General features: G+C 35.6%; 2 protein-coding genes across 15 annotated transcripts in view; one reads left to right on the plus strand and one right to left on the minus strand.

Annotated features, from left to right (window-relative positions):
* Positions 1 to 3,697: 3,697 nt before the first annotated feature.
* Positions 3,698 to 60,112, minus strand: SGR2 (shoot gravitropism 2 (SGR2)). 14 transcript variants are annotated; one of them, XR_015817945.1, is made up of 23 exons: positions 59,820 to 60,051; positions 59,222 to 59,443; positions 58,279 to 58,379; positions 57,404 to 57,598; positions 57,074 to 57,229; positions 56,453 to 56,524; positions 56,211 to 56,363; positions 55,134 to 55,184; positions 47,737 to 47,907; positions 45,955 to 46,104; positions 45,214 to 45,279; positions 44,598 to 45,128; positions 44,351 to 44,429; positions 44,134 to 44,255; positions 43,855 to 43,927; positions 43,046 to 43,148; positions 42,495 to 42,588; positions 42,125 to 42,187; positions 16,787 to 16,835; positions 16,484 to 16,587; positions 15,152 to 15,198; positions 11,433 to 11,528; positions 4,080 to 4,219 (listed from the first exon to the last, which is right to left on the minus strand). XR_015817945.1 is itself a non-coding variant. In XM_088216300.1 (22 exons), exons 2-22 carry the CDS (start codon positions 59,436 to 59,438, stop codon positions 3,979 to 3,981), a joined length of 2,838 nt encoding a protein of 945 aa, XP_088072426.1. In that variant the 5' UTR covers positions 59,439 to 59,443; positions 59,999 to 60,112; the 3' UTR covers positions 3,698 to 3,978. The 14 variants fall into 14 exon arrangements, 10 of the variants coding, with proteins under 10 accessions (XP_088072426.1, XP_088072427.1, XP_088072425.1 ...); XR_015817944.1 differs by having other exon boundaries at positions 11,433 to 11,535; XR_015817943.1 differs by having other exon boundaries at positions 11,433 to 11,540.
* Positions 60,113 to 70,034: 9,922 nt separating this feature from the next.
* Positions 70,035 to 72,089, plus strand: part of LOC148266846 (uncharacterized) — a 4,847-nt gene continuing 2,792 nt past the window's right edge. Inside the window, exons 1-2 of the mRNA XM_088216072.1 lie at positions 70,035 to 70,078; positions 71,627 to 72,017. Coding sequence (XP_088072198.1) covers positions 70,035 to 70,078; positions 71,627 to 72,017 — 435 coding nt within the window. The remainder of the gene's footprint in view (positions 70,079 to 71,626; positions 72,018 to 72,089) is intronic.

Below are 72,089 nucleotides of genomic sequence, written 5' to 3' on the forward strand. Positions count from 1 at the left end.
CTAAGTATTATTGTGACTGTAGATATCTGATAGGGCCACTATAGTTGGTACGGTCGTGGTTGTAAATTGTATTATGGTTTGGCCAGCTGGAAATGGGCTTAAGTAAATTATCGTATCTGTATCTGATCTGGTCATTCTATTTGAGTAGTTAGAAATCTGTATCTACTTTCAGATGTGAAAGTTGTAAAGACTTCACAAAACATGACAAGAAAATATGAGCATTTCATGATTTATTTGATTTTTTCTATTATCTGTCATGATGTATGCTTGATTTGTTCATATTAATGTATTATTTTCTTAATAAATAAATTATTTTCATAATGTAAGGTCAGTCTACAAGGTGGCCAAATGGTAAGCTTTTAAGTCAAAATAATTCACTTTTAAAACCTTACGATGTTAATTTTATACTGTTTTCCTTACTAAGCATATGAAACTCACTCTTTCCATCTCCAAATGAGGAAGAAAATAAGGAACCGTAGGCTGACTTACCCTTGAAAGTTTATGAGGATCCCGTGGATCCACAAAATTTGAGTGCATGATTATTTCTGTACTCTGTAAGTCCAATAGCAGAGTGAAAGAAGTGGCATTTTTTTGTGTTTTGTTTTTTTATATTTTGTAGTCACTTCAGGCCTTAATTATATGTATGTAATTGGAACTCATATATATATTTGCAAGGGATTTGTATTAATTGTTTTGCTACATAAAATTTTATCATGTACTCGTTATTCTGAATCTGTATCTGACACCCATTTGCTTTAATTAGCATATGAGATATCTAAAATTATATGCTTTTAATATATGCTAAGTAACTAAAAATAATTAGCCACTTAGCTACGTATTGGAACAAAAGCACAATAAAGGATATAAACATGCATCACAAAGAAACAATTACAAACTTAAAGTGTAAGGCATCCGATCAATCCCGATGGATATAGTTGAAAGGTTTTTTCTAGTTATACTACCCTAATGATGGTTACACTCTGCAACTGGGTAAGTTTCCTTATGCAATGTTTATGCAAAATTTTGGGATACAAAACAAGAAAAGTAAATTGACGCAGATGGTTTTCACTCACATAAGTGAGTTAATCTTCCTTTGCTTTGTGCAACAGAATGAAAACAAAATTTTTCACGCACATCTGGTAGGTGATGTAATCTTCTTTTGACACATCAAAGGTTTTCATCACATTGATAGGCGGTTACCCTTCTTTTATTTGGTTTGAATGCAAAAAAATGTGTCAATTGTTTTATGATGTGCAATTAGGATATTTTGGGTTTTTTAATTTTTTTTACTAATGAAATAAACACACAATCACTTGAATTGAACATATAAATGAATTCAAATGAGATACAAATCGAACTAACAATCAAAATTTTGAAATGTTAAATTTACACAAAAACACAATATGCTAAAGTAGTAAAGATAGTAGGTTCACTAGGAGTCTAAGTGTTGATACTAGATGATGCAGGAGGAGTTGGGGAAGGATCGTTTTGACTCTTGGAACCTCACACTATGTATGAATAAAAAGACTTAACCACCTAATCCACCATCCCTACTTGAAACTATACCCATTTATATGGTATGCAAAATCAAGATAATAGGAAAATAAAAAAATGAAAAAAAATCAAGATTTACTCGATAAGTTGATCCCAATTTTTCGGCTCAACAAGTGTTTAGAAGCTCCCTATCTTAAACAAACTTGAAAAATACTTAAGAAAATTAGCCAAGCTAATTTTAAGAAAAGTAAAAGCTTTACATTTTATTGAATAACTGAATTGTGATTACAATATAAGGACTAAAGTCTTTATACAGTTTTTTATTTACTAATTCGACTTGAAGTAGGATTACAAATTCCTACTTAAACACTTACATAAAATTTGACTAAAATACTTAAACAAAAATATTAAAATAATTAAGTCTTATCTAAACATAATTGAAATAATAAAAAATAATAAAATAATCTTCTCTCTTTATCCAAATCTCCAAGTGACTTGATCTTCTTTGAACTTCCAATTTGAGTAGAAATTCTCCTCCAATTTTGTACTTTAAGCACATCAGAATATTTGTAAAAGTCCATTACTTGCTAGAATCCTTGGAAAATTAGGAAAAGGTGAGAGAAAGAGCCCAAAAAGGGCTCACACAACTATTGCCCGCCAGTTGCGTGCAGGTAGTGTGCATTGGGCATGCAGATCACAAGCTCTTGGCGCATGGATCCTCCTTGCGTGCATGGTCGCTAGGGGGTGCGCATGGGTACTTCTGCACATGCATAGGGATTGTGTATGCTACTGGCTAGGTGCGCAATTATGTGCACGCGTTGTTGCGTGCAACTGATGCTGCCCGCACGCTCCACATACTGCTTCATGCGAGAAACAATCCCACGTGTGTTGATGAGCTTTCCCACACACGTGGTTGTCTACGCATGTGCCGAAAGGTCACATGCGCGGCACATGCTGTGTGGTAGTCTTCTAGGCCAAATAACTTCTTTTCGGTCTTCTTTGGGCTTCAATAGTGAAAATTCACCCATTCTTAGACCAAAAGATTGAAAATATTTTTAAATTTTTTTGCCTCGCTTCTTGTAATCGGACCTAGGGGCAATTTGATTTGATTACCTATTAGCCCTAACCGATCTTGGACATTTGTCTCTTTTCCATTTTGAGATGGAATTAAGGATAACTTGCATATAGCTTCTTCTTGAGTACTTATTGTGTTTGGAACACATCAGCTTACTTCTCTCGGATGTTTGGGAAATGCAGCGACTGTCCTAGCTCACATCACTTCTTTTTTTCCTCATTTATCTTTTATTTCATCTTCTTTTTCATCTACTACTTACTCTTCTTCTTTGTTATCATCTTCTTTTTCTTCTTCTACTTATTTTTCTTTTTCTTCTTCGTATTCGTCATCATCATCTTATATAATAATCTTTTAAAAAATTGTTAAAGAAGAAAATAATTTATACTTATATACAAGTTAAAAACCTAATTGGTATTTGATTGAAGAAGAGGCATGAGTTGGTGGTGGGTTAGTCATGGGGTAAGAAGGAAATTGGTCATCATTTTTAATTATAGGCAAAAGTATGATGGAGAAAAATTTTAAAGCATAAATGGTTGAGATAATAAATAATGAATATTAGACAGCAAATTTGGAGGATAGATAAGGGCATAATTGACAATTCATACATAAAGTAAACTCTGCTAAAGAATCAAAGCGTCAGTAATCTTAAACTAATATATCTTTCGGCATATTTTTAAAATGGAATTATGATTATATCATGCTTATTCTTTTTTTTGTAATTTTTCTCATTTTTAAAACTGTGCCTCCATTCTTCGCTTAAAAAAAGTAATGCTGTACCGTCCATTCTTCGCTTAAAAAAAGTAATGCTTGTCCATAAAAAAACAAAAAGAGGTAATCACACGACAAACATAATCAATATGTTTTTTATGATCTCTGTAATGGGGTAAAAATTTTAAAATAAACATAAACAGCAAAAAAAAAAAAAAAAATACATGTTCATTTTTAAGAGTAGAGTTTGAACGGATAGCTAAACCACCAGAATGTCATGGACGTAGTAAATTGCTCCTGGCAACAAAGCTATTTACCTCAAAAAGTCCACTATTTTACCATTCTTCAGCCTCCATTCTCACATTTCTTCAATCTAAAATGGCATATGTAGTAATAAAATATCTACGCAAAATTTCATAATTTGAGCTCACCCAAAGGTAAATATTTAAATAAACAAAAATTCCTCTGTTCAACTGCACAGTATTCACCTTTCAGTCTTTACGGCATCACATTAGAATATACTAGCCTGAGTCCACATCTCCGTATGGTAATGATTGTTTATGCACATCACATTACAGAAAAAAAATGTACAGTCAACTATTTCAACAATTATCTCCATTGCGTCAACTACAGAATTAAAACCATGTTGTAACTGAACCATCCTCCAATTGGGTCTCACACTGACGCTAACATGACTATGTTTATGATTTTATAAACTTCTTAGCCTTCTTTGAGAAACTTCTAACAATATTTCTGTTAGAAAATGTCAGAGGAAGTTCTTCATCAGCAGCCTCTCTTTGATCAGTCCAGCTTTGGGATGCACTTCCACTGCCACCATTGCCTACCCGAGATAATTCCTCGAGTATGTGAGGATCTTCAGGTATATCCCGATATAAATGCTTCAGTATGAAAAGTGCCGTATCATAATCTCTCCAATAATTTCTGCATATAAAAAGATTAACAAACAAAAAGGATATTTACACAAAGGAGCGCTTATAAAGGCATCGATAAATATAGACCTTCAAATATCAGATACAGTAATGTATGTTCAAGTGACTGAAGCATTATTGATGATTGTAATATTCCTGAATGATAGAGAACCAACATTTTCTGGATTTAATAAATGAAAGGATAGTATGTTAATGCAAAGCATCAAACCAGATAAGACATTGACACTAATAGAACCTACTTATATAGGATATTAACTCATTTAGTAAAAGAATTAAGGAAAATAGCTTTCTACTCTCAAGTCTACTAAGTAGAACTTTTCTCAGATCTACTACATTTTCCGTCAAGCTGAAGCTTGCATAAGCTTAACCTTGTTGCAAACAAGCTAAAAAGTAAATAAAAAAATTTCAACCAAATTAAAAACACTTGTAACTTTACTAATTAGACAAACCGGCTACAAATAGATTGCAAACTTCTGTGAACCACAACTTCCAAACAAGCTTAACCAACAAGGACCATGACCATAAACCTTCCATGAACAACTGCATACTTCAGAAAAAACTTTTCACCAAGTTTAAAACCTGTCAGGACCTGAAGATGGGGATAATTTCTGTTATTCTGTTAAAAATAAATAGCTGTTAAGAATTAGCTAAGAAGCATTCAAGTACGAAGGACACTGATACGCCAGCTGTCATTTGTACTTAGTACTAAGTTTTTATTTTTGTTTTATTCTCTCTGTAGGATGGGCATTGCAGTATATCATCTCTGGTTTGTAATAGGAAAATCATAAAGAAATTGGATGAAAATCTACTCTAAATTCTGTCCTCTCTAGCTCTCTCTTTTCTCTCTTCCCTACCTCTTCCTTCTCCTATCCCTACTGTTGTCAAAGAACACAGGGAAATGATGGGAAACAAGGTGGCTTGAATCATTACATGGAAAGCCACATGGGAAATCACAGCAACATTGGAGATTGTATGAGCTTCAAAGCTCACGGCCATCAAGGAAATCATGGAAATGTGATCTTAAGAGCTCATAAAGGAGCTTACATGGAAGCTCAAGGCTTCCTGATCTTAATAGGCTACGGATTGGACCTCATGAAGCATGGAAGTCACGGCAAGGCCAACACAAAGAAAGATCCTCACGGCTTGATCCACTAAGTGAGATAAAAGGTTCAATTCAAAAGTCTATGATGAGTCAACTTCAAGGTGCACTTGGACTATATGGATGGAATATCTCTATGTCATGGGCCAATAAACTCAAGAGAGACTTTTCCAAGTTTATGTTAAGGGATGGATCTATGAAGAATAGAGACTTGGGCCAAACTTTGAAGACCTAGAAAGAGGAAAACCGAGCCTATCAAGTCAAGAGAAGAGGCAGCCACTAAAGTGTCTAAGAATTCAAGAAACCCGAGCAACCAATAGTCCTACACATTATGGCCTTGTGGAAAGCCCTTTTCCAAGAGTTTTTATCATCAAAACCGAGTCTCAAAGTATCTTAAAGTTTAGGGACAGTCAGGCAAATAATTATCCACATGATAGACATCAAGAGTCATCAAGATCTTGGACTCTTGGACAAGTAATCAACTCGCCAATCACTCTTGTTATCATGGGATGGATGGATTATAAAGCATATTAAAGACATGGAGGATCAAGAATTCTTATTTTATAATGATACATGGCAGATTCATTCATGATAACTCGTTCAAAAGGAATCCTTAAGATTATGAACAACTTGGATTTATACATGAGAAAATTTTCTCTCTCACGAGAATTTTTCTCCTACTTTATCTCTTCACAAACGGTCAGCTTCTTCTCGAGAGAAGAGCATCTGTGTCCACTGCAACAGTCAGCCTTCACTGCTAGCAGTGGAGCACAGTCCAGCTCCTGCTACTAATTTTTCCAGGTTTTTTGCCTCTCCATCACCAAGCCATTTAAAGAAATGAACTCATATCAATGGAGATATTGTCGATAAGAATTTTATGTTAAAGAGAATACTATGCTATATAAGACATTCTATTATTTACAATTCTAATAATAAAATAATATCATCTAATTAGAATTTTTTAAAAATAAAAATAATTTCCTATATATATGCTAAGTGTAACAATACAATTAAAAAAATAGAATATTTTTTTCTTCAAAAATCTTCATGGTATCATAACCAAATAAATCTATTTTAATATTTTAATTTTAGAATTTTTTCCAAACCCTAAAAATAGCAAAAAAAAGCCAGATCAGAGGAAGTAGCCAAACTTCTTCCGTCGCCAGTAGGAAGTTTCTGGCAACGATCTGCTTCACTTCACAGATGCGTCACCAGCCGCGTCTTCACAAGCCCGAGCCGAGCCGCTTGCGGCAAGCCGATCGAACTTTAAGCCTGAGTTGAGCTATTGTTGAGCCAAGCCGTTTTTGAGCCAAACCATTTTTTAGTCGAGCCATTTTGTTGGTCAAGCTGTTTTTTGAGGCGATCTGTTTTTTTTTCGAGCCATTTTTTGAGCCAAGTCGAGCTGTTGTCTGATATATATAGTTCTAGTTTACAACACTTTTTGGCATTCTTTGGTACTAATTAGAAGATATGTTCTTCATTACTAGATATTGTTTATTCTTATTTTTAGTACTCTAAAATAACATAATCAAAAACAAGTGAGTGTTTCTAGTTTTGAAAATCCTTCATTACAAATCAGTCTCATAAAATATGATAAAACTAATTATCTTACTTGATCGAGATCTTATTTATTTTTTCATCAAATTTAGAGAACTGCAAGGCTACATTATTGAGGAGGTGAAGACACCAGATGTTTATAATTTAGAATATAATAAATAGAACTGTAAAAGCTCCTTAATAATTTCATGACTTATCAATTTCATGCAACTCCACATTGGCAGAATATATCTATTGTTTAATACTGTCGAAAAAAAATGAAATGCAGCGTCTCTTACGTACTCACAAATAGGTCATTAGACACCTAAATTAATAAACTCGATAATAAAGTTCATAGCACAAAATAAGGAGAGATGACTATTGTTCAATATTTTTCTAAATTGAGAGGATTATAACAGAAATTAGATTGTTATCAATACTTTCAGGCAAAATGTCCTTCAGATACAGTCAAATTTTAAAAATTAATAGAAAAAAAACAATTTTATGATTTCTTAACTGGTCTAAACATCGAATATGATCAAATACGGATTCAGGTGCTTGGTAAGGATCATCTTCCCTCATTAGAACACATTTATACTTGTGTCTAGTAAGAAAAAAATAGAAAAAATACCATATTTTACATTGCACCATTTGCGAAGGCTGGATTAGTTGTTTAGTCTAACCAATCCAGAAATATATAGAAGTATGCCTATTGTAGCAAACGAAAACACACAAGTGAAACTTGCTGGAAATTGCATGAAAAACCAATTAGGGGTCTTGAAGGAAAAGGAGGTGAAACCACAAGAGCTCAAACAAATTTTGTTGAAATCAGAAAAACACCTGACTCACCATCCGTTGGAACTTTTTTAATAGAAGAGATTCAAACCTAAAGCGTCTTCTAACTCAACTTAACTCTTCATCAACTGTTGGCACATCAAATGTGGTAAAATAAAGTATTTATCATCTTCATCATATTTTCACTCTTAATATTTGAATTATAAACTCTAAAGCTAACAGACACATGACAAACTCTATCAAAGAATTCCTAACTAATTTTTTTTGTCCTGACGGAGAAAATGTCCATATAGCATATGGGTCATACACGCTCGTGTTTGCAACAAGTTCTATTAATTGTACCCCTACTATTACATTGTCTTCAGTTTTATATATACTTAATTTTTTTAACAACCTTTTATCTATTAGTGTCATTACTAGAGATTTCAACTATAAAATTAAATTTTTTCTTACTAGAAGCCGTGAAAAAAGAGGAAGGCCCACCATTCACTAATAAGGCAAGGCTGGTTGTAGTGACACAAGATTTGATCTAATTTCTCCATTTATCGCCAAAACCCATTCTTTGCAGCAAATAATCTAGAAATTTCCATTTAACATGATCGAAAGCCTTTTCCATGTCCAGTTTGCATAAGATACCTTTCTTATTATGTCGAATAGTCTCATCCACAAGCTTGTTAGCAATAAGGATGGCATCAATAATCTGTCTCCCATTAACAAACGTGTGCTGAGAATTACTTATTATATATTTCAGCACACTTGTAAGTTTATAAGCCAAAACTTTCGATAACAGTTTGTAAATGCAACCAATAAGACTAATAGGACGATATCATTGATATTCTTGGATTGATTTTTTTTTTTGGATCATAACAAGAAAGAGTTGAATTAATAGAGCGAACAAGTTTACCATGAGCATGAAAATCCTTAATGAAATCAAGAATGTCCGGCTTAATGACCTTCCAAAAAGTTTGAAAAATTTTGATGTTGAATCCATCCGGACCCGTGACTATAAGTTCATCACAATTTTTCAAACAAGACCAGATCTCTTCCTCGGAAAACTCCTCCTCCGGTAGATTTTTTTGAGCCTCATCAAAACTATTGAAGAAGAAGTGGTAAAGTTTGGGCCTATAATTGTTGCTTTCTTTATACAGTTTCTGAAAATGTTCGTTTGCCCCCTCTCTAAGAGTCTCCTTACCTTTGATGCGCTTGTCATCCATATTGAGTTCTTCAGCGTAGTTCACTCTTCTTCTGTGATTAGCTAGCATATGAAAGTATTTGGAGTTTTTATCACCATCTTTGAGCCACTTTTCTCTTGATTTTTCTTTCCAGGAGGAAGCTTCCATTTGTAGTTTCTTGGCTAAATCAGCTTTCAAATGACATTTCCTCTCCCTTTCCAGAAAATTCAGATTACCTTTTCTTCTTTCCTATCTAGGACATCAATTTCAGAAATAAGATCAGTTATGCTTTCTTCCTCTTTTCTGCCCATGTCTCTGGCCCATCTTTTAATTTCCTGCTTTAGAGATTTTAGCTTGACAGTAATTCTGTAACTGATGGAACCCTGAACATGAGTGTTTTTCCATGTGTTAGTGACTAAATTTTTAAACCTTTAAAGCTTTCATAGATTTTTTATTTTGTGATATGAGTTTTCATTTTGTTCTAGAAAAATTATATCGTAATTTATTTAAAAAAACTTACATAAATTTTTTATTTTGTGATCCATACGAACTTGTTAAATATAAAAGAAGTTTCTATCATTTAAGAAATATTAGAAGTACTGATCATTTTATGACCATTCACTATGATGTGTGGAAACCTACTCAAAATACCTCCCTATCTGGTCATAAATAATTTGTTATTTTTATTAACTGTTGTACTAGATTAACATAAATTTATCTGTTAAAAGTAAAAAATGATGTATTTTCATGCTTTTAATTATTCCGTAAAATGATATGTATACAATTTAGTGCTAAAATTAAGATTCTGATAACTGATAATGGTATAAAATATATGAATAGTCGGTTTTATGCCTACTTGGAGTCAAATGAGATAATTTATTAGATAAATTGTGTCTACACCACTGAACAAAATGGGGTTGCTGAAAGGAAAAACAGATACATACTGGAGGTAACTCGGTCACTAATGTTCATCATAAATCTACTGAAAAGTTATTCAGGAGATGCAGTTCTCTCAGCTGCTTATCTTATCAATAGAATATTTTTGCGAATCCTGAATTTTAAAAATTCTATGAAGGTTTTGCAAAAACAAATTCCTAAATTATTCCTCCAAAAGTGTTTGGATGTGTATGCTTTATTCATGCTACAAATGTGGATAAGTTAGAACTTAGAGGTTTCAAATGTGTATTTGTTAGATATTCTCCTACCCAAAAAGGTTAAAAGTGTTATCATTCACCGTCTGAAAAATACTTTATAACCATGTATCTTATCTTTAAATAAACTGACTCTTACTTTAACTCAAACCCAACACCTCTTTAAAAGAAGAGTGAGAAGAAAGAGCTGATACCTAATTGGGTAAAACTTGACAGTCATATTTAAGGAAAGATTCATATTCAGGAGAGTTCTATTGCATAAAGTTTTACTCAAGAAATAAATATTGGACATCTGGATAAACCAAACTTGAAGAAGAATTCAATAAGAGATAAATCAAAAAAGGCTATCATGCAATCTTTACCAGATCAAGAATCTTCTCTAGTTCCAGAAGATACTAGCGAGACATCTTTCTCCCTTGTGATTTATCAGATAAACCTATTGTTCTTAAAAAGGGAACAAGGACTTGCACTAAGCATCCTATATCTAACTTTGTTTTCTGTGATTCTCTATCTCTTTCTTATAAAGTTTGTGTCTTATCTGTTTCCTTTGTATCTATTCTACAGAATTGCAGAGAAATGTTAGGAGATCCCAAGTGAAAGGAAGGCATGATTTAAGAAATGTAAGCATTGATAAAAAGTGAAACATGGGAACTTGTTTCACCTCCACAGACAAAAAAGATAGCTTGTTGCAAATGGGTGTTCACTGTAAAACACAAAGCAGACGGATCGATTGAAAGTAAAAAGCTAGATTGGTAGCTAAAGAATTTACTCACACTTATTAAATTGACTATCAGGACACCTTTACCCCTGTTGTAAAGACGAACACAATTAGAATACTTCTGTCTTATATAGCTACCCTTAATTGGGATCTACAACAATTTGATGTAAAAAATGCATTCATCTATGAAGACTTATAGGAAGAGATATACATATAAATTCCACCTAGATTTGATGATAAGAGGACACAAGTAAAAATTTGCAAATTAAAAAATATCTTATACGGATTGAAATAGTTTCCAAAAGCATGGTTTGAGAGGTCTAAAAGAGATGATCTCTTTTGAATATTAACAAAATAATGTTGATCATATATTATTTATCAAACATCATGAGGGTAAGATCACTTTACTTATTGCTTATGCAGATGATATTGTGATGACTGGAGATGATATAGAGGAGATAGCTCAATTGAAAGAACTTCTTACTCAAGCGTTTGAAATAAAGAGTATAGAAAAATTGTAATATTTCTTGGGAATTGAAGTTTCCATATCTAATAAAGGGATCTTCATTTCTAAAAAAAAGTATATCTTATACTTAATGAGAAAAGACTGGTATGATGGGTTGTAAGCCAGCAAAATCATTCATTAAAAGTAATCACAAAGTACAAACAGATAGTGGGTACATCTTGAGAAAATATCAGAGATTAATTGGACGACTCATTTATCTCTCACATACCAAATCTGAATAGCTTATGTAGTTAGTCTGGTGAGTCAGTACATGTATGATTCTCGCGAAACTCATTTACATGCTATCTTCCGCATATTGCGATACCTGAAATCTACACTAAGAAAAGTTATGCTCTTTTCTAAACATGATCACTTTAACATAGAAGTATTTACAGATATTGATTGGGTTGGGTCTCTAAATAATAGAAAATCAAGTATAGGTTACTGCACACTCGTATGAGACAACTTAGTTACATGAAAAAGTAAGAAGCAAAATATAGTTGTCCGCTCCAGTACTGAAACAGAATATAAAGCAATAATTGAAGTAGTATGTGAATTACTATCATTGCAAAAACTAATGAGGGAATTAAAATTGCTCATAGAGAAAAGGCTATCCATGTTTTGTAACAAAAGTGAGCATGAACATTACTCATAAGCCAGTTCAACATGACATGACAAAATATATTGAAATTAAACGACACTTCATAAAAGATAAAATGTTTGATGGCTTCTTATTCTTTTATCATGTATCTTCTACTAATCAGGTAACAAATATCTTCACTAAATGACTATTCAATAAATCTATCCATAACCTAATTTGCAAGTTGGGCATGTATGATATCTTTGCACCAACTTAAGGGGGGGTGTTGGTAAAGATTCCATGTTAAGTAGAATACTATGCTATATAGGATATTTTATTATTTAAAATTCTAATAATAAAGTAATATCATGTAATTAAAATCCTTCTAAAATAATGATAATTCCCTATATATATTTTAAATGTAACAACACAAATAATAAGAAATAAAAAGAATAGAATATGTTTTTCTTTAAAAATCTTCAGACACAAAAGTGTCACTCACAAGGACAAGCCTACTTGATAAATCAACAAATGGAAAAGAAATGCTCCAGAATACAAAGAGTTCAAAAAGAAAACTAACGTTAAGAACTCACCTCAGATATCTAGAAAATCCCATAGGTACCAATCTATTTCTACATTCAGGAAAGTTCCCTACTTCACATTATTTAAATGTCTCAAATATATCATTTGTACATTCATCATTATAGACTAAGGAGTAATGGTTCATATAACAAAACTTCTCCACTATTTAATACATATGTTCCTTATCCCAGTGGCAGAAATATTTTTCCAAAAAATTTCCTGTCAAGAGGGACCATGCTAATCATCCTACAATGTTGGCCAAATGAGTGAGTTCGGTCTACGCCTGACCGGCTGCTCCTTGGTCGATACCCTCTCGGTCACAGTCCTAATGGCTACTCTGTGGCCAATACCCTAAGCATTGGTTCTCTGAGTTGTCTCTAGAGTAACCTATGCTCCAGGATATAAGAATTACCAATAATTCCAATTCTTTTAGTATTAATATTCCTATCATTTCTTTAAATATTATTAATATTCCTGTCCTATAAGTAATATTCCTAAACTAGTTTTGGTACTTTCTAATCTAGTTAGGAAAGGCCTACTTAGCTCTATTAATATGACTATAACCACTTACGAGAATGATTCAAGTATCTAATAATATATTTCAAGAGTTTCTTAAGTTTATAGTTGTGTGATGCAATCAAATCCTTAAGTAAAATGCTTAAAACTTCTTTAAGTATTATGTGCACAAAAACCTTACGTAATCTTGGTTTTTATCCCCATCCCTTATCAGACAAATTAACCCTATTTGTCCTATGTCAAAACCTTAGAGAAGAATGGAGAAAAAGAAGAGGCCAAACGAGAAGAGAAGAAAAATTTAGAGAATACGAGTGAGAATACAAATCTAAGTTTTCATAATGGCCCTCCATGCCTTTCATTTCCAACAAATGGTTATTACACTTTGATAAGTCAACAAATGCGGTTTGAACTCCAGGATATGGTTATCCAGGTAGCAGATACATAAGGTAAAGCTGTAAAATATCCATAAACATTAGAAAAAATATGGAAATTAAGGAAATACAAATAAATGTTAAACGAAAACTAGACATTTATTTAAGCACAAAGAGTAAATTGCCTCGTTAAAAGGACCTTATCCTCAAGGATCAAAAGTTCGGAAATTACAAATAAAAATCTTCACAGTCGTCCCAAGTGAGTTCAGCATGAAAGAGACCAAGCCCATGAACCAAAAGCTGCACTGTCAGGGCATTCGTAAACTTGATTAAGTATGTGATCGAGAATGGACTGGGAGAAGAACGAGGGGGGGGGGGGCGGGGGGGGTTGTTGGTGTACAAGATAGTTTATTCTAGATTAGAAGGTAGATAAAAAGTGGATTGTGTCCAGTAGCTAGTATCAAGAGTGACACGTGAAATATTGGGTGAATGGCCGCAGCAGATATGAGAGCAAGAGTGTCAGAAACTGCAGACGGAAGTGCAAGAGTGTAGCCAATTGAGCCCACTTCAGCAACCACCTGAAAAGGACCATATAGCGTGGAGCTAACTCAGGAGCATGTCATTCTGGAAGAAACAAAAACCTTTTTCGTGGATCATAGAGGCGGATTTACCATGGGAGGGATTCCCAAAGGTTCTTATGACCTTGCCTGGGAGTAGTGCGGTTAGCGTGGGACCTCTTTACAATGAAGGTAGGAAATCGATCGGAGGCTAAGGAGCGGGTCAATTCCTTTTTCCGGTCGTTTAAAGCCTTCAGTTTTTCAAATTGCTAAACAACAGCGGATGAGGCCGACAACTACATGAGGAGGAAGGAAGAAATTCATCCTACTTTTCTTTTTAAAAAGCGGGCGGTTAGGGCATGAAAAACCTATAATCTTCGCCCATCAAATTAGACTGGCCACTGACATATCGGACGCTTTTCAGATAGAAGTCCTCATTTTGATGTTTAGAGGTCGTTCTGCAAGGTACCGAAGTCATTTGATCGGGGAGAAAGCACACACGATCCATATATAGATAAATAGTACCAGTGGAGTCGGACGGTGCTAGTGCTCTCACTTACGGAAAAGGGGGCTCCCGCATCAGAAAGATGAGCAGTTTTTGAATCCTAATATCTTACTTATATGGCGAGTTTAAGATACATCCAGTCCCCAATACTTAAAAACCCTCTTTGTACAATGCTAGTCAGCATTAGCCTTCATCCAGTTGTGCCCATTTTGGATACATTGCACTATTGCTTCCTGATTGTGAAGCTGAAGATCAACTTCTTCTGCTTGGAATCATCTTGCAAATATGGGATGCGTACAGGGGAAACATTTAGGCCGCTATATGATTAGTTGTTTTCACTATAGTCGTCATCATTCTTGATCAGTAACCCCAAGTGTTAAATATCTAGAATGTGGTGACCATCTGCCACTGTGCTCTGTGAACTACTCTAATACCAATTGACACTAACCTCAGTAGATGACTGAACCCTAGAGAAAAGGGTAGAGGAAGAAAAGAGCGAGATGGTAGAGAGGGAAACAAAGGAAAATTACAGAGACAATGAGAAAGAACATGAATCTTCCTGGTAAATTTTCCCAACTCTTCTCCATGCTTTTCATTCCCATAAATAGGAGATTACACCTTAACAAAAAACTAATCATCCCTAGCTTCCTGATGTGTTTATCTAGGTGGCAAAGAAGGTAGAGCTGGAGAAAACAAGCAAGCAATAGAGAGAAGACGAAAAAAGGAAATACACGTAAAAGAGAAGCAAAAACAAGTAATTTAAGCAGAAAGGAAATTTGCAACAAAGTAATAACAATATGAAGTTAAAATGATTTTTTCACAGCATAACAAACTTACGTATGTGCTCCGATGGCTTGTAGATAAGGATGTTCAAAAGTCTTATCCTGCTTGACCAACCAAAAAAACCCATGGAGAAAAAAGGAACAATGTAAGCTTTTTTAAGGCAATGGCAAACTGACGGCCATGAGATAATTTAAAGGGAATAGCACAGCATTTATTATTTTAAGAAACAAATTATATCACTTCGTTACAATTAGCATCTTCACTATGCAAAAGGTAGATTAAAAAAAAAGGAGCTATAACCAAAAGGTGGATAAGCCATCCTCCTAAAAAAGGATAAGCAAAAAGATATATTAGAAAACCAAAACAAAAAGCAAAGAAACAAAAAGAACAATACAAAATCTCGAATTGTCGGAAAACAAATTCCAAAAAGAAACTGTGAGTTTTAGCTTACAAAAAAGCTAAGCACAGAATTTTATCTCAAAGATTGGTAAGAAAAGAGGAGCCTCCATGAAAATTAGAGCATTTCTCTCTACCTAAAGAACTCAAATATCTTTTTTCAACCTTATGAAAAAAAGGACCTGCAAAAAGCAGCCCCTTTTCAAAGCATGGAGTACTCTTTACTCCTTCCTTAAACAAATACAGCAGAAGAAATGAAGATATCCAAATTTGATGGAGACATGATTGATGCGAAAGGAGCAAGCAGAAAGAGCAATTAGGGCTCTCTAAACTTAAGTCAAAAGTATTGATTCTATTAAGAAACAAAGTCGAATAAAAACTCTAACCTCAGCATAAGTTTCGACTTCTAGAAATAGGAAGGAAGATCAGTATTACAGTTGCAGCTGTGAGTGAGGTAATCAAAGAGAGATTAATAGGTAATGGATCCTAAAGAGTCAAGGACCTAATTCTAGTGTTAAGGTTAGGAGACGGATGAAAAGAATCCAACAGGAGTGATTAAAATAGAAAGTCACAAATTTTCCAGCCACTGAGATTCCTAAAGTGGAACTTCCAAGATATAGAATTATCATGAAGGCAAGGGAAGCAATTTGAATTTTATTTCTAGCAGAAAGCCTTTAGCAATGAGGGAAAGAGATAAAAGACTATGATTTTCTTGATTTCTCAAGGAATTTGTTTTGTTTATTTTTACAATTGTACTTGTTTAACACATGGTTAACCAAATTACTGTATAAATAAATATGCAATGAATCAAAAGAAAAAGAAAACATACGGAAACCCACAGGCGTGCTATGTGTCAATGCTTTTGTAGCACACAGATAAAGAGAGAATAAACAAATGACTGGTGACAGAATAATCCAGACTATACTGCTTAAACTAAATAGGATGAGTACCCCTTGATCAAAAACAAAAATAAAAAGGATAACTACCCACTTGGAGAACATGATCTATTCTCCCTTCATCACTTCCAGTCAGCCTCTCCATCATTATAGAACCATAGGATCTCTCTTCTTTTTCTTCAGCCTTTTCTGCTCTCTCTGATGTACAGACAAGAAAAAATGTGGGCATAAGGATTTTTAGATAAGAATGCAATTAGATCAAAGTTACCCAAATGTTTTTAATTTATTCACGCGAACGATGAAGGAAAAGAGAGCCCTTTACTCATTGATTATTATTATGAGCAAATGGAATTCAAAGAAAAGCCATTCGTAGAATTCTTGTGAAATTCTTGATTACCTTCTAGGTTATCCATGCTTCTTGATTGGCAAACACTAAGCACCTTTGCCTGCTCAAACAACATAGCATTCAGAATTTCATTAGTTCTAGGTGTATCACCAGATACTCAACACCAAGTAATGGGATTTCCATTGTTTCAATAGACCAACTGAGACAATCCACACTCAGATCATATAAACTTAAAATTACAAAAGTAACAATGAGAAGCTATTTGAAGTCTATGATTTCCCAACTAGTATCTGCATGAGACCCACGGCCATATGCACAGTTTTAGGTTGTTTCTGAGTCGGTGGAAGAAGCTCTGTAATCTTATTACTGCAGCTACATTTTGGGTTTGAAAGAAAGGAACAAAAATTACTTCTCATAACAAGGATTTAGGGAACCATTTTTTTGTAAACGTACATGGGAGGCACCAAGGAGGATTTAGGGAACCTTTGTTTTTCTTTCGTAAACACATATAGGAGGCACCTCCTTGGTCCCTCTAAATGTCAACTCTTCTTATACTTCAAAAAAGTTCTAGAACCAGCAATGTCAAATGAGTCCAATACTAAAAAATCAAACCATTCCAGTGGCCAGAAGGTGGGGTGTGAGACATGCACCAAGACCATGTGTGGACTATTACTCTCAACAAAAAGAATTGAGTGGTTTCCCAACTTGATGGGTTTGATCGGTTCTATGCTAGCTCACAAGCAGCACAAAACCTGACTATGTAATTAAATATAAGTTTTCATTTCTTATATCTAAGAACGTGTATATAGAGATTTATTATTCCATAATAAACAGAACTCCTCGTTCTTCCACTTGCCATCAGAGTTTTAGAAGAAAAATCATAACTCTTTCTATAAACCCTGATCGGTGTTGATCACCGAAACAAAAAAGCCTCCACAGCCAGCCACCATTATCATAACCGGTTTTCAAACAATCCAGCCTCGTGCCACAGCCCTTCTGTGCAATAACTGTCCAGCCATGCAGCCACCTGCAGTCCTCACTCCAGCCACACAAGCACCAGAGCTGCGTGCCTACACCAACAGCCCCGGAAGCTGCTATCTGCATGCTCAGAACGTCGCGTGCTACTAGAGCCGTGTGCTACCAGGAGCCAGCAGCTGCTGTTGCTATCTGCTCCAGCAGCTCCTTAGCCATGCAACTGGAGTTTTAGACCATGTTAGAGGTCACACCCCAAGCAACTAGCATGAACTTGGACATGCAAATTCGCAACAATAAACTGGAGAATTCAAAAAATTTCTGGCAATCAATCGCCTAAATGGAAAAAATTACCTGAAATAGTCACAACTGATTCGTACAATCTTCAAGGGAAAAAGAAAATTAACCAGATTTTGTGCACCGGACCAAAACCGGGAGACCCACAATTTGATGCACAGAATAAAGAAGATTCAATGACAATGACATGACTCTGAAACTCGACACTCCTAGAGATAACTAATACGTTTATGTTTTTACCCAATACGAGAGAGGTTTGGAAAAGCGTCCAGGAAAGTTACTCCAAAGTTAAAGACATGGCCCAAATTTATAATTCAATAACAAAGAATTGGTCTACATAGCAAAGGAACCAGATCAGTTACGGAATATACCAGTCTCCAGAAAGACTGGTGGTTGGAATTAGAGCAGTATCACTGTTTCAAAATATAGATTACAGCAAAAGACAGCTATCCTAAAGAAATTTATGGAGAGTGATAGAGCATATAACAATTCATGGCTGTTCAATGAATTTGACCAGCGTGAGTTCAAATATTAGAGAAAAAAGAGATGTCATCACTGAATGAATTGATTTTTGTCTTCATTGCATAAGAGAGCAAGAGGCGTGGTATGGAATCTCACTCCAAATAAAGCACTACATGATTACCAAGGTTTCTGAACCACACCAACAGGTAAAGAAGCCAAGTCAACCTGATACACAAGCAACAAGTAGAGAAAACAGGGACAATATATAATGTACCTTATGTAATAAACCAAAGCACACCAAAGAGAATGCTAGAAACTTCTTGGAAAGTCCACCACCTCCAGCAAAGATTAAGGATACAAAAATATCCCATAGAGGCCTCATGAACAAGCACATGCGGCTAACCAATAAGGGGAAGAGAAGATTGCATATCTCAATAAGTTCAAAGCAGAGATCGAATGCTTAAAGAATTGACTTGAGGTTCTGGAGAAACCAACAGGTACAGGTTTATTAGCACGCGCAAGTACATTTTCTACCTTACATGGACTAAATGTCTCCAATGAACCATTTTCTGCCTCAAAGAGCCATAGATCACATGACCAATTCATCAAAACACTTTAACACCTATTTCTGGTGTCCAAGTAGTAAAAAGATAATTATTTCTGATGGTTCACTAACCACCAAAGCAAGTGTAGGAAGTGCCAAGATTAGCCCCCCTTTTACCTTACATATGTGCTTCATGACTCATAATATAATGATTTTTCCAGTCTCTCATTGTATTTTTAGGATTAGACCTCTGAAAAAATTATTGATCATGTTGAGGCGTCGAACACATCGTACTTCTTGGATGCACCTAAGATACCACGCCCTGCATTTTCCACTAGTTCTTTAGACAAGATCTGATTACACCATCAGCAATTAGAATACCCTTTTTTTATATTCTTAAGTTTATATTTCTCTCCTTATTTAAAGATCCCATCAATAGAAATCTGCACTACCATGAATGTGAACTAGCAAAACACAAACATCTAATTTTTCTCCTTAATAATAAAAGAAGCAATTTTCTGTCTAAATTGATTCTAGTAATATTTAGGGTCCTTGAAATATTCACAATACTGAGGTTAGATGGTGTTTGTTACACCTCATTCACCGCCCGTGCTAAACTATTTTTGGAAAACTCTATTTATTTGGGTTTTAAGTTCACACAGAATTTATTTAATTTTATTCTGCAGTTTTATATCGTAATTCGTAAATTATATCGATTTTATTATTTTATTTTATTTTAGTTTTATTTAATTTTACCATATTTTATTTTATTTATTATTTTTATTTTTATTTTTTTAAATAAATAATTTTCAGGAGAAAACGAAAAAAAAAGGAAAAAATAATTTTCGGGAGAGAGATTACCCGCGCACTATGCCCATGCGTGCGCGTGGGACAGGCACAAGACGTGCGCACAGTTCACACGTCCCATCTGCGTGAGGCGTGGGGCCAGACCTGCGTGCGCAGACAGGACTGGCACTGCACACTGTGCGCGCGCCTTCCGTGCAGCAAGCCTACGCGAATAGGCCTGTGCGCACAGCACCCCAGCGCGTCGTAGGCCCTGCGCATGCATAGGCTAACTCCTGCACATGGCAAGGTAGCCCGGCGCCTGCAGGCTAGGCCTGCAGTGTGCGCCGGTCGGGTGAGGCACACTGCCACCTCGGGCAGTGTGTCGCCGCGCACCTTGGGCGGCGTGCTGCCGCTTGGGTTGTGCCGCCGCCGGTGGAGGAGGATTCTCCTCTGTTTTTTTGTTCCACGTCAAATCAAGCATCTCTCCCATTTCTTCGTTCTCTCTCTTCATCGGATTTCGCCACTTGACGCAAATCTGACGGTCTACATTTTCTATAAATAGGGACCCTTTCTTCCATTTCCTCATCACTTCTATTCTTTCACCTTCCAAGAGTTAGAGAGAGAGAGAGAGTCATTTAGAGAGAGAAGAAGAGGAGGAGAAGAACGATGTAGAAAAAACTATCGAGGTTTCGATAAGGAATCTACTATTTCTTTAAACGTTTTAAGAAGTATTTTTAAAAATTAAAATAATAAATCTATGATTTTGTGTTATTTTCATGTTGTATGTTTAGTAGTTTTAATAAAATAAATTGTTCTTAATTTCAATCATGCTATATGATTTGTAAGCACTTGATGATTTGCATGTAAATAAAATAATATGAAAACGGTAAGGTTATCTAGAAAATAAATATATAAAAAAAAAGTAAAATGAAGCTTGAATGGTCCAAGGTACGCATGTATTTGTATTGACATGCATAATGCATCAAATGTTTCGTTAGCTTTTTATCTGAAGGGTATCTGTTTCCCCCTCCCCCATCTGATCTGAAAAGATATGAGAGAACCGTTCTTTGTGGATAACAGTGTACCCTCTGATAAGAGCGTTGACGCAAATATCTGTTAGAAGTCACCCTTGATTAAGTACTGTCGTAACTATAAAATATCTAATAGGGTCACTACGGTCGGTATGGGTGTGGTCATAAATTGTATCATGGTTTAGCAAGCGGGAAATGTGCCTATTATCTGTATCTGATCTGGTCATTCCACATAAGTAGTCGGAAATCCGTATCTGTCCTCAGAGATGAAAGTCGGAACGACTTCACAAAGCATGACAAGAAAATTTGAGCATTCATGATTTATTTGATTTTCTCTATTGTCAAATATGCTGTTTGTTTTTATTGTTATGATTATGACATAATGTTTTCTTAATAAATAAATTGTTTTCATAACGTAGGATAGGACCATGACGTGACCTAATAGTAAGTGTTTATGATATAATTATTCACTTTTTAAATCTTACGATATTATTTAAATACTATTTTTCTTACTGAGTATATGTAACTCACTTTTTCTATACCCCCACAGATGAGGAAGATAGTAAGGGACCGTCAGCTGACCTACCCATCGAAGTCTATGAGAATCTTGTGGATTTGCAAATCTTGAGTGCATGATTGTTTTCGAACTCTAATGAATCCAATACCATTAATAGAAGTGGTCTTTTTTGTATTTTGACATTTGTATTTCGTAGCCACTTCTGGCCTCAATTATATATGTTTTTGAAACTCATATTTTGTAAGGAATTTGTATTAATTTGCTCCACTACATATAATTTTTATCATGCACTCATAACCTGTTTCTGTATCTGACACCCACATGACTTAGTTAGCATATGAGATGTCACAGATGGCATCAGAGCAGTTACGCAAATCAAATCCCTTACAACTGAGACTGTAGGTAGAAAAACCCTAAGGATATCTAGGAAAATATGTCATCTTTTCCAAATTATACCACCAACTCAAGTCTTTCTTTCTTTTGTAGGAATGACGCGAGGAAGATCTTCCGTAGAACATACTGAAAGACCCTAGGCCCAAACCCATCCAATCAGGGCCGAGTTTACCAAACTCTTCCGAGCTATCCAAGAATTGACCAAAGCCGTAGAACAGAATCAAGCCATCCCCTGTTAACATACCCCGGAGTACCAAACAACTGAGAGGTCTATCTCTCATAACATAGCAAAGTTTAGGAAACTTAACCAGCCACACTTTGCACGTGGCCCTAATCTCTTAGTAGCTAAAACTTGGATCCTACATATAGAAAAGTTTTTCTCTGTCTTAGACCTAACCGAGGAACAAAAAGTCCTATCAACCTTTATGCTGAATGGTGAAGCAGAACACTTGTGGCAACTAAAGAAGGAAATCCTGCCTACCCCCACCACCTGTAAAGTTTTCATGAATGCGTTTTTTGATAACTTTTTTCCAACCTATATCCAAGAAAAGGATGAGAAATTGCAAGACCTCCGCCAAAAAAGTCTGACGGTTGCCCAATATACAGTCCGATTTGTCCAACTGTCTAGCTTTACCCCTCTAATGGTCACTCTCGAAAGTCGTAAAGTCAGAAAATTTTTGAAAGGCCTTCGTACCAACATCTATGATCGGATTGCAATGCTGAGACCCAGCTCGTATGCAGAGGTGCTAGAACGTGCCCAGTTAGCCAAAGACCTCATCTCGGCTAGACGCCAACGCATTGTTCGAGTTTGTAACCAACAACCACAACCCCAACAACCTTGGAGAAGATTGTTCGACCAGTAAGCAACTACCTCGATAAACAAACCCGAGTTGCCCTTCCCCTTACCCCACCTCCACCTACTGGACAACCTGTCCGACCTTCCCAGCTATGTCAGCATTGAAGTCGCTCGCATGGTGACCTACCCTGCCGGCATATCAATCACACCTGCTATCGGTGCAGAAGCACCCAACACTTTATAAAAGACTACCCACAGCGGCCGAAAGATGTGGCCAGACCTGTGCTCCAAGGTTGTGTATATCGCCTAGATGATCCTGGTGCTCTCCCCACTCCCGTCCTTATCCAAATATGCTTTCTATTCATGATACTTCTGCCAAGACTTTGATCGATACAGGTGCTACTCATTTTTTTATTTCTTGTGCATTTGCTTGTAAATTAGATATTACGCCGGAACCTTCAGAAAAAATATTAACGGTAGAGACTCCTTTTAAGGGATTACTAGAAACTCACTGTGTATATAAAAATTGTTAAATAAAAGCTTCGGAAATAAAAGTATTTGTAATCTTAATACTATTAGACTTCTCAGGATTTGACGTGATTTTAGGAATGGACTTATTAAAAAAATATAGATTGTGAAAATAAAATTGTAACCTTGCGATTTCCGAAAAAGAAATAAAAATCTATTTTTTTATCTTTCCTAACTATTGAATAAACATAAATATGGATGCTGATCCTGCTGTGTATTCCATAACAGTTGTTTGCAACTTTCCAAAAAAAATTTCCGTCAAACAACTTGATCTATCTTCCCACGAGAGGTAGAATTTTTAATCGAACTACTACCCGGAAACGAACCAATCTCAAAACCTACCTATTGCATGGGTCGTGCTAAGCTCGCATAACAGGAAAACCAGCTTTCCGAGCTGCTTGGTCAAAAGTTTATTCTCCCTACTCATTCCCCTTGGGACGCTCCAATATTATTCGTAAAAAAAAACTATGGCTCTCTCAGACTGTGCATAGACTACCGGGAGCTCAACCGAGTAACAATAAAAAACAAGTACCCCTTACCTCGGATCGACGATTTTTTCGACCAATTGCAAGGAGTTACGACGGTCTTCTTCAAGATCGACCTCAGATCAAGATATTATTAGCTAAAAGTCAAAGAAGAAGATATTCCAAAGACTGCTTTTCGGTGTAGATACGACTTGTACGAGTTCAGAGTGATGTCGTTCGGGTTAACTAATGCCCCTGCTGCCTTCATGGATCTTAAGGTGACGTCATCGTATTCATTGATGACATCCTAATGTACTCTAAGAGCTCGGAGGAACATGCGATTCACTTGTCTGAAGTATTGGGAACACTTCGCTGGAATCAACTGTATGCTAAACTTAGCAAATACTACTTCTGGTTGGATTGAATTTTCTTCCTCGGTCATGAAATTCCGAGTGAATGAATTTCCGTAGATTTTGCTAAAATTGAAACAGTGATCAACTGGAATCTGCCCACTAATGTAGTCGAGATACGTAGCTTCCTTACTTTGGCAGGTTATTATCGGCGATTCATTGACGAATTATCTAAAATTGCTACTCCTTTGACTCAACTCACTTGAAAGGGTGTATCGTTCGTCTGAAATTATGAGTGTAGTGAACACTTTATAGAATTGAAGCGTCATCTTACCTCTACTCCGGTGTTGATCCTCTCCGACAACACTGAAAGATTTCAAGTCTACTGTAATACAGCTCATATTAGCTTGGGATGTATTTTGATGCAGCATGGTAAAGTGATCACTTATGAATCCCGAAAGTTGAAACTCCATAAGTAGAACTATCCTACTCACAACCTGGAAATGACAGTCATCATTTTTGCTTTGAAAATATGACGTTATTACCTGTTTGGTAAGACCTTTAAAATTTACACTGACCACAAAAGTTTGAAGTACATCTTCTCGCAGAGAGAGTTGAACATGAGACAAAGATACTAGATAGATCTCCTGAAGGACTACAACTGCAAGATCATCTACCACCCTATTAGAGGGAATGTAATTGCCGATGCACCGAGCCTAAAGGAGTCCCGGTGTTGGCCCAAACCACGGCCTCCAGTTGAAAGTTAGTAGATGTCATGCAGTCACTCTGCCTTAGCAACTATGGGAAAGGTACCTATCTCGCTCAGATCCAAGCCATACTTGATCTTTTCATGACGATTTGGCAAGCTCAGTCCAAGGACCAGGAACTCACCAAGAATCTGAATAAGTTTTCTTCTGACGAATTTCATAACTTTAGGATCTCAGATGATGGGTTGTTTAGATTCCAAAACCAAATTTGGGTTCCTGTCGCTGTCAGGATGGATGTTCTCAAGGATGCTCATGCCTCCAAACTATCCATCCATCCCGAAAATACCAAAATGTACCGGGACCTAAAGCGCCAATACTGGTGGTCAGGAATGAAGGACATTGTCGACTACATTTTCAGATGCCTTACTTGCCAGATGGTTAAGGCAGAACACCAGAAACCTGGCAGTTTGTTACAAGACCTTCCGATTCCGAAATGGAAGTGAGCACAAGTAACCATAGATTTTGTCACCGACCCAGGACTTGTTCTGGTCGTAATGTTATTTGAGTAGTCGTTGACAGACTAACAAAGACTGTTTATTTCTTACCCATAAGAACTACTGATTCCACCAGCAAATTAGTCCGTCTTTATGTCGATGAAATTGTTCGACTCCATGGTGTTCCCTCATCCATTGTGTCCGATCAAGATCTTCGATTCACCTCCCATATTTGGGATAGCTTTCAAGAAACTCTTGGGTCTGGATTGTGCTTCAGCACCGCTTATCATTCCCAAACTGATTGATGCAAACAAGCCTAAAAACACTCAAGATACTCAAAGAGTATCAAAATGTGACTTGGAGCAAATTTCAAATGACGTAAACACAAATAGAGTTCTAAACCTGTAAAGTTTCAGTGGACCAGTAACAAGATCAAAGGCAAATAAGCTTAAAGAGTTGCTCCAAGTTTTCATTCAAAAATTTGTGGATGATGGACTGGCCAATTGTGCAAAGTTCAAATATGAGCTTTTTGAACAGCCCCAATTCGTAACTTTAATTGGGTTTAAATGATTTGGGATAATTTGGACTTATTTGAGTCTCATTAGTAATGGGTGAATAAGCCTTGTGTATGCGCTTGATTAGTTAAGTTGTTTTAAGTATTTTCGATTGTTTTATTTTACTTTGAGTTAATTAAGCCCATGCAGTCAAGTGTAACTCATTTGAGCTTAAGTCTTATCTTAGTGTTATTACAAGAATGAGCCTATAACTATATGGTACCACACACAATTAGTGGTGTTGGTTAAAAAAATTAGAGTTACAAGTAGTTACATAACAATTATATGTCTGTAATTAGCCTAATTATTGTTAGAGTTACAATTGTAATTATCACATAATTAGCTTAATTATTGTGGAAGTTACAATTGTAATTATTGTTGTAACTTATCATTGATTTCTTTAACTATAAATACCAAAGAAACTCTTCTTTATGGACATCAAGAGTTGTAATCAAATATTTTATAATTGAGTTGAGAACATTTTGGCTTTCTTTTCACTTTATGCACAAGGTGTTGATTTGGAATACAATTATTATCACTTGTATTTCAATTTTGATTTCCTATTTCAATTTTTCTTGGTGCTTGTTTGGATTGGGTTCAAGAGATATTATTTATCTTTCTTAGGTTCTATTTAACTTCTACCATTTAGGTGATTGAACAAATTTGATTTTTTTTTACTTGTGATCTAAATTCTGTTCTACATTGATTGAAGAGTTCTAAGATTCAAGTAAGGTATTGGGATTACGCATCATTTGGTATCAGAGCATTGGCTCACCAAGTAAATTAGTCTATCCTTATTTTGTTATCTTTATTTTCATTATTTCTTACAAAAAAAAAGAGACAAATTTGCATTCAACAAAAAACAAAAAAAAAAATCAGATTAGCCTAATTTGTTTAATTGTGCAAAACACACTTCAACCAATTCTACCTTTTGCAATTGAAACACCTGCTGTTATTTCCCTTTTATTTATCTCATATAATATTCAAATACATTTAAAATTTAAAAAGGAAACTCTTTTCAAAACTATTTGTTTGATTGAGATTATTTGTGTAATTTTTGGGGTTGTTTAGAACAACTCACCTCAATTGAGTTTGTTTTCATCCAAAACTGTTTGTTTCACTTAATTTGAATGTTTTGGGTGATAATTTGTGGTTCTATTAGAGAATTACAAGTTTCGTGTATTAAATTTCAAATTCACCATTTTTTTTTCTTGCATCTTTAGTTTTCATTTAATATTTCTGCTCATTTGCTTCTTATTACATTTTGAGATAATAATATTAATTCATTGTTGCCTAATTAACATAAAAATCATCATACACTTATTTCTATATCAAGTGTGTGCTTTTCATTATTTAGATTGTTCTACTTTGCTTCTAGAGTTGAATTCGTATATCTTATTTCTTTAGAAATTTTATGTTTTCTCTAATTAAAATTGAGTACATAGTGATAATTAATTGTTGTTTGAATTAGCCCTTTTGTATAAAATTATAAAAGATTGCTCAAGTGGTAAAAAACAAGAGAATGTGAGCTCAAAAGAGGGTAAAAGCCAAAATTGAGTGAAACACGAGCGCCCATACTACGAGAGTAAACACGTGAGGGAGTGATTTGTGAAATTACAATCTATTTTGTTTGTTATTAAAATTTTAGATTTGAAGATGGAGCCACAAGGGAGTGAAAGAACATCAAAAGATCAAGAATTCATCCTCAAAACAATGCAACAACAAATTGAGAGGATTCAATTAGTTATTGGCAACGTGAATGAGAAACTAGAGAAACAACAACGTGAGTTAAATTCCATGAGAAGGGAAGCTTCCCAAACCAATCCAAGGGCAAGAAGACTTCCAACATCACCTTTTAATGAGGAAGTGGAGGAAGAATTTGATGACCAAGCTACTTTGGTAAATGAAGTTTGAAATTATGGTAGGGGTCGAAATGATCTTGATAAAAATATTGGGAGCATCAAAATGAAAATTCCATTATTTCTAGGCAAGAATGATCCGAATGCTTATCTTGATTAAGAGCACAAGGTGGAGCTTATTTTTGAGTGCCACAGTTATTCGGAGGAGAAAAAGATAAAGCTTGCGGTCGTGGAGTTTGGAGAGTATGCCATTGTGTGATGGAATCAACTCATCACAAGTAAAAGGAGAAATAGAGAGATATTTATTTCCACTTGGACCGAAATGAAGGCTATCATGAGAAGGCGCTTTGTTCCTACTCACTACTATAGGGACTTACATAAAAAATTGCAAGACCTTATACAAGGGAACAAGAGTGTAGAAGACTACTACAAAGAGATGGAGATAACCATGATAAAGGCTAATATTAAAGAGGATAGGGAAGCTACAATGGCAAGGTTCTTAAATGGCCTTAATAAAGACATAGCCAACATTGTAGAGCTTCAACATTATGTGGAGATTGATGATATGGTGCACATGGCTATAAAGATTGAAAGACAATTAAAGCCGACACTTATTCGGCCCAAAATTTCAATTGGAGACCGAATTGGAGGGGAGATAACAAAACTGTCCAATTCAAAAGAGATGACAAAACCAAACCAAAAAATGCTAATGATAATAAAAACAAAGGTATTTCTAACTCCCAAACTCCTAGGAACAGAGATATCAAGTGTTTTAGATGCTTGGGTTTTAGTCATATTGCATCCCAATGCCCAAATAAAAGGATAATGGTGATGCGTGGTGACGGTATTATAGTGATGGAGAAACGTTTATGGAAGGTAGATTGTTGGTTTCTAGACGTACTTTGAATACGCAAGTAAGGAATGATGATGAGGGAATTAAGTTGCAAAGAGAGAACATTTTTCATTTTAGATGTCTAGTAAATGGAAAATAGCGTAACATGATTATTGATGGGAGTAGTTGTGTAAATGTGGCTAGTACCTTGTTTGTTGATAAACTGGGTTTAGAAACTACAAAACATCCTAAACCCTATAAACTGCAATGGCTTACCAATAGCGGAGAGGTGAGAGTTAATAAGCAAGTGAGGGTGCCTTTTACTATTGGTAAGTATAGTAATGAGATGACATGTGATGCAGTTCCTATGCAAGCTAGTCATATTTTGTTGGGTAGACTATGGCAACGAGATAGGAAAGTGATGCATGATGGGTATCTCAATAGGTACATGATAGAAAAAAAGGGCAAAAAATATACTCTTCTTCCTTTAACCCTTAAACAAGTTTTTGAAGACCAAATGCAACTTGAAAAGTCCCACGATGAATTCGCACAAAGAGAGGCCAAAAGAAAAAGAAAAATAGAAAAGAAAAGAGAGTGAGAGAAAATTAGAGTGGAAAAATGAATATCAAAAAGAAAAAGAAAGAGAGGTGCATTAGACTATAGAAAAGAATGAGGGAAAGAAAATGAGCTTTCATGCTAAAATGAGAGATGTGAGAAAATCTTTATTTTCTAACAAGCCAATGATTGTATTCATATACAAGGAAGCTTATTTCTCAACTAACAAATTTGACCCTTCTTTGCCAAGTGTTGTGGTTGAAGTTTTGAAGGAATTTAGCGATGTCTTTCCCGATGATCTACCTCAAGGTTTACCACCTTTGAGAGGGATTGAGCATCAAATTGACTTCATTCCCGGGGCTGCCATACCAAATAGACCAGCCTATAGGAACAATCCCGAGGAGACCAAAGAGCTTCAAAGGTAAGTGGAGGAGCTCTTAGAAAAAGGACACATTCGAGAAAGTTTAAGCTCGTGCACAGTGCCCGTCTTATTAGTACCCAAAAAAGATGATAATTGGCATATGTATGTTGATTGTAGAGCCGTCAACAAAATAACGGTAAAATATCGACACCCAATACCTCAACTTGATGATATGTTAGATGAGTTGCATGGTGTTTGTATATTTTCTAAAATTGATCTTAAAAATGGTTATGACCAAATAAGAATGAAATTAGGAAATGAATGAAAAACTGCTTTTAAAACAAAACAAGGGTTATATGAGTGGTTGGTTATGGCATTTGGCTTAACTAATGTGCCAAGTACTTTCATGCGTTTAATGAACCATATTTTACGTGAATTTATTGAAAAGTTTGTGGGTTGTCTACTTCGATGACATTTTTGTGTATAGCAAATCTATTGATGAGCATGTCATGCATTTGAGGCAAGTGTTTGACACATTGCGCAAATTTCAACTATATGCTAATATGAAGAAAGGTACATTTTGGATTAATCGCATCATTTTCTTAAGATATGTCGTGAGTGCAGAAAGAATCGAAATAGAAAATGAAAAAGTAAAGACTATTCAAGAGTGACCGACACCTAAAAGTGTAAGTGAGGTGCGTAGTTTTTATGGTTTGGCAAGTTTCTATAGGAGATTTGTAAAAACTTTTAGCACCGTTGCTGCTCCTTTAACTGTAATCATGAAAAAAGATAAGGGATTTGTATGGGAAAAAGAACAAGAACATGCATTTTCCTTATTGAAAGAAAAGTTATGTAATGCACCTTTATTAAGATTGTCTAATCTTGATTCAACTTTTAAAATAGAATGTGATGTCTCTGGGCTTGAGATAGGTGTTGTTCTTATGCAGGATAAAAGACCCATTGCTTACTTCAGTGAGAAGCTCAATGGTACACAATTGAATTATTCCACCTATGACAAAGAGTTTTATGCTTTGGTAAGAGCATTAGAGACATGGCAACATTATTTATTACCAAAAAAATTTGTGATTCACACCGATCATGAATTTTTGAGGCATTTGGAAGGGCAAGGCAAACTTAATAAACAACATGCAAAAATAGGTGGAATTCATAGAGTCCTTCCCGTATGTGATCCAATATAAGCGAGAAAAAGAAAATGTGGTAGCTGATACGCTTTCAAGAAGGTACAGTTTTATCTCTACTTTTTCTATAAAGTTGTTGGAATTTGAGCATTTCAAAAAATTATATGTGCGTGATAATGATTTTTCAAATATTTATGTGGCTTGTGAGCATGCGGCATTTCAATACTTTTATAGGCATGATGGTTTTCTATTTAAAAAGGAAAAATTATGTGTGCCTAATAGTTCTATTAGGGAGTTGCTTGTTCGTAAAGCACATAGTCGTGGTTTAATGGGACATTTTGGGATTGACAAAACTTTGAGCATTTTACATGAACATTTCTTTTGGCCAAATATGCGCAAATATGTTGAGAAAATTTGTGCGCAGTGCATCTCATGCAGACAAGCTAAGTCTAGAGTTCAACCACATGGATTATATAGGCCATTACCCATTCCTACACATCCTTGGGTTGATATTTTTATGAACTTTTTATTGGATTTGCCTAGGACTAGAAAAGGCCGAGACTCAATATTTGTTGTTGTTGATCGTTTTTCCAAAATGACACATTTTATACCATATTACAAAACAGATGATGCCACACACAGCGGATTTGTTCTTCCGCGAAATTGTTAGAATGCATGGCATTCCTAAAACCATTGTGTCCGATAGGGATGTTAAGTTTTTAAACCACTTTTTGCGAGTTTTGTAGTCTAAACTTGAGACCAAACTTTTATTTTCTACTACTTCACATCCACAAACGGATGGTCAAACTGAAGTAGTAACTAGAACACTTAGTACATTATTACGTGCTTTAATTGGAAGGAATGTTAAAACTTGGGAAGATATGCTATCATTTATTGAATTTGCTTATAATCGAAGTATACATTCTTCTATTGGGTTTTCTCCTTTTGAAATTGTATATGGTTTTAATCCCTTAACTCCACTTGATTTGTTGCCTATTCCTATAAGTGACATTTCTAATTTTGATGGACATATAAGAAAGCAAAAATGGTTAAAGCAATTCATGAAAAAGCAAGGCAGAACATTGAAAAGAAAAATGAACAAATTGCATCCCCATGTCAATAAAGGAAGGCGCAAGATTTCATTTGAACCTGGAGATTGGGTGTGGGTTTATTTGCACAAGGAACGATTTCCATCAAAACGGAAATCTAAGTTGGATGCTCGTGGGGATGGTCCATTTCAAATCATAGCCAAAATCAATGAAAATGCATACAAAATGGATCTACCAAGTGAGTATAGTGTTTCGGCTACATTTAACATATCTGATTTTTTTGTACCGCATCAAATCAAATATCTCTCCATTTTTTTGTACCGCGTCAAATCAAATATCTCTCTTATTTCTTCGCTCTCTCTCTTCACCGGATTTCGCTACTTGACGCAAATCCGACGGCCCTCATTTTCTATAAATAAGAGTCCTCTCTCCCATTTTCTCATCACTTCCAGTCTTCCACCTTCCAAAAGTTAGAGAAGAGAGAAAAAGTGATTTAGAGAGAGAAAGAGAAAAGGAGAAGAAGAACGGTGTAGGAAAAAGTATCGAGGTTTCGGTAAGGAATCTGCTATTTCTTTATACATCTTAAAGAGTATTTCTAGAAATTAAAATAATGAATTTATGATTTTGTTTGATTTTGTGTTATTTGCATGTTCTATGTTCAGTAGTTTTAATAAAATGAATTGTTCTTGATTTCAAGAATACTATGTAATTTGTAAATACTTGATGATTTACATGTAAATAAAATAATATGAAACCTGTAAGATTATCTGAAAAATAAATATACAATAAAAAAAAAATAGAATGAAGCCTGAATGGTCCGAAGTACGTATGTATCCGTATTGACATGTATAATCCATCAAGTGTCTTGTTAGACTTTTTATCTCTGAGCAGGATCTGTTTCCCTTCCCCATCTAATTTGTAAATACGTGAGAGAACCGCTCCCTGTGGATGATGGCATACCCTCTAATGAGAGCGGTGACGCAAATATCTATTAGAAATCATCATTGGCTAAGTACTGTCGTGATTATAAAATATTTAATAGGGTCATTATAGTCGGTATGGTCGTGGTCATAAATCGCACTATGGTTTGGCAAGTTGAAAATGTGCCTGAGCAAATTACTATTATTTGTATCTGATCTGATCATTCTATATGAGTAGTCGAAAATCCGTATCTGCACTCAGAGATGAAAGTCAAAACGATTTCGCTAAGTCTGACACGAAAATTTGAACATTCATGATTTATTTGATTTTCTTTATTGTCAAGTATAATGTTTGTTTTTTATTATTGTGACTATGGCATAATGTTTTCTTAATAAATAAATTATTTTCATAAGGTAGGAAAGAACTCTGACGTGACCTAATAGTAAGTGTTTATAATATAATTATTCACCTTTTAAACTTTACGATATTATTTAAATACTGTTTTCTTTACTAAATATATGGAACTTACTTTTTCCATGCTCCCCAGATGAGGAAGATAGTGAGGGACCATCAGTTGATCTACCCATTGAAGTATATGAAGATCCCGTAGATCCGCAAATCTTGAGTGCATGATTGTTTCCGCACTCTGATGAGTCCAATAACATAATGATAGAAGTGACTTTTTTGTATTTTGACATTTGTATTTTGTAATCACTTCTACCCTCAGTTATATTTATATTTGGATGTCATATATTTTGTAAGGAATTTGTATTAATTTGCTTTGCTGCATATAATTTTTATCATGCACTCGTAATTTGTTTCTGTATCTGACACCCACATGCCTTCATTAGCATCTGAGATGTCACAATGTTTTTTAATTATTGATAATTTTATAAAAGTAACCTTGATCTTCTTACTAACGTCCAAATCTGAAGTGAAATATGTCATTCCTCACATTTTACAATATAATCGAAACTCAATTCAGAGTGACAATTAAATGCCTCAAGACTTAAAAACGCTAAAGACTACCTCAATCAAATATTATCATCCTTCTTTTACAAGAAAAGAATTATTAATGATTTTTCCTAGATCACGCTTCACAAAATAACGAAATGGCAAAAAGGAGGAACCACCACTTAGTTGATACTACCCGTATTTTCTTGTTTTAGCACCATGTACCTAACACTATTGGGAGGAGGCAGTTTTGACTACCACCTATCTTATTCACAACTTACCATCAAGGGTATTAGAGTTTCGTAGTCCATGGAAGTCCTCTCTCCCTTTTTTAATCTTATCACTTAAGTCTTTCAGTCTGTGGCTGATGTTTACATTAAGTAAAGAAAAAAAACTTGAGAAGAGATCCGTTAAGTGTGTATTTGTGAGATACTAATCTAGACAAAAGGGATATAAATGTTATTATTCTCTTACCACGAAATTTATGTATTCGTAAATGTCACATTTGTTGAAATCGAGTCCTTTTTTAGCCTATCTTATCTTTAGGACTACCTCAGAAGATAAAGAATTTATTCAGGTTTGACATGACACTACCTTCCTCACCACTAAACACTACATCATCTCGATCTCAATTGCTCCAAAACCCATTTAATGAAATCCCAATTACATCACAATCCAAACAAGGCACCTAAACTAGTAACCATACAGAACCCATGATTCACTTAAGCGTACTCAAGGAGGAGAAATAAACATGAGAACATGTTGATGAAATGAGAGCCAAAGGAACTACAGTTAATGAAATAAGAGCCTTGACAAAAAAAAAAGAAACATGAGAACTTGTTAAACTTATCCTCAATGAAGAAACTAGTAGATTTATGATATCTCAAGTGCTAATTAAGGTAAATTGGTGTCAGATAAAGATTCAAAATAACGAATGCATGATAAAATTTATGCAGCGGAACAAAATTATTATAAATCTCTTACAAATACATATAAGTTTCAATACATACATATAGTGAGGTTAGAAGTTGCTACAAAATATAAAACAAAACATAAGGATCACTTTTTTCACTACGCTATTGGATTCATCAAAGTGCAGGAACAGTCATGCACTCAGACTTGTGGATCGATGGGATCCTCATAAACTTCCAATGGTAGGTCAACCTGCGGTTCCTCACTTTCTTCCTCATTTGGGGGAGGGCATAGAAAAAGTGAATTCCATATGCTCAGTAAGGAAAACAGTACTACATTAACATCATAAGATTTCAAAAGTTAATTATTTTAACTTACCATTTAAACTCCTTGTTTACTTATCTCACAGTATAGAAAACCATTTATTTGTTAAGAAAATGGTACGCTAATACAAACAATTAAACATACATCATGTCACATAACAGAAAAAATCAAATAAAATATGAAATGCTCACATTTTCATGTCATACTTCATGAAATCGTTACAACTTCCATCTCTAATGGCAGATAAATATTTCCAACTACCCAAGTGAAATGACTAGATCAAATATAAATACGACAATTTGCTCAAACCCATTTCCAGCTGGCCAAACCATGATACGATCTATGATTACAGTCATACCAGACATAATGATAATAACAGATATCTACAGTCATGACATTACTTAACTACGGGTGACCCATACAGATAGTGCGATACCACTCTCGTCAGATGGTACACCATCATCCATTGGGAGCGATTCTCTTACGTCTTTCAAGACTAGGTAGGGGAGGAGCAAACAGATACCCAGAAGGGTAAAGAGAACAGATATCCCTCAGAGACAAAAAGTCTAACAAGACACTTGATACAATATGCATATCAATACAGATACACTTCGGACCATACAGCCTTCATTCTATTTTTCTCTTTTTCTTTTCTTTTATACATTTTACTGTTATCAATTACATATTATATTTATTACATGCAAATTCATTAAATGTCTGCGATTCACATAGTATACTTGAAAAGAAAAACAATTCGACTCATCTAAACACAGAAACATACAAAACAGACAAAATAACAATCATATTAAATTAGTTTATCCAAAAATACTTCTTAAGACGTCGAAAGAAATACTAGATTCTTTAACGAAATCTTAATACTTTCTCCTTCACCATTCTCCTTTTTTTCTCTTCTTCTCTCATTAGACAACTCTCTCTCTCTCTCTAAATCTTTGAAAAATGCAATAATGAAAGTGTGGAGAGGATGGTAAGGGGAAGTGCAATTAATAGATTTTTGGAACTGTCAGATTCATGCAAGTGGTGAAATCCGGTGAAAAGATGCTCGGCACGAAAAACGAGGGGAAGAGCTTCCTCCACCAGTGGTAGCAATGCGCTGCCCGAGGCAGCAGCGGCGCACTGCCCAAGGTGGCAGTGCCCTGGCCGGCGCGCTGCAGGTGCACAGGCCTCCTACTGCGTGCGCAAGACCTACGAGCGCTAAACGCCGTGCGCACAATGCCTATCCATGTAGGCCTACTGCACAGACAGCGCATGGACGAGATGACACGCAGACGGCCCGCCTGCACATGACATGACCCACGAAGGTCTTAACTTTGCATCGTGCGAACTGTGCGCACATCCCGTGTGTGTGTGTGCGGAAGGGACGTGCGCACACCACGGCCACTGTGCATGCATGTGTGCGCACACAATGCCCAGCACCCGCGCGGGCAACTTGTCTCCCCACGGGATTTTTTTCCCGATTAGCCGTTTTTCGATTTTTTTCTCAATTTTTATAATTAATTTAAATTATTAAACTTAAAATTAAATAAAATTAATTATAATAAAATTAAATAAATAAATAAAAATCAATCAAAATTACGAAATACGATAAATATTAAACAGCGTAAATTAATTAAATTTAACGTGACCAAAGATCCAAATAAATAGGGTTTCTAAATCATTTAAGCACAATAATAGGCGAGGTGTTACAAGATTGTATATGAGTGTTTACTGTGAAACATAAAACTAATGGAATAGTTAAAAGATTGACTACTAAAAGTTTCAACAAAACTTATCAGATTAACTATCATGAGATGATTACCCTAGTCGTTAAAATGAATACTGCAAGAATTCTCTTCTTATGTGCAATCAATCTTCACTGGGACTTTTAACAACTTTATGCAAAAAAGTCTTGGCTACATTGAGATTAGGAAGAGGACGTTTATATGGCATCCCGCAAGATTTATTTTCGAGGGAAGTGAGGGGGAAGTGCATAAATTGAAGAATGCATTCTATGGACTAAAGTAATCTCAAAAAATTTTGCCAAGTTTAATAACATCAATGACTTGTCTTTCATAGACATTCTACAAAACTAAAACACCATGTCCCATTAATAACAAACGAAGTTTAGTTCGGTTTTCATTCATCAATGGTGATATTTGGGAACCCTCTCACATACCTAGTATTTCTAAAACTCGATTATTTATTTCAATTATTAATTATTACACTATAATAACCTGGTTATTTTACTTAAAACCAAATCTGATATTAGTCATATCTTACCTCAATCCTATAATATGATAAAAACTCAATTTGGAACATATGTATAAAAATGTTCAACAAATGTAACATTCTTGTTCAATAAACATTACCATCCACTCATCCAAAAATTCTCTATGCCTAAGGATATCACATTTATTGAACAAGAATTTTATTTTATTCAACCTTGTCTTCAGGAGGAACCTATAAGATAAAGATACAAAATTCATAACGAATTTTAATCTACCACCATTATCACACACATCAAAACCATCACCACAAGAGAATGTCCAGAATCCATTAAACATCATCTGTATCATATCTCATAATTTGTATCATTTGATAAGTACTCATGGACCCGTAAAAGTTTTCTCACAAGTTTAGACAATGAGTATATCTCTAAAATAATATATGAGGTATTGTTTTGTGAAAGATGGAAAAAAGCTATGAGTGTAGAAATACAGACACTTAAAAAGAACTAAACTTAGTAAATGGTGGATCTATCAAAAGGCAAAAAATCAGTAGGAAGTAAATGGATTTTCTCAATCTAATATAAAGCAGATGGCACAATCGAGAGATTTTAATAAAGCGAGATTGGGGCCAAAAATTTGTACACATGTATATGGAATAAACTATCTAGAGACATTAACACCAATAACTAAGATGAATACTGTGAGAATTTTGTTGTCATTAGCTGTCCTTCTGACTAGCAATTAGAATAGTTTAATGTGAAATGTCTTCTTACATGGAGATTTAAAAGAAGAATCTACATGCATATTCCACCAAGCTTTGATAGAAAAGTAAAACCAAATAAGGTATGTAAACTTAAGAAAGCTTTGTATGAACTTAAGCAATCACTAACAGCATAGTTTGGTAGGTTTGCACGGGTGATGACAAATATAGGATTTAAGCAGTCTTTAGAATACCACACTTTTTTCATCAAACACTTAGAGACAAGAAGAATTATAGTCATTCTAATAAACGTTGATGACATTATAACTGGAGGAAATGACACGAAAGAACAACGAACACAAACAATGTCTAACAGAAGAATTCAAATAAAAAAACTAGACAAGTTGAAATAGTTTTTGGGAATTGTTTACTCCAATCTAAAATTTCTATTCCTCAACAGAAAAACATTCATGATTGACTAAAAGACACTAGCAGACCAGCATGTAAACCAGTTAGCACTCTCATCGATTCTAATCACAGACTAGTAATAGCAGAGGAAGATATGTCAATAAACAAGAAAATATATCAGATATTAGTTGACAGATTAATCTACCTATCCCAAACAAGACCAGACATCATCTATGTAGCAAGTGTTATAAGTGAATTCATGCACAATCCAAAAAAAGTGCAACTACAAGCAGCCCATATAGTACTACAATACTTATAAGGATCACCAGGGAAAGAACTTATGTTCAAGAAAAATGAGAAATTGCTCATAAAAGCCTATATATATATGCATATTATACAGGGTCAGTTGGACAAAAAAAATCTACTACAGGCTACTTGACCTTCCTTGGAGCCAACCTCATCACCTAAAGAAGTAAGAAACAAATTTAGTTGCAAGATCAAGTGCGGAATTAGAGTTTTGAAAAATAATACAAAGGGTATAGTTAATGATTATAGAGAAAAAGAATCCTGAAAGATCTTAAAATCAAGTGAAAAAATCATATGCGTCTATACTAGACAACAAATAAGTCATAAATATCGGTCACAATCTGGTAACTAGACCAAATACATTAAGATTGACGGATATTTTATCACGGAAAAACTTAACGGCGTCCTAATATGTACCATATACATGCTCACCGTGGAAATATGGGATTATGATTAAATGCTAAGATTAGTGGAATTTAACTAGGATCGGTTTTCAATTTTAAGGAAGAGAGAATATCTCTTAATTAGTTGTTGTTTCCTTCTTTGATACCTAGAGATATTGACTGCATATCATGCGACTACAATTTAGGCATTTAACTTGTATATGTACTCTCATTCCGTATCCTAAATATATACAAGAAATAAACAATATTTCTACATAGTATTAGAGTTATAGATCTTAACCGTCGAAAAAAAACAAAAAAGAAGAAACTTTTTTTTACTCATGGTGAGCAGAACAAAAGGTTCAATCTTGAAGGTAACCTCCAGACCTGAAGCAGCCCACTCTGACAATACCAGCATCACAAAAGGCATCATTCTTCCCATAACCGGTCATAAACTCAATGGGCAGGATTTTGTTCAATGAGCACAGTCTGTCCGATTATTCATCTATGGGAAAGGCAAAGAAAAATACCTTACGGACATCACTGCTCAACCGAAGGAAGATGATCCAGGACATTGAACCTAAAAACTCGAAAACAGTATGGTGATGCTTTGGTTAATTAATTCTACGACCAATGACATAAAAGAGAACTTCATTTATTATGGCATGGAAAAGGAGATATGGGATGCAGCCAGAGAGATCTACTACAACATCGACAATATCTTTATAATTTTCGAAATCAAAAGTATTATCCACAGCCTTCGACAGGGAGATTCAATTGTTACTGAATATTTGAATATCATCACAAAGTATTGGCAACAACTCGATGTTTATGAAGAAGTGGTGTGGAGGTGTCCCGAAAATCAACACTTGTACAAGAAGATCGTTGAAAAGAAATGCATCTACAAATTCTTATTTGACCTCAATAAGAATCTGGATGAGGTACGTGGAAAAGTTTTAAGTATTAAGTCATTACCTAGTGTTAACAAAGTTTTTTCTTAAATTCACAAAGAAGAAAGCAGACAAAAAGTAATGTTGGGAATACAAAACTCTTTCAAAAATCTTAAGAACTCAACTCTGACTACACAAGGAATTTGATCCAACAATAACAACCAAATAAAGAAGAATCGTAAGTGCAACCATTACAAGAAACCTGGACATACAAAGGAGACTTGCTGACATCTACATGGTAAACCTGTCGATTGAAAATCTTCTCATTCACAGCAAAACCAAGGAGGTCAAGGCTACACCACTATAGCCAAAGAAGACAAAATATGATATTTTATTATTTAATTAGTTTATTATTTAATTAGTTAAATATTATGTAATTAGAATTTTATAAAAATAATAATCTCATATAATTAGAAATCGAATAGAATAAGAATTTCTCTATTAGTAGGATAATAATTCTATACATACCCTAAGTATAACAACTTAAAGGGTGAAAAAAAAAATTATATTTTTTTTTACCTAAAATCAACATAGTATAAGAGCCAAAATAAGACAATTTAAGGATTCTAATTTCATAGTTTTTTCAAAAATCCTAAAATAGCACAATATATTAGGTTGGCACCCTTTTATCCAGATCTACACTCATCACCACCCAAGAAGAATCTGAACCTGTCGATGTGTTCTATGGTGTTTACGGTAATTTCTAGTGGCAGTTCAATCACTGATAAAAATGTGCAACCGCACATCCGCTAGCATCGATAAAAATGTGCAGTCGCAAATCTGCTAACGCTGATAAAAATGTGCAGCTTCACATTTGCAATCACCGGTAAACAAGTGCATCCGCACATTTGCAGTCGTCGGTAAAAAGATACAGTCGCACATCCACAGTCGCCGGTAAAAAGTTACAGCTGCACATTCACAGTCGCTGGTAAAAGGTGTAACTGTACATCCACAAGCACTGGTAAAAAGTGCAGTCGCACATTTGCAGGTGCTAATAAAAAAGTACAGTCGCACATCCGCAGGTGCTGGTAAAAGAGTGCAGCCGCATATCCACAGGTACCGGTAGAAAGGTCACACCATTCCATTTTATCCACACATGACAACGTTCGTTTTGGCCATTCTGCGCGCCAGATCACTCAAACCTGGTTTGTTTGTCTTAGAACCGAGCGCGAGCCATTTTGAGTTGAGTTCGAACCGTTTTTTAGCTAATTTTGAGTCTTTTTTTAGCCGAGTCCGAGCTGTTTTGAGTCGAGTCGAGTTGCTACTTTGCCAGACATATTTGTTTCCTCTGTGCGCGAGCCGCTCCAACAAGCCTTCTCTGGTCCTTTATCTGGCTCCTCTGCGCACAGCGGCCTCTGATTTTGCGACTAGGTCTTCTTCGCGCGTGAGCGATTTTGACCAGCCTTTTCTGTCCCTTTTTTGGCTCTTTTGCGTGTGTCTACCTCTAATTTCACGATCAGGCACAAATCCACTTCTTTTGCATACGAACCTTTCCGACCAACTTTTTCTAATCCTTTTTCAGCTCTTCCACGTGTGTACGCCTCGAATTTGTAACTCAATTTACAAGTTGGAAATGTGTGATATCCCTGCACCAACTTGGGAGGATGTTGAATATGATATTTTATTATTTAATTAGTTTATTAGTTTAATTTATTATTTAATTAGTTAGTATTATGTAATTATGATTCTATAAGAATAATAATCTCACATAATTAAAAGTTTAATAGAATAAGAATTTCCCTATCAGTAAAATAAGAATTATATTAAATCTCACTATGACAGTTTTATGTGATAAGTATTGCCAGAAATCATGTTCAACACAGCCAAACTAAGCACGTGGAAACTTGGAGGAGGAACACCGCCAAACAGTAGATATTTTGACAAACGCACTTCAAAAAACAAGTTATGAAAATATGAAGAGCAAGTTGGGAATGCTGGACATCTACCACCCAACTTGAGGGGGAGTGTGGAAATATGGAATTACAACTAAATGCCAAAATTAGTGAGATTCAGCTAGGATCGGTTTTTGATTTTAAGGAAGAGAGAATATCTCTTAATTATTTGTTGTTTCCTTCTTTAGTGCCTAAAGATATTGACTGCATAATATGCGACTACAATTTAGGAAGTCAACTTATATATATACCCTTATTATGTAACCAGAATAAGCACAAAAAATAAACAATATTTCTACACTCTCCAATTCGAAACTGGCAGATTTGTTAACTAAAGTTGTAAGTAATCCAGCATTACAAATTCTTATTGGCAAGTTGGGAATAAACAACATTTATTCTCCAGCTTGATGGGGAGTATTAAAGATTGAAATAAATCAAGTATTAAAGAGCAAGTAAATCACAGCATTAAAAAGGAAATAAATCAAAGTATCAAAGAGAAAGTAAATTAAAATATTAAAGAGTAAATAAATCAAGATATAATTACACATTCGTAATTAATTGTAACTAATTGTTTATTTCCTTTTCTATCCTAAAAAACCTGTATGTATATATATATGTCTGTAATATTCAACAAAATATATCAATCAAAACCATTCATAAAAGACATCAAATTTGAAAATAAGAAAAGAAAAAGATACAATTTGCAAAGTTTGACAAACCTCACCCTTACAAAATTGAATTGATCTATTACCGCCTGTGAACGAGCAGCCAAATCTTCGGTAAGTTCCTAAACCATCAAGTGTGAGCACGTAAGAAAGAGTAAGAGGAGCAACCAAGAATGCTAACTTAGATTGATTGAGGGAATTGAGAAACAATTGAGGGAATTATACTTTGCAAAGGTAGAACCCCTAACAGCCTGCCCCTCCCCATTCTATGTCCGTATCCAACAAACACACACCTCAAAGATGAATGCTAATTTCAAGAAGGTAGAAGAGGAGAAACTAATAATCATACACAAACTAGCACATGTGTGCACACAAACACACAGATAAGGGATAGAGGGGCAAAGTTATGTACTTCACAGGTAGTCTTACCTGAAATCCAATGTGCAACCTCTTTCCACCTCTGTGGTAAGGAATAATAACTGGGCGTTTGGTGATGTATTCTTTGCAAACAAGTGGTTCTATTCTGCATGAAAAATTGAAGATTTCCTTAAACAATACATTCCAGATTTTACATAAATAGCAATATCAAGGCAAAAAGGGACAAGAAAAATTATGATATATTTCTTGCCCATAACATATACTTTTGTTTTTCCCAAAACAAAAAGGGAATGAACATGTTAATGTCAATAACTGGGCATCTGATGATGTATTCTTTGAAAACAAGTGGTTATATTCTGCATGAAAATTGAAGATTTCTTCGATAATCCATTCCAGATTCTATATAAATACCAATATCAAGGCAAAAGCGAAAGAATAATTATATAATATATTTCTTGCCCATAACAATGTATATTTTTTTAAGGAGTGTGCATGTGAATGTGCATTTTAATGTTAATGTAAGCAGAGAAGGAGGATGGCGGTTCCAGACTTCTAACAGTTGAGCTAAGCACAACAGTTCATCTCATGGCCTAAAGGCAGACCTATAGGCTACAGGATCAAATGGATGAAAAATATTGAGCATTTGACGACAAGCTGGCATCTCTTCATTGATGTTTTCCTCACACCAGTATTCCTGCCCTTTGCCTGAAATATGGAAGAAAATACAGCTTAGCAGCTAGATTGCATGAGTTCCAAATATGAGATAACGATAATAGAAGAGAAACAAAAGCAACTCACAAGAAAGGAAAAAAATATCCAAGAATGAAATAAACAAGGAACCATAGAACATGAGATGATAAAACAGGATAAGAGCCATCAAGAACACAAAAGAAACATAGTGGTGCTGCATATTGTGTTTCAGAAGAAAGAGAAGCATCATCGAGCATATGATTTTGTTGGATATTTATATTTCAATAGAACCTCATGATTGTTTAATGATTGCTGTCACAAGAACTAGTGCAACAATAGTTAAATATTCATCAGTCAGCAAGCACATCTAACACATATTGGCAAGCACAAAGCCAATTATTGGAGGAACTGAACATAACCAAAAAGAGGCAACTCATTTCCACAAGCATTGAGATACTATTATAAACTTATATATCGATATCCATATTACATAAATATATATATAAAATATTGAGGCTTAGTACTGTCTTGGAACATAAAACCCATGATTAGGAAGCTTTTTGGAACTATAAAAGTGGAGAAACTTCTTTTTTCATTCTTCAGGATTGGCAAGGGAATATATAAGCTTCGAAAGATTTATCGAAATTTGAATTTAATACACATCGAATAACAATGCATCTATTTAAATGATGGTAGAGAAAAATAAATTATTGAGCATTACCCGTTCCAATACGAATATTCCGGAGAGAAAGGAATACTCCTAAAGGTGATCCAACTGCAAAGAATGTGTCAACCTGAGGTACAAAAACAAGTTATTCTAAAGAATTCATCAAATATTCTAATAGGACCACCTAGACCTATAAAATAGTCTGAACCATTGAAAACTAAAATCGATAAAATTCAGGACCTACATGTGTTACTTTCAAGCAAGGTTTTCTATGCAAACAGAAAGGCAAAAGGAAAGGAAAAACAAAATATATTCTTCCTTCCTTTTCTATACCTTGAATTCAAGCTTTGTGTATTTAATATAAGGGGTATAACTTTTTGGTGAATCCTCAGATATGGGTGGCAGTTTTTCTGTTAAGAGTCGATTTGGCTCGGCCTCGGGCACCTCTTTACTTTCTGTTTATACACAGCATTAGAAAACAAATAACATGTATACACGAGTTCCTCCCATAAGCAAGAACCATATGGTCAACTTAAGGACTAGAAAGAACCTTGAAGTAACCTATCATCTGCCTCTCTCCTACAAGAATGTGAGGCAAGTTCAGCCATTTTCGCTTTTAAAGAATCAATCTGAAAAAGAAATTATACTTTTTGTTGAGTATGATAATAAACCATGTATTCAAAGTTACGACATGGGAGTGAATCTAATAGATCAAGTCTATGAATCAAAAACTCAGACAACTGGAAGGAAAGCCATAGAGGACTAGAGTAAGCATGCGTTAAAGTATGAATTTGCACCTCTTCTCTCAGCAATTTGATTGTTTTGTCCTTATCACTATCGCATTTGCATTCTTCATCAGCTTTTTCCTCCAAACTATTTTCTGGGACACCAGAGTTCAAATTCACATCTACATCTTGACCATCCTCTTGGGAAGAGATATTGGTCAAGTCATGAACACCTTCTGTGCCCTGCATTCTCTCAGAATCAACACTCCTCAAAGTTTCATCAATCTGTGCATTAGGACTCACGGTAGAGGAAGAATCTTCAGCACATTCTTCTTCATGTTCCAGTATAGTTGATCCTATACTCACAACATCCTCATCAACATTGTGTACAATGTCCTTACTTTCATTCATTAAAGTGAAGCTATTATCTCCAGTATTTTTTGAGGTATGTGTGGAGGATTGGTTATTCATACAAGAAGAGCCTTCATTTCCAGCATCTTCTTTAAACATCCAATCCATGGGAAACGGGGATGATAGCTTCTCTTGGTGGCAGAGTATATCATAAGAGAGAACACTTCCCAAGGAATGACCATATATGGAAACCTATACAAATGTGAGATAATTAACAGAGCAAGCTCTGGGTACAATTACTATTTATGAATGGAACATTGAATATTGAACCAGTTACCTTCCCATCATAACCAGGATTCCGCTTTAGAAATTTTAAATATAACCAATTTAATTGGTTTGAGACCTGAAATGCAAGTTATTATGAATATTTCAAAACAAAAACATGTTTTTGCTATCAATCCAAATAAAGTGGAAGGAAGAAGCACAGTTTCTATCAAATGAAACCATGATTACCTTAAATGGATGTTTCGATGTTTCTTTATCTCAAAAGATTGAACATAAGGATCAAAATAAATACCAAATTTTACAAAAAGGGTCACTGTTATCAAGGTAGTAGCTACAGGGATGGCATATGCTTCTATTCGCAATCACTTTCTCTATAAGTTAAGAGGTTTTGTGATTCCCACCCTTCTATAAAACAGCTAAGATCAACTACTATTACATCTACATTTGCTGAACCAATAAGAGATTCTTTGTCATTTTTCTGCATAAGAAAAATCAACTACATTCCCATAAGAGAGGAGAAAAGGCAACTTTTTTAGGTGCAATAAGAATGCTATTCCCATCTAGGACCCAGACTAAAGAGATATTTGAAACAATCAAGCAGCCGCATCATATGTTTGATAAGGATATTATTTCCATCTAGGACCTAGACAGAGATTTTGGAGCTACCAAGCATCCTACCATGAGCTACACCCGCTTGGTCCAACTTGGAGGCTTGTGACTGGATTATACATCTTTGTCTTTAAAAAGGAAAGATCAAACAGCCTTAACAAAAGAATAGTTGATGAGAAGGTACCGAATTAATAATATCCTGACAGTAGATGGGACTCATGTAATATAATACATCATGAACTGTTGCACTCAGCATGACACGCAAACCCCGTACACCATCCAAAGTAATTTTCTCAACCGCAGCCTCACCACTAAGCTTCAAACCCTTTCTCCACTGAAAGAAGAATCATCATGTAAGGTACAATGTTTTCATAAGCAAGAACCAAGTAAAGCAGAAGCCGAAAAACAAGAAGTTAAAAGAGAAGAATATGCTGACATAAGAAGAAAAAAGCTAAGATTTCAGAACACATACAGATCTAGTCTGACAATTCTTTTCTTACAACTTTTAGCATAATCATGAATTAACAATCAGTTCATAGCTATACGAAAAGAGTTAGTTGCACAGTTTGTCACTAAAAATCCTGGTCCTGTAGGAGTATTCTTGAAGGACTTTCTCTTTTTTATGAAAAAAGAATTATATTAGAAAGAAGTAAATAAAGAGCAAAGCCGAAGGACGAGAAATTAGCCTAAAAAGAAAGGCAAAAATGAAGCACATCAAAATAACAAAGCATTCTTCCGAACTACATCCAAATTGGGGGCAGTCATATCGGCCCCTAGCATGAACATGCTTGTATTTAGTTTATTTTCATGCACAAATTATAGTGTCCCCTTTTCTTTTTGAGAGGATGAGGAGGATGTCCTATTCTCCACATTCATAATTTTTTCATTCTTCCTTCCTAATAAAGATTCTTTCCTTATTAAAAATAAAGCATTCTTTGAAAATTTTCTGGCAAAAGGAAGTATCTCCCTGTATTCTCCTTTTGCATCTTGGGTTGGATCCTAACTCTTGATAATCTAAAGATGAGAGGAAATAGTTTCATCATTGATGGTGTTTTAATGCAATAGTACAGCCAGATGACCATCCAACTTGCTTCTGTGGTGCCTCGTCTCCACAGTTGTGAACTATGCTCCTCATTTTTCAATTTCAATTGGTAGATAAAATGATGGGTAGCAGCAAGTTTATGGTGTGATGATGCCCCTGTGCTGAGAAATATAGGAAGAGCTTCATCTCACAGATTCCCTGGCTACTTTGCAGGTTGTTTGGAGGTAAAGGAGTAGAAGCATTTCAGATCACTATACTTTTAGCATATTGGAAATTCTAGCTCCAAACTCTTACGGTTCTCGTTTAAAAGTCATCCTCTTAGCTTTATGAAGTATCTAGGAAACCCTTTTGACGGTAAACTTCCATTCGTTGTAAACAGGTGCAACTACCTTGGTTTCACTACATCCCAGCTTTTTTTCTCCTTAAAGAAAAAGATTGTTGCTAATCTTTTTACAAGAAAGATAACTGAAACCCCTGTTTTTATATCTTTCTCCTCGATTTCCAAATGATGACAAGTCCTAGATTGCATATATTGCATTCCTTTAGCGCCATGTTGTTCATTATTACATCTTCGAGCTGGAATTAAGGCTCATATGCTAAGTTCAAAATCCCGCTTGCATGTTTGAAAGCTTGTTAAAAATACAATGAAAATAATATGTTGAGTTGAGTCCTTTTATTATTGGCTTAATGTTTCAAGATATTAGTCACATAACTCTACCATTTCACATCTATAAACAAATCAAGCATGTTTAATATTTCCAAAATTGATACTTCAGTGAAGATGCATCATAGTTATTTAAGAGAACATCAATGTGACGGCATCAATTGGACATTGCCCTTATTTTATATCTAGAAAAAGAATATATCAATCTTGCAAAAAATAATCCCATAGTAATATGGAAAAAGAGGTGACCATATGTTTACCTGACATGGGATAAAAAGAACTCTCTGAGTTCCAAGCTGATGTGAAGTAAGGTGGCTTTCTGCAAGACTTGCTGTGATATGGCGAAAATTGCCAACATCATCAACCAAATTAGATTTCTCCAACCTCTGACCAATACCATGAACCATAAAAACAAGGTGCCGAACAGGAACCTAGAGCAGTGAACATGAAACCTTATTGCATTTTCATTTGAAACTATTAAGAAACTGGGTTTTCATTGGCAACAATATAGGAGAAGTCCGAAAATAAACAAGTAATTAAAGTTCATAAAGAAACCAGAACAAGTTGTAGCATCATAACCAAGCTAGTCCATAAAAAGGGAAATAGACTAGAAAAACTCAAAGAAAATACATAACTAATGTTTCACAAAACTAATTCAAGGACAAAATAACAAAGTAACAAGAAACTAATCCAGTAAAATGGCCTTTCTTTGAAATAAAAGTATAGAGAAATCCAGTAAAATGGCCTTAATAGCATAATAAACTGGGATAATTTCAACAACCAGAAGGTAGTTACAAGAATCTAGGAAGATCCCAAAAGCTCACACAAGACTATAATGCTAGCAAAAAATATGAAAAGTTCTGCCTTCTTTATGCATGCACATTACTTTTTCTTTGCCCAAACAGGTGAGATTTGCTACACTGAAGTTACCACTTCCAACCACAATTTCCTAAACATCCTGAAAGAAATTAGTTTAATCTAGTAAACCAAGTATAACCATTTTCTCTTCTCTCTCTCATGGGGAGAGTTTTCTCATTTCTGTTTCTAGATCTGTTTCATTGGCAGGTGCTGGGGAAAGAAATTAATTTAATCTAGTAAACCAAGCCTTTAGATGCTTGGAAAAAAGAGGAAGAGCCGCCATTGATCATAACTGCAAAACTAGTTGTGGTGATGCAAGATTTGATCTATTTTCTCCACTTATCCCAAAACCATATCTATACAACAAATAATCCACAAAATTCCAGCAAACATTGTCAAAAGCCTTCTCCATATCCAATTTACAGAGTATCCCAGGCCTTTTGCTGTGAACCATCTCATCAACCATTTTATTTGCAATCATAAAAGCATCAGAAATCTGTCTCCCAGCAACAAAGGCATGTTGGCATTGATCAATGATCAAATAGAAGATTTTTGAGAGCCTATTAGCTAAAACCTTTGTAATCAGTTTATATAAGCTGCTGACTAGGCTGATTGATCTGAATTCACTAATATCTTTTGCTCCCTCCTTCTTGGGTACAAGGACAATGAAAGTGGCATTCATGGATTTCACAAGGGAGCCTGATCTATGTAAATCAGAGAACATATCCAGGACATCTTCCTTTATAAGAGCCCAGAAGGTCTATAGGAACTTGAGATTGAAACCATCAGGTCCAAGGGTCTTATCCCCATTGCAACTGCGAAGCGCATCCCAAATTTCCTCCTCAGAGAAACAAGTCTCCAACTGTATGCGATTAAATTCGTCAAAGCTTTCAAAAAGGAGGTTATCCAATTTAGGTCTTTCAAAATGATCCTCCTTATAAAGATTCTGGAAAAAGACTTTTGTGTCTTCTCTCATGAACTCATTGCACAAGATAGAGTTTGCCTCAATATGCACCTCCTCTACATAATGGTTCGCAAGGCAGCGAAAGAACTTCGTGTTCCTATCCCCCTCTTGCAGCCACTTCTTCCTAAATTTTTGTTTCCACGAAATTGCTTCCATATGAAGACTGTTTGCCAAATCAGTTTTAAGCTTGTTCCTTTTTGATAATTCCTCAAGGCAGAGACTCGAGGAGCCCTTGAGAGAGTCAAGGTCAGTAAACTCCCTCATGATATCATTAATGTCTCTCATCCTTGAGACCAATCTCTTTAGTCCAAGTTTTTACGTCAGATTTAAGTCTTCTGAGTTTGAAAGCAATGCTATAACTAACAGTACCCTCAACAACAATATTGTTCCACACTCTATGCACTAAATCCCTGAAACTGTCAACCTTCAGCCATTTGTTCTCAGACCAGAAGGGGACAGATTTAATAACATCAGATACAAGAAAATTGGGAAATGATCAGAGGTGGGTCTAAAGTGTACCTTTTGGACCAATCCAGGACAGTGCAGCAGGAAATCGGGAGCCACCAAGAAATGATCAATTCTGGAAAAAGAGGGTGGATCTCTTTGATTACTCCATGTCCACAGGCCCTCATTAAGTGGCAGAACAATCAGGTTGAGTCGATCAATATGTTTACTGAATTCAATGGTACAGGAGGCAGAGAATTATTCTCTCAACCGCTCATTATGCCTCAGAGTCATTTTGAAATCACCCCCAACCACACCCTTGTTACCCCATCGGTTCAGACAATCAGAAAGCTCATTCCACAACAAAGAGTGCTCCTCTGCATTCCCTCTACAATCGACATCCAAGAAGAACCACTCACCACAATCCCTTCTGTTTGCAAAAAGACAAGAAGAAGTAATCTCACCAATGATGGAATCTTTACATTCAACAACCTCTTTGTTCCACATAAGGAGGACACCCCCAACTGTCCATTTGGTCAGAAGCGATTGCCAACCCAAATCCTCAATACGCCAGAGACTTCTTACTAACAAATCGCCAACGATCTCCATCTTGATTTCCTGAAAACAGACAAATGATGGTTTCCATCTGCTGAGGCAACCTTTGATAATATTCGTCTTCTTACCATTGTTTAAGCCCCGGACAATCCAGGATATCAATCATTTAGATAAAAAAACCCCTTCAAGCTCTTCTTACTTCTACCATCATAATTTATCGAAGATTGCAGCCTCTTGAGTTCCCTTGACCCACTTGAGCTTTGTTTCTTACAGGTATTTTCCATGGACTCATCCGTTTCCCTCTATTCCCACATCCTTTTTCAAGTTCGGCAAACAGGAGCATGGCTTGATGTTTAAATCTGTCAAAAGAGACTTCCAATGATTTGTTAACATGCCGAATGTTTCTTAAAAACCCAGGTGGAATATATCTGCTCGTCGCAAGCTATGTCAAAGTTCGGGGAGCTAGAACTAGGAACCAATGATCCTTCAGGGATAACTTATCTATACTCTGCCTCAGACATTATCATGATTTCTAGGGCAAAAACGGGCGAGAGAGGAATGAACACACCTGTGAAATATGATCTCTCGTCCGCCTTAGACTTGTCAATCTTGGCAAGAGACATCGGTTCGATTTCCTCCTGGTCATGTATTTCAACAATCGCCACAAAATCGTTCAGCCTCTCCGGGCTACATGTGCCAACAAGCACCTCAGTTTCAAAGCCTTCCATTACACTCAACTAACTCTCCTCCCCAACTGAAATGATCTCCTCCTCGACCAAAGAAGTTTCTTTTAAAATCCAAGTTGGGTCTTTTTTCTTGGGCCACCAGACCCATTTCACTCTCGAGCTTTTCTTCGTCTTGGATCCTTTGTTCAGGCTGCCTAAATCAAACCTTCTCGGGCCTTTTTTTCCTCACGGCCTCTTTACTTGGCTTGACATGCTCAACCAACTTCCTTTTTTCTTCTCTTGTAAACTTTGACTTACCTAATGGACAGAGCATCGGGACTGGGTCTGTAGAGTCAAGCCCAGCAAGTTCTACCTTGTGGTCATCCGGGCAAAGCCTTAAATGTGTTTCCCGGGTTCGAGTCGAGTTTGGGAGCTTCTGCCCTACCCGAATAACAGGCGCCGCACCTGCCTGTAGAGTCTCAATGAAAGTTTTCCCTCCTATTGGTACTGCCTCCTGTTGAAACCCCTGTTTGCAGTGGGGGCAATAGAGAACCACCAGTGCAGAAGGAATAATAACAGGTCCCGGGTATCCCAACAAAGAAGGTTTGGGCATACTACCTCTTTCTTCTGGATGAACCAATGGGATTTCTGCAATCTCGAACATGAATTTCATCACTCTCCACCATCCTCCAGCTTCTATGCCTTCAGGGATAAATATTCGGTTGAACATCTTGCCTTTTTGTTCGGAGAAGATTAAGAAGCACCTTTGTAATACCCTGCCTATCACTGTACTAAAATGATCTTAAAACTCTATTTATTTGGGCATTTGGCCGCCTTAAATTTAAATTAATTTATATTGTTTAACATTTTTCAATATTTGTAATTTTCATTTATTTTTATTTTTATTTATTTTATTATTTTTATTTTTATTTTATTTTATTTTAAAATATTTTAATTTATTTTATTTTATTTCAAAAGAAAAATTTAGAAAAAAATCAAAAAACGGCGAAACAAGAGAAAACCTACTCACAGGAAAATCCCGCAAGAAAGCAGTTTGCCCGCGCGGGCGCTAGGCACTATGCGCACGTGCATGCGTGCACAGTGGCCGTGGGGTGTGCGCACAGCGCGCACGTCCCATCCGCACGCACGCACGAGACGTGCACACAGTGCGCACATCCCTTCCGCGTGCACGGGGCAGGGTCAGGACCTTCCCGCGCGTCTTGTCGCACACTAGCAGGCCGTCCGCGTGTCACTTCGTGCACGAACTGTTATGGCACACTGTGCGCACGCCGTCCGCGCAACAAGCCCTGTGCGCTTGGGGCCTACACATGCGGCGCCCAATACGCCTAGGCCCTGCGTGCGCGACAACAGGCCTATGCGTTTGCAGGCTAGCCTACAAGGCAGCGGCCGCTGCTGCCTTGGGCGGCACGCCGCCGCTGCCGGTGGAGGAAATTTTCCTCGTTTTTCATGCCAAGAATATTTTTTCCTTTCTCTTCATCGAATTTCGCCACTTTGCGTGAATCCAATAATTCCGAAATTTTATAAATTACTTTTCCCCTTCTCTGCCTCTCCACACTTCCATTTCTTCCCGTTTTCAAGGGTTTGGAGAGAGAGAGAGAGAGAGATAGTAACTTAGTGAGAGAATAAGAGAAAAAAAAGAAAATACGGTGAAAAAGAAAACATTAAGGTTTCGATAAGAAATCTAGTATTACTTTCGACGTGTTAAGAAGTATTTTTAGATAAGCAAATTTAATATAATTGTTAGTTTGTCTGTTTTGCATACTTCTGTGTTCAAATGAGTCAAATTGTTCTGATTTTCAAACATGCTATGTGAATCACTGACACTTGATAAATTTACATGTAATATATGTAATATGTAGTCCGTAATAATAAAAGTAAAAAGAAAAGAAAAAGAAAAAAGTAGAATGAATCTTGTATGGTCCGAAATATATCTGTATTGACATCCATATTGCATCAAGTGTCTCGTTAAACTTTTTATCTATGAGGGGTATATGTTCCCCTTACCCTTTGGGGTATCTGTTTCCCCCTCCCCTATCTAATTTAGAAAGACGTAAGAGAATCGCTTCCAATAGATGACGGTATGCTCTCTAACGAGAGTGGTATTGCACTATCTGTAGGAGTCACCCGTGGCTAAATAATGCCGTAACTATAGATATTTGTTAGAATCACTATGGTTGGTACAACCGTGATCATATATCGTACCATGATTTGGCCAACCGGAAGTGGGCTTAAACAAATTGCCGTATCTGTATTTGATCTTATCATTCCACTTGCGCAGTTGAAAATCTGTATCTGCCTTCAGATATGGAAGTTTGTAACGATTTCGCGAAATATGACACGAAAAATCTATGCATTTCATGATTTATTTAATTTTCTCTACTATTTGGCATGATATATGTACATTTGATTTTTTGTGCTAACATACTCTTTTGATATTCAAATAAATAATTTCCTTTTCTAATGATAAGTTAGGTAAATAAGGAAGCTAAACGATGAGATAAAATAATAAACTTTTGAAATATTACGATATTAATTTACTACTATTTTTCTTACTGAGTATATGAAACTCACTCTTTCCATCTCTCCCCAAATGAGGAAGAAAATGAGAAATCGCAGGCATATCTACTCTTGAAAGTTTATGAGGATCCTATAGATCTACAAGTCTGAATGCATAACTGTTCCCGCACTCTAATGAATTCCAGTAGCATAGTGAAAGAAGTGACCTTATGTTTTATATTTTGTAGCCACTTCTAACCTCAGTGATGTATGTATTTGAAACATTATATATATATTTATAAGAGATTTGTTAAGCTTTAATTCTGCTGCATAAATATTATCATGCACTCGTTATTCTAAATCTATATCTGATACTCATTTGTCTTAATTGGCACCTGGGATGTCACAACCCTCGTCTGTTCCAGCATAACGCCAATCAAATGGTGCACTTTTGACCTTTTTTGTTCTTTCCCCATGTAACTCCACCCTTGTACCAGTAGAAATTGCTAAGCACATCGACAAGCCAGTTGACGTCTTCTTTGTCTAGACAAATTGTAACTCCGAAACCCTTGCCATTTTCACATATGCGTAGACCTTCAAGATCTTTCCCATCGTAGGCGACATCAAAGGACTTCCTGCCGAAAAGGATGAGCTTTTTGGTTTGGTCCCACGACATCTAGTACTCTGAGGATGGGCAGCCGTTGAACCTTGTCACAGGCGATCTTTGGGTCGTAAAAAGCGAGGCGGTGCCCTACTGTAAAGTGGCCTTTTTCAAATTATCAATGACAGGTTCACAGAGAGAAGAGAGGATAGAGAAGAGAGAGAGAGAGAGAGAGAGAGAGAGAGAGAAAGAAGGCCAGGATAAGAACAAACAAAAAGATCTTAATTTGGAAATAATTTTCTAGTTAGAGAAATTTTTTATAGTTATTATTATTTAATATTCTTGATTTATTTGGCTTATTCAGGTAAATTTTAAGTTACGAGAAACTTAGTTGTTTGGATAGAGTTTTTTTTATCAAACCTTTTGGTTTTCTCTTTAATAATTTTGATATTTTCCTTATTAGTTATAATTGATATGTGAATGAAGGTTAGTAGCTGTCAATAAATAGAATAGACCATGATGAATCAAGAATTTCTCTACTCCATGTTCATTCTTCCTTATTATTGTTTTGGTTAACCTATCCCGTTCAATCTGCCTCTTCCTGTATTTCTTCATGTTAACCTCTAATTTCCTCTAGACCATGATGAATCAAGAATTTCTTTGCCCCATGTTCGTTCTTCCTTATTATTGTTTTGTTTAACCTATCCCATTCAATCTACCTCTTCCTGTATCTCTTCATGTTAATCTCTAATTTCCCCTAGTCTACCACTATTCCGTATCTTACCTGAATTTCCACTACCCTTATACTATCCAAGACAAGTTAGTTTTAAAGATACTTGTCCTAGATCATTTCTTCTCTTTTTCTTTTTTTTTGAAGCCAAGAGCTTCACAACCATATGTTGCTCTAACTCAAGATTCTATTAGCTATCACATGTAAACTTTTCTTTTTTTAAGGTGGACAGTGGAGAACCGGATCCAACCAAGGCATTTTGTAAAGCATCCACATTATCAACAGAATGAAATAGAAAATACAAATCAAATTAAGAAATTTACCTGTGAACAGTAATCATCCATCGCTTCCTCCTTTTGCTGCCGTAATTCATCCTATATACAAGTGCAAGAGAAAAGAGAGTTTTTTATTTTATAAGATGAGAACCTACCTCACCTAACATTTTCAGAAAGGAAAAACTAACTTGATAAATAGTTATCAATAACAAATAAATCAATTTTTTACATCAAAAAAACAAAAAAAAAAAATAGATCTCAAGAAATTGACAAATTGCATCTAATGTCCTTGAATTATTAATTTGCATTCTATTTACGTCCTTTACTTTTTTTATTGTTCACGTGAGGTGTTAGAATCTATATCTACTGTTTCAGTTAGATTCGTATTTCTAATAAAGGTAATTTTGTCGGATCCACACAAGATCCCTAAATATAAGAATGAATCCGCAAATATAAGAAGAGGATCAAAATCTTAATATAAAAGATTGCTAGTTTTTCTTGCAGAACCATGGTAAATGCTAGTATTTCTCCTTGAACTATGCAAGTGATTCTGACAAAAACCTCTCACATATTATGAGTCCAATAATATTTCAAATATATATATTATGCGTCCACTAAAGAACTGCATGTGGCGTAGATAATCACATATCATCACATTAAAAATCTCACGGATCAAAGCTAATCTTCAATGCAAAAACTATTTTAATTCTTTTTTTTTTTTACCTTTCAACTCTACGGTGATATCAACCATAATGGGCAATCATTTATACTGCTCTTGCTACAAAGTAATAGAATTTGTGATTAGTAAGAAGGGAGCCCAAAGAGAAAGACGAAAAAGAAAATTTGTGTAATCCTCTAACTGCCATACTAGATACTAAGATATAAAAAAGTAAACACCTAATTAGAACACAAGAAAAATAAAAAAAGTGAAAGATGTAAATAGAACTCCATATGTTCAAGGACATAAAATGTATTTATTCTTAAATTTTGAAAAAAGAAATAAGATAAGAAAGGATCCCTCAAATATTTAATTATAAATTTAACATTCCTATGATCAAAACATAGATAGAGATGAGAGAAGTGTTTTTAATAATGAAGTGAAAAAAGACTAAGACCAGCAGAAACCTGTGTTGGTTTTGGAGAGTGAGATGCAGAATAACCGCGTCTTAGCTTAATTCCATTTGCACTGAAACTAAGGATGCTCGAAAAACCCGAAGCATCAATATTAAGCCAAGCCTCCCAAGTATTATCTTCTCCAGTAAAGAGTGCATGAAGTCCCTAAAATTTCATCATCAAGACAAGTTATGCCCCTTGCAGAACAATGAGTTAAACTTATAGGATCTCTGTTTCCATAAATTAATACATACAGGACCAGAGCCTTGCAACTCAACTCGAGCTGCAAAAAGTCCTGAAAGCTGAAATGTCCTCCGGTGCCAAACCTGGAGAGAAGTCCAACTTCATCCCTATTACTTTTTTTTAGATAAAACTTCATCCTCATCATTGCCGTGCAATTGAAAAGAAAATTATAGACCTAAAATTTAAAGCCTAAATTCATTAAGCAGAGTGAAAGAACTTTTAAAATAACAAATAAATAAAAATGGGTGCCGAAGGAAGTACTGCAATGGTTAGAAAATTAATTATTTTGAAGTTCTACAAGTTAAAAGAAGCTAATGCAACTTCCTCCATCCCAATGAGCTTACACACTACGTCAGCCCAGACACAAACAACAGATGTAATGAAAGAGTAAAAGGAAGAAGCAACACGTACGCATTAAATTTAGCAAACAAATTATATGGGATGCCCCTGAAGATCCATGAAATTCAATGATTCTTAACTTTTAATTTTAACAGTTTAATTCCCAAAAATGATTTTGAACAGTCAGATAAACATCAGGGACCTCAACTCCTTTTCTTTCCCTGGGAAGACTTCTGGCCCAACTTTAGCTCAACTAACCCAAAAAGATAAATAAAATCAAAATAGTAAAAAACCTGTCTCCGATATGCAGCCTCTAATTGTTCAGCCACGTCTTCGCGAAGTGGAAGCCAATCTAGGCCCCCCTTACGAGCGAACCAGTGACCTCTTAATACACGCCGATTTTCCCCATTCCAGTACACAGGAAAGCAATGTCTTTTGACCAAATCTACCTGCAATACAATATATATATTTGCATGTATAAATAACTTTCAGTAAGTATCCCATGAATGAAGAATTAAAGAAAAATTTTGGAGGATCCTAAAAGCATGGATAAGTAACTTACTTAGAAAATCATAAAGAGCTGAACAAAGAATTTTTTATTAAGAAAATTCTAAACAAAGTACCTCATAGAGCCCTCCCTTAACAGGAACACCAACTCTCTCTTCTTCATTTTCATATAACTGGGTTGATCGAGAAGCCTCCAAACAAGATGTATTAGATTGCATATCTGACTCCTTACTGGAGATGGCCCGTGCCCTAGGGCCTTCGCTGCATTCTGCATACTCTTTCCACCAACTAGAAAGCAGCTCTTCCTCTCTCTGTAAATTCGTAATCAACAAACAAGTGTGAATTTTTTTTTTTTTAAATAAAAGAGAAAAGATATTATTCACAAAAATACCAAGGAGGTATCACCCAAGTACATAAACTAGTTACAAGTCAATTAAATAGTCCATGACCATTCCCAGATCCTCCCAATCATTAATGTCATGACCAAACAAAATAGATCCAAAAGTATGTATCCATCTATCTCTAACATATGTAAAATTAGTCTCATTGTCTTCAAATGCTCTCGCGTTCCTTTCCTTCCACACAACCTAAAAAATAGTAAGTGGAATTAGAAATAAATGCTTATTTTTTTTACACAAACCCGTCCAAGCCCACAATTCACTATTCACATTCTCAGCCATAACCCAATTCAACCCCAACAGCCCAACACAGAAATCCAGGAAACTGATATATCTCAATTACAAGCTTGTAAATATACAAATTAATTAGACGTGAACCACTTAAAATTAATTCTCATCAAACATCACTATTGTGGTAGGTATATGTTATATACACAAAATCATGTGGTGTGAGAAAAAGAAAAAAAAAAAGTGAATTGGCAGATAAAGGCTATCCTAATATTCCAAAGGAAACTTTCACCATTTCCAGGTAATCCATTAGACACATAGAAAGGAAAGGTGAATTATGTACCAAGATTGAAAATTAAAAGTACCTGTAAGAACGATGCCTCCATTGCAAGAGAATCTCTCATTCCAAAACGAAAATAGTCACCCTTCCCCACAATCTCAGTGCGAGGGACCGAAGCAGCTAGCTCTTTAGACGTACACAATTACAAAAATATCATCAAGAAATTTTGAGGAATCTAGTAAAAGACATAACTTAAGCTACTGAAAGAAGATAAATTAAAGAGTCTTCTATATAAATTTAAAAAGCAATACAAGTTGTATGGTTAAGATCCTCACAAACTAACAAGACCTAACAGGGACCAAAAAAATTGATGCCATTCACAATTATCAAAGAGATTTCCTAGAGTATATCTCAGATTAAAAAAGGACCTGCTGAAGCAACAACCATCTTATTTGTCCCACAAGATTACACAAGCTAAGATGAGCAAAATATTGGCTCTATTATTCGCGTCATGTATTTCAAGATACTCCAACAAGTTATCCCCTATAAACTAACATAAAAACCAATTTGAAATTGAACTATATCAGCTAAATTTCAGGGAAATGGCTGGATCAACTCTTCTCCTTGAGGCAAAAAAATCAGAGAGCACCATGGACAGGCCACGCATATTCAAAGCTGATCATTTTACGCTTTAAATGTTTGCAATACTGAGTTCAAAAGGCTTCCGTGAATGGCTTGCAGGCAAGAATCAAATTGATTTTTTCTCAAACCAAAGATCCAAAGAAAGCTTTTAAGTTAAGCGGTCAAAGAACACAGAACTAAAGCCAAATAAAAAAGAAAAAAAATGCATTGAAACAGATAATGGAAGTTCCGTTCCTTCAAAGGAAAGTTTAGCTCCCTGCTTCCCCTACAGTATCTCATATACCAGATAAGACATCTTGCAATCAAACAGACCAGAAGTTCTCTTGGACAAGAAGGAAAAAAAATCTATAAACCATGAAAACGTTCCAAAATGAGTTAAAACTCACCATTTTCAGCCAATGGGACCTTGCAAAAGTACCACCTCACATCGCTCCCATCTGACGGACTTGAAGTCACAGCAAGATACTTCTGTCGGCCCTTGGAGTGCTCTATTACATCCTCCAACCTCGCAATGTTTGATGGCGTGTTCTTCAACAAATCAGGGGATGTTTCGTCCTCGGTGCTGGTCCCTGAAACCCCATGATTTGCTTCCGAATCGGCCATCTGAACTGTTCCTAAGCGAAGATTATCAGTTTATTAGCAAATGATAGCTTTCCTAAGCTAATCTTCAATGAAATTGAATAGAATTTTCCAAACAATCCATGAATTTGGGTGGTAGAGTATCAAATGATTTTTCTTCTAATTGGCCAAAAATATGATATTCCAATTAAAAGAAATAAGTGTTCTATTGAAGAAAGCATAATGAACTTCATTCCGTTTGAGTAAACAATAAAATGAGTTGTATTGAGCTTCCAGAAGAAATCAACTCGGAGCAAACAATTCAAATTGAAAAAATAGTCGATTTCAACCCAAAGCGAAAGATTAAATAAATAAATAACTACAGAGAGAGAAAGAGAGAGAAGATGATTGAGAGGGAAGATATACCCAGAGAAAAAATATTGAGAATTTTAAAAAGCCCTAAGCAAAAGAATTCTTCAAGTAGTACAGAGAGGAGAGAATATAAGGAAACCAAATGGACCCGTCAAAATTGAGGAAGGGGATGAACAAAAACCCAAATTTGGAGGAAAAGAAGATTGTGTAGAAGAAGCAAGAAGAAGACTGACAGCTGGGAATTGAACGTCGGTTTCAACCAGAGAGTGTCATCGCATGTCCCGTCGAAAAATGGAGGTTGTTGTGTTGCCGTTTTGGGTTCCCTCGACGTCACGTGGCACCCTTTGCTAGATGACATGGCTGCCACCTCAGAAAAGCGCCAACATTTTGTACTATTTACTAAATAAGAGATACCCGTTCACATATTGTACTATTATTATTTTCTATTATATTTTCATTAAAAATTTTAATTTATTAATATCTATTAAATTTTTACTATACTATTAATAAATGATTTGAATGTAAATAAATTTTAATATAATGTATTTTGGTGTAATCTTCTTTTTTTTACTATTGCTATATTTGTAAATTTTTTTAACAAATGTTTTATGTCAGCCTAATTTTTGTAATGATAGAAAAATTATATTACCATATATTTGATTTTGCTTCTTGATTTTCTTTTTCGGAAAAGTTAAGAATTTTCATCTGAAAATTGTATATATTTCACAGAATCTTTAAAAAATGAAAAAAAATAAATCTAATACGCTAAAATATAATAAATTATTGTTTAGTCTTTGAATTAGTTGTAACATTTAGGTACTAAATTTTTTTTATAATTTAGTCTTTAAATTTATAAAATTGTTTTATACAATATTATTTACAAAATTGTAACCACAAAACAGAAATTCTTTTCATTTAGTGCGTATTCTGTTTTAAATAGAATTTTGGAAATTACAATAATTAAAGATTAATTTCAATAAAAAATTAATTTTTAGTTTATTGAAATAATGATAATAATAATTGCTGATATTAAGAAATAAAAGAGGCTTATAATAACTTATTTTTTCTTTTTTCTTTTTTAATATTAAATATAAACACTACATTTTCTGAATTATTTTTATTGTACTCCAATAATACAAAAAATAATATTTCTATTAAGAAAGTTAAAATATATATATCTAACATTTTAACTATTTCACATTTTGTTTAAAAAGTTGAAATTTCCATCTGCTGTCTGTTACAACATCATTATATACATTTTTAGAAGTGCAAAATTATCCTCCTAATTTTCATCACATCCCTTTTACATTTTCATCTCCTTTTTATTTATTTTTCTCTCTCTTCTTTCTTTCTACTCATCATCTCACTGCATGTGATTTCAACAAATTTTTTAAAGATATCAAGAAATAATTTTTTTCCACACATTATTTTTTTTCAAACGGCTAGGAAGTGTAGAATATGACTAATGCATCAGGTTCTTCAGTTTTCTGTTTCATTAGAGTATCACGAACAAGAATGCACTTGAGTTTCAAATTTAATTTAATTATCTTAATATAATTTAATGAATATAATTGTATTTAATACATACTGTGTGTATATAAGATGTTTATGAACATGCGTATAATTTAAAAAAAAACTTAAAAAGACTAAAATTTTAAAAAATATATTATTTTTATATGCATAAATCCTCAAAAACTTTGCAAGTTTGGATTTTATTAATTATTTATATCTTATATTTTATTATTTAGTTTTTAATTTTTAATTTGTATGAAGACTAATTTTTTTAGAAAGTCCTAATTCCAACAACACGAATTTTTAAAATATTTGAAATTCAAATCATCTATATGTTTAAATCAATTATTTTCAACTTTTTAGTTATTAAATATCGAATATAAAAATTGCTAAACATAAACTACATGTATTAAAGTTGGAAAATCTCCAATTACAGAATATTAAGTTGTAATTTGTTTTAGTTTTAAATATGTATTATCTAATATAAATATTCCGTACGATATCTTAATAATATTTTATTAAAATATTATACCAAGCAATGTAATTATTTTTATTAACAAAAATTTTTAATCACAAAAACTGAAAATAACTTAAAATTAATTCTCAAAACACTCTCAAAGGAGACCCATCATTAAAAGTTTACAATAATAATCATAACAATAAGTCTCATGCTTTGGTAATTAATTAAAACTAATTAATTGAATCTAACCGTAATACAGGATGTGACTGAATCATCTCTATTTTTTTTTAACAAAGGCTTAAAAGGCACAAAAGTCTTAAGCTAATTATTTCATTCATTTTATATACAAATCTAACTATATTATTATAAAATATACTAGGTTTTGTCGTGCCATAATTTTAAAAAACAATTATATAACGCATAATTTAGGTAAATTTATTTTTATATTTACAAATTTTAAACTAATAATTATTATGTATATAATTAAAATTGTTATTGTATTAAAAATTATACAGTTTATAATTTATAATCAATTAAAAATAAATTCTTACTTTTATTTAAAAATTCAAGTAGATAATTATTATTTGTATTATTATATCAATTTTATTTTTATATTTTAAATTTTGAATAGATGATAGTATCTAAATTTTTTTATTTTTATAATACGTATAATTACAATTAGTATGAGCGCATAATATTTATTTTTTATTTCAAAAGAATAAGAAATCTTCATTTAGTGTTTTGATATATATACATATATATATGTATATGCACATATATGGATCTTAGAAGTCAATAGTTTACATCTGTTAGGTTAAAATAAATATAATTTGGTTCTATTTTTTTGAAGGGTTGCCCGCCACCTCATTTGCAAAAAAGTAACTGTGCCCCAACATTGTCTTTTACTTGTAACCTCCTAGCACCGTTTTTTAGAAGCAAAAATGTTTGTACGTTGTTTCTAACTAGTAGAACTAAAGAAAATATAATTTTATGCAGCAAGATTACATATTATTACACATTATTTATAACGGAATAACTACTTTAAACTAAATTACATGCATCAAAATAATTATTGACAATAATGTATAAATTTAATTCCTACTTACATTATAGTTTAACAAAAACTAAAAACTTTCTTCAATGTCCTCCACTAATCTTGAAGTTGTTTCCATTCTTTCCTAATATGAAATGAGGAGTGTAAATTGAGGTAAATTTCACTTGTTTAATAAGTGTGGGGTAATATTTTATTACAAAATTATGCACGCATATATTCATATAACCTAGATAAAATTAATGCAAGTTTTCGTTTTTAAAAAAGTACCAATTTGAAAACAAGCAAAAACAAATTCTGATTATTTTCTATAATACTTTCACTTATAGCACATTTTCTCCCACATTGGTTCACATCGCTCTACATTTGATTCACATTTTCACAACTAGACATAGTCACATTATCACATTTTACATGTTCACATTTTTACATTTTCACATATTCACATTTCACATTTATATACACATAAATTTTACAAACATATTTGTTTTCACATTTTGTCCTATATTTTATTTCTACTCTCAATCTTATTAAGGTTTCATCGCCAATGTCAACTCACTGGTACCATTGAGGGCACAGAGGATCCTCTTGTAACGTCCCGAACCCGTTTTTAAGGAGTAAAGATGTTTGCAAACCCTTTCTAAAGTAAAAACATCAAAAATACAATTATATGCAGCAGCACTACACATTATTACACATTTTTTGTAACAGAATAACTACTTTAAACCAAATTACATGACGTATCCAAATACTTGTTTACAGTAATATATAAATTTAATTCCTAATTACATTACAGTATAATAAAAGCTAGAAAACTTTCTTTGATGTTGTAACGCCCCCTTTTTTTTTCAGCGGCATTATCTCAAAATATATTAGCATACATGACCCACATATGTCATTCCATCAATCAATCTAATCATACACATAAAGGAAGTACTGAAAACGAACTGTTCAATTTCTAAAAATTTCTCAACTGTATATGCATCAATATAGTAGCTTACGAATTTTATAAATTTCGGTTTTAAATATGAGTTACATTGCTACCAAATATGTAATTATTCCGTATTACTAGTCGTAATCTCTACTCCGTCTCCTTTATACGCTAGGTTCAGAAATCCGCAACTTTGATCCAGTCCCCGGTCTTACTTCATCTGTAATTGATAGGGAATAAGTACATACAACTCAGCACAGTAAATTTAAATTACAAATATAGTATAGAGATCCAATCAGAAACCCATTCTTCTATGTTTATCCCTCTCGTTACATTGGTTACGCCTTCTTCTCTATCCACACTCCCCCACTACTACTCATCTAACTCTACCGTAACTATCACATCTCCTTGATGATAAATTGTCAACTCTACTAAGTGTAGCCACCCTATAATACCATCTCATCGGCCCTGACAGGGCCACTCACCCATACTATTACCCCCTGATAATATCCCCCAATCTGTCACCAATATCGACGACCTCTTTTTCTCACTACACGACCCAACTAGCCACCCACACACACACTGTTACTATTTCCTTTCGTCACCAATATCGGCGACTCAATTTATTGCCAGTCTGGTAACTCCCAAACATCACCAATATCGGCGACCAACTTAACTTTTTGAGTGATGACAACTAATATCGGTGCCCCAACCCCATGCCAACACTACCATCACTAATATATCATCACCACATTCATACTCAATATACCACATATACATGCATACTTAATCCACGTACAAGTCATTATAATTTAAAATACCGATAAACAATCAATATCTCTATGCAGTTTTCAAATACACAATCATACTTATATTGCATACACAAACACACACACACACACAAACACACACACAAACACCCACTTACTGTTCTATATCCTACTTCCCCAATCCCTTTCTCTTCCACTCAATTGTTCGCCTCTCATCAGTACACCTGCACCTCTCTCAAACTTCCCCTGCTCTCAGTCCCTCTCTTCCTTCACCTCTATCTTTTTCGCCTCACAGCACTTTTCTCCCTATCACCATCAACCACCACTTTAACCCCTATGCGTCCATCAGAACCCATTCCCTACATTTCTTTTTGCCTCTCTCTCTCTGTATTTCACCTCCCTTCCTTCAACCCGATTTCAGTATGTTTTTCCTATCTCCCCCTTTCTCGGATAATCACCTAGAGCACACACACACCCTCCCTCTCCACCTAATGTTCCCATATTTTGTTTCTTCCCTTTATGGTGTTCGTCCAACTTCCACTCTCCTGTACGTATATCGTTTTCTCTCGACTCACCCTTTCTGTACCTGTTTACCTCTCCTCCCCTGAATTCCCTTACTCCTCTTCACTCACAGTCCTAATCGAACCTCCCCATAATCGACCTCCTTCCTTCGCTTTGTTATTTCATCAGGCACCGATGTCCTCCTTCAATTTCTTACACTGTCTCAACCACATCATAGAACTTTAGCTGCCATTTCAAAGTTTGCAAGATTGAATTCGCATTACCTATGTTTGAAATTGAAATTCACCATACTTTCAGTCTCTATTTTTTCGCACTTTTGTAGCTCGCACCGTCACCTTTCTCCTTCTCTCGCTCGCTCTTCTCCTTCTTTCCCTCTCCGACTCCCCTCTCGTTCGAATCTTCTATCACCAGTTTCCTTCTTCCCTTCCCCATTCTCCCTTTTTCTATCCTTTGTCTTTCTTTCCTTTCTTTTTCTTTTCCTTCCCTTTTTATATTCCACCTACCATGCAATCCTGGCCATCCATCCCTTCTCTCCATCTGCACGCCTCCTAGCCATCCATTTCTTTTCCCCTAATATAATGTACACTCTCTATTTCACTATTCCCTCTCTCCTTTATTTTATTTATTTATTTGTTTCTTTATATATATATATATATATATCTTTCTCAGTTATTACATTATCCCCCAATTTTAAAAGAAATTTGGTCCCTCAAATTTCGCTATATTACCTCAAAGAGTTGTGGTTAGTTGTTCCTAATCTCGTCCTTTCACTCCCAAGTTGCTTCATCACTGATGTGATGTTGCCACTATACCTTTACAATAGGTATTATTCTATTTCTCAGTTTCTTTTCTTGTCATTTCAGGACATGAATCGGTTCTTCTTCATAGGGCAAATCTTTTTCTAGCGGCAATGACTCATACAACAAAACGTGCTTCAGATCAAGTTGATATTTCTGTAACATAGAGATATAAACTACATCGTGAACTGCACCCTACTACGAAGAAAGTGTTGTCTTATACACAACTATACCCACCTCCTCAAGAATCTCAAAAGACCCCATGAAACAGGGACTTAGCTTCCCCTTCTTCCCAATACTTAACGAACACCCCATGGGAGACATTTTTAGGAACACACGATCCCCCACCTCAAAATTCAAATCTCTCCCGTGATTCTCTAATTTGTGTCGCCTGTAAACTTTTCAATATCACTGATACCTTTGCAGTAGTTCCTTTCATTAACTCTAGCTCGATCAACCATACTTCCCCAACTTCATCCAGTAAACCGGCAACTTACGTGGCCTACTATAAAGAGCCTCGGAAGGGGTCATGATAATGCTAGCATGATAACTATTATTATAGGCAAATTCCTCCAAGGCTAACACCCCTAAGTGTTTCCCAACCCACACATCATACTTAAACTCCCTACTCATGACTACGTCCAACCCAAACATTCTCTTTGCATTTACAATCACCAAGTTTATCAAACGTAATTTTCACAATTCGTTTTATAATTTGATCATGTCAAGGTAGCAAATGACAAAGAACAAAAAAAGTTTCTATTTACTATAGAGACATAAAATGAATGAACATTCGGTATTTTCCACCATGCATCCATCTTCCTATTGATTCACTTCCCCTAGGCATGTTCCCACTGGTTGAGGTTTTGGTTTCGCCTTCTGTCTTATTACATTTATAACTGACATACAACGAGTACACCCTAGCCCAATAAAATAAATTCTAAAACTCAAATAAAGTATGATAATACATTTGAACCTCTAGCCCAGTGTTAAATTCACACCTATATCCTAATGTCTCTCTCGCCCCTTTCCCTTATCTGTAACCCTACCCTACCACTCATTGATTAAATCTACAACTCGCCCACGCCCTTGTCAATATTTCCACCTGCCCACCTGTTCCTCCGTACACTCACTAGACCCCTATTGCACTTATTGACTCCATACATCGACTTTTTTATTCTTCCACACACTAAGAGAACCCTTACTACCTCATTTCATCTAGAACTCTCATACCACAAGGGACATTCCTATAATAGCATAATTAGCATAAAACCCTAATACCTTTCTTGCACACATAACAACCCTTGTTTGGCCACCCATACACCTACTCTATATCTAACTCATCCCCAATACTACCCCCCCCCACACATATCTCCAATAACTACACTGCCACCAACTATCAAACACTCTTCCAACAGCAGTTCAACCACACACACCTTCTCATCGACCTTAATTGTTGTCGCCCAACCATCGGTTCACTCAACCACATACACGCACTCAGACCAGCAGTATATAGCCACACACCCTCTGGTAACACACTGCCACACCCCCACCAACCTTCACTTATCCACGCACACACCATCCTTCACTTGACCACACATATACTGGTAGTACACCGCCACACACACACACACCGGCAATACATAACCACGCACACCCACCGGCAGTACACAGCCACGCACATACACCAACCTTCCATTGGCCATACCAACAGCGACAATACACTACCATACACACACAACAACTTTCCCTTGGTCATCAACACCAGCAATACGCTGTCACGCACACACACCGACCTTTCTTTGGTCACACCAACAATGGCAAGACGCTATTACACATGCACAACGACCTTCCCTTAGCCACACGCACTGGTAATACACGCCACACACATACATCGACCATTCTTTGGCCACACTAACATCGGCAATACGCTACAATACACACACAACAACCTTCCCTTAGCCACACACACCAGCCTTCCCTTGGCCATATCAATACCGGCAATACACTACCATACACACACAACGAACTTCCCTTAGCCGCACACACTAGCAATACATTGTCATACACACACTAGCCTTCCTTGGGCCACACCAACACCGGCAATATACTGCCATACACACATTCACCAGCCTACTCCTGGCCACACACAAACACAATAACCATATACACACACTATGCCACTCAACCCGACCGTCTCCACCAAAAATGCCCTACACGCACGCCCCCTCCCCGACCTTATTTCTTAATGTACCAGGCCAACCATTTAGTAACTAATTTATAATCTAAGTTATGAGGAGTAGATTAGATTTACCCACATTTTTCTTAATGCAAATATTTAAATGCTTATATTTAAGGTTCTGGTTTTAAGGATCAAATTGTTCTTATACCAACTGTAACACCCCATTTTTTTTCTTTCTAGCGATGTTATCTCAAAATATATTAGCATACATGACCCACATATGTCATTCCATCAACCAATCCAACCATACACATAAAAGAAGTACTGAAAACTAACTGCTCAATTTCTAAAAATTTCTCAACTGTATATGTATCAATATAGTAGCTTACAAATTTTACAAATTCCTATTTTAAACATGAGTTACATTGCTACCAAATACGTAATTATCCCGTATTACTAATTGTAATCTTTACTCAATCTCTTTTATACGCTAGGTTTGAAAATTTGCAACTTTGATCCAGTTCCCAATCTTACTTCATCTTTAATTGATAGGGAATAAGTACATACAACTCAACACAGTAAATTTAAATCACAAATATAGTATAGAAGTCCAATTAGAAACCCATTCTTCTATGTTTATCCCTCCCGTTACATTGGTCACGCCTTCTTTTCTACCCACACTCCCCCACTACTACTCATCTAACTCTACCGTAATTATCACATCTCCTTGATGATAAATTGTCAACTCTATTAAATGTAATCACCCTATAATACCATCTCATCGGCCCTGATAGGGCCACTCACCCACACTATTACCCCCTGATAATACCCCCCTATCCGTCACCAATATCGATGACCTCTTTTTCTCACTACACGACCTAACTGCCCACCCACACACACACTGTTACTGTTTTATTTTGTCACCAATATCGGCGACTCAACTCATTGCCAGTCTGGTAACTCCCAAGCATCACCAATATTAGCGACCAACTTAACTTTTTGAGTGATGACAACAAATATCGGCGCCCCAACCCCATGCCAACAGTACCACTGCTAATATATCATCACCACATTCCTACTCAATATATCGCATATACATGCATACTTAACCCACATAAAAGTCATTATAATTTAAAATACTAATAAGCAATCAATATCTCCATGCAGTTTTCAAATACACAATCATACTTATATTGCGCACACATACACACACACACACTCACTATTCTCTATCCTACTTCCCCAATTCCTTTCTCTTCCACTCAATTGTTCGCCTCTCATCGGCACACCTACACCTCTCTCAAACTTCCCCATCTCTCAGTCCCTTTCTTCTTTCACCTCTGTCTTTCTCACCTCATAAAACTTTTCTCCCTATCACCATCAACCACCATGTAAACATCGACGCGTCCATCAGAACCCATTCTTTACATTCCTTTCTGCCTCTCGCTCTCTCTCTCTCTCTCTCTCTCTTTCTTTCTCTGCATTTCACCTGTAGTAACTAAAAAAAAAAAAGAAAACGACATCGTTTTGAGAGGCATGTGAGGTATAAATAGGAGAAAGGAAAGAAAAAAAAGGAGGAAAAGAAAAGAAAAGAAAAAAGATAAAAAAAAGGGAGGGAAGAAAAAAAAGACAAAACAGAAAAGAGAGAGCAAGGGGGAAAAGAAGGTTCGAAAAAAAGAGAGAGAGGAGCCGGAGCGAAGAGGAATGAGAAGGGAGATAGAAGAAGAAAGAAGACAGTGACGGTGCGAGCAGCGGGAGGAAGGAAGATGGAAATGGGAGGTACGGTAATTTTAAGTTTCATGCATTAGTTGATCTGGATTTGAAAGTTTGCCGTAGGTGGAGGAGTTTGTGTGAGTGTAAGTGGAGGTGTGTGGAGGAGACCGCGGAAGGAGAGAGAAGAAGAAATGTGGCGTGGGAGAGAGGTGATGTCGAGTATGAGCTGGGTGTATGGAGGAGACTAGAACGCAGAAGGAGAGAGAAGAAGAAATGTGGCGTGGGAGAGAGCTCTGTTAAGGAGAGGTGATGTCGAGTATGAGCAGGGCGTATGGAGGAGGCTAGGCCACAGGAGGAGAGAAAGGAAGGAGTGCGGTGTGTGAGTGTGGTCTGTGAGGGAGAGGAGATGTTGTGTGTGTGGGGGGAGGGGCGTATGGCGGAGGCAAGGCCGCGGGAGGAGAGAAAGGAAAGAGTACGGTGTGTGAGTGCGGTCTGTGAGGGAGAGGAGATGTTGTGTGTGAACGGGGGCGTAAGGAGGAGGCTACACTTAGAGAGGACAGAAAAGAAGGAGTGCGTGGTGTGAGTGAGGTTCGTGAGGGGGAGAAGATCTTGTGTGAGCGTGAATGGAGGCGTATGGAGGGGGCCGTAGGAGGAGAGAAAGAAAGATGTGCAGTGTGTGAGTGAGGTTCGTGAGAGGGGGAGATGTTGTGTGAGTACGAATGGAGGTTTACAAAGGGGACCACGGGAGGAGAGAGATGTGATTTCAGGATTTGAGAGTGGAGTATCTAGAGTAGGCCGTGGAGAAAGAGAGAAGAAGGGATTTGGTGAGTGCGATGGATTTGTGTAAGGGAGGAAGTAGTGTGTATGGATGTAGAAAATTTGGGAGGAGGAAAGAGAGGATGTAAAGCGTGGGAATGAAGTGCCGGAATAGAAGTGTGGGGGTGTCTCTGTGTAGGGCGAGGGGATGAGTGGTGTAGCTGTGTGGTGTGAGGGTATGGGTTATATATAGGTTGGTATAGCTGCTGTAAATTTGGTAATTTACAAGGGAACGTTACAGGTGTGAGTGTGTTAAGTGTTAGTACGTGTCTTATGGGGAGGCGCATGTAGTTTAGATATACAGGTTAAAGGTATAAGAAAGCTTTAAGATAAGGTAGAGGAGTAAGGACATGATGATATTGTGTTTGAGTTGGTAGCATTGGGGGACACCGATGTTGGTTGTCGCTACCTAGAAAAAGTAAGTTGATCGCTGATAGTGGTGATGGTCAGGAGACTCCGATGGGAAGCGATTTGGTCGCCGATATTGGTAACAGAAAATAATGGTATCTGGGTGTGTGTGTGGCCTATTAGGGGTCGAGAGATAGGAGGTTTATTGGTGGTCGTTGATACTGGTGACAAGTGAGAATATTTGTACGCTTGGGGTGACGTTGGGAGACGGTCACACATGGTGCGCATGATATTTAATATACCAGGGTAAGTTTTAGTCCTGCGTAGTCCCATAGTGATAAAAAGGTAGGACTTAGGTTGGGTGATGGGGTACATATAGAGATACTGAGTTTCATATTTGTGCATATCATATTTGTAACTTAATTTTGACTGTATTGAGTTATATGAACTCACTCTTTATTATTCACAGATGATGTCGGAATGGAGTCGGGATCGAAGTTGTTGGTTTTCGAGCTTAGCGTATAAAACAACAGAATAAGGATCTTTATCGGCAGAATTAAATGTGTAAAAATTGGTAGTAGAATAGATAGTGTGTCTGTTGATAGTGTATACGGTTGTATTTCATGTGATGTTACATGTATGATTGCAGGTCTACCTTAATTCTAAATATAATATTGTGATAGTATCTCTATGTGCATGTCTAATTTGAAACGAAATTTTCGTATTTGATTATGGATTCGTTGTAAACTACGCCATTAGAAATAAAGAAAATAATGGGGCGTTACAGTTGGTATTAGAGCAAATTAAGAATACTACTAATGGGTGTCACTATTCTGCAAGTAGACCAAGGGAGGTGACGAAGAAGGGAAGGGGACGACCCCGTCGTGAATATGCTCCGAGGGCGCAGGGCTCACTAGGGGCCCCACGACGAGCACCAGGGTTTCCCCAGGTGCCACTTGCTGCATTTCAAGGGCCGCCCCCATGCCACGTTGTGCCCCCTCCCGCACAGCCTAGACCCGCTACTGGTCCATCTGCAACCCATGCAGGGCAGTCCAACGTGCAACAAGAGGACTTTAACCGGCTATCCAGAGTAGTTGAGAGCCTAGCTACTATGATCTGGGATAGAGAATTACGGTCGGAGTCAGCATCGGTGCCACAATAGGGGATTCACCTACGTGTAGTGGATACAAGCAACATTGAGAAATACCGAAGGCTAAACCCT

Source organism: Carica papaya, chromosome 3 (genome assembly GCF_054855325.1).
Source record: "Carica papaya isolate Zhongbai chromosome 3, ASM5485532v1, whole genome shotgun sequence".
Taxonomy (NCBI): Eukaryota; Viridiplantae; Streptophyta; class Magnoliopsida; order Brassicales; family Caricaceae; genus Carica; species Carica papaya.

What these genes read in the sequence shown, in the direction of transcription:
- SGR2 (XM_088216300.1), bottom strand. Translation starts at nt 59,438, where the DNA reads ATGGCCGATTCGGAAGCAAATCATGGGGTTTCAGGGACCAGCACCGAG. An exon ending in ACTCTCCAAAACCAACACAG is followed by an intron (nt 55,185 to 56,210) that starts GTTTCTGCTGGT and finishes ACTTGTATATAG; the next exon opens with GATGAATTACGGCAGCAAAA. An exon ending in GTCAGGATATTATTAATTCG is followed by an intron (nt 45,280 to 45,954) that starts GTACCTTCTCAT and finishes CTTGCATTTCAG; the next exon opens with GTCTCAAACCAATTAAATTG.